Source organism: Moschus berezovskii, chromosome 21, assembly GCF_049115385.1.
Source record: "Moschus berezovskii isolate FMDL1 chromosome 21, NW_MosBer_1.0, whole genome shotgun sequence".
Lineage (NCBI taxonomy): Eukaryota > Metazoa > Chordata > Mammalia > Artiodactyla > Moschidae > Moschus > Moschus berezovskii.
Genome location: NC_142480.1, coordinates 58,942,194 through 59,014,282, shown reverse-complemented (window position 1 = coordinate 59,014,282; position 72,089 = coordinate 58,942,194).

The window sequence follows — 72,089 nt, the reverse complement described above, 5'->3', positions numbered from 1 at the left end:
TTGCTCCTTGTTATTTCTTCAAATCTAAGTTTACACAGATTAACTTTTGTTGTTCTGTTCTATTTCAAGTTTTCTATTTGTCTGACATCATTCTGAAAGGTTTCATCTAACGCATTTTTCAGTTCACTAATTATCTCTTCCATTTTGTCTTTTTCTGGTATTAATCTCATCCAATAAGTGTTTGATTTTATTTATTTTTCGTCCAGTTCTAGCCTTTCAATTTGACTCTTCTTTTGTTTCTCATCTCCTTTCTCTTTCTTTTCTTCCTCCTTCTCTTCTTGCTTCTTTCTCTCCTTTTTTCTTCTATTTTTTCACTGCTGTCTTATACATATCGTTTAAGATTTTCAAGTATATTTAATGCTTGTTTTTTGGAACAAAGCTGTTTTAAAATCTGTTTTTGATTATTCTAAATTCTAAAACCCCTATTAACATATTTCTCCTGGGTTTGTTCACACAGTCTTGAATTATTCATAGGACTGGTCATGTTTTTTGCCTGATATTTTATTTGAAAGTTATTTGCAATAATACTTTGAGGCATGCATGATTTTATCTTCCTCTAAAATATTTCACATTTTTCTTTGACAAGTAGAGGCTTTCTTACACTCTGGAATAATTTTAATGATACTCCTATAATTGAGAAGATTTGAAGTTGATTTGCAGCATCTTCAAATAGATAGATTTTTATATTTTACCTAGCTTTTCTAGTAATTCTCAGCATGAAATTTTAACACAATTAACTAATCCACTGTAGCCAGAAGTCTAGGCAACAATATGTCTCCCATGTTAATACCTGATTATTGTGAGTTAACTCTGCTGCCTTAGTCCTCTTTGTTTTTGTCTTGCTTCTCATGGAAAGGCATTTTAAATGGCAACCCACTCCAGTGTTCTTGCCTGGAGAATCCCAGGGACGGGGGATCCTGGTGGGCTGCCGTCTATGGGATCGCACAGAGTCAGACATGACTGAAGTGACTTAGCAGCAGCAGCAGTGTGTACATGTCAATCCCAAACTCTCAATCTATCCCTCCCTGGTAGGTTCAGTTTCTAAGTCTGTGAGTCTGTTTCTGTTTTGTAAATAAATGCAATTGTATCATTTTTCTTTCAGATTCCACGTATAAATGACATCGCATGATATTTGTCTTTCTCTTTCTGATTTGCTTCACTTAGTATGATAATCTCAGGTCAATCCATATTGCTGCAAAGCCTTTATTTCATTTCTTTTAATGACTGAGTAATTTTTCGTCGTATACATGTACCACATCTCCTTTGTTCATTCATCTGTTGGTGGACGTTCAGGTTGCTTCCATGTCTTGGCTTTGTAAGCAGTTCTGCAATGAACACTGCGGTGCATGCATCCTTTCACAACATGTCTTTATCCAGATATATACCTGGAGTAGGATTGTACGATCATACAGTAGCTCTATTTTTAGCTTTTTAAGAACCTCCATACTGTTCGCCACAGTGGTTGTATCAGTTTACATTCCCGTCAATAGTGCAAGAGGGTCCCTTTTTCCTCACACTGTCTCCAGCGTTTATTGGTTGTAGATTTTTTGTTGATGGCCATTCTGACTGGTGTGAGGTACTACATCATGGAAGTTTTGATTGATATTTTTCTAATAATTAGCCATGCTGAGTGTCTTTTCATATGCCTCTTGGCCATCTGTATGTCTTCATTGAAGAAATGTCTATTTAGGTCTTCTGTCCACTTTTTGATTGGGTTTTTTTGCTCTTTTGAATATTGAGCTGCATGAGCTATTTGCAAATTTTAGAGACAAACCCCTTGTCAGTTGCATCATTTGCAAATATTTTCTTCTCTTCTGGGAGTTGTCTTTTCATTTTGTTTATGGTTTCCTTTGCTGTGCAAAAGCTTCTGAGTTTAATTGGGTCCATTTGTTTATTTCTGTTTTTTTGTGTCCGTGACTCTTGGAAATGGATTGAAAAAGATATTGTTGCAATTTACATCAAAAAGTGGTTTGCACATGTTTTACTCTTAAAAGTTTTATAGTATTTGGTCTTACATTTAGGTCTTTAATCTATTTGGAATTTATTTTAGTGTGTGGTGAAAACGGTGAATTAAATAATGTCACTTGCAGCAATACGGATGGGCCTGGAGATGATCATACTAAGTGAAGTAAGTTAGAGAAAGACAAATGATATTGCTTATATGCAGAATCTCAAAATAAATGATACAAATGAACTTACTCACAAAATAGAAAAAGACTAGCAGATTTACAAAATGAACTTATGGTTAGGGGGCTGGGGTAATTGGGAGTTTGGGATGACATGTATATACTACTATTTGTAAAATAGATAACCAACAAGGGCCTACTGGAACAATAAATAAAATAAAGTAAAATAAAATTTCTCACCATAAACACACACACACACAAGAACATTCTTTAATGCCATACACAACAATAAAGTCTTTCTCTTTGAAAAAAGGAAACTTACTGTCTTTACTCAAGTTCATAATTTATGCTTACTGAAACCCTCCATTCTAAAGGAGATCAATCCTGGGTGTTCATTGGAAGGGCTGATGCTAAAACTGAAACTCCAATACTTTGGCCACCTCATGCGACGAGTTGACTAACTGGAAAAGACTCTGATGCTGGTTGGGGGCGGGAGGAGAAGGGGACGACCGAGAATGAGATGGCTGGATGGCATCACCGACTTGATGGACATGAGTTTGAGTGAACTCCGGGAGTTGGTGATGGACAGGGAGGCCTGGCATGCTGTGATTCATGGGGTCGCAAAGAGTCGGACACGACTGAGCGACTGAACTGAACCGAAACCCTCTGTAGTGTGATAGACTTTAACTAACTGCTTTAACAATTTTTATACCATTCAGTTCAGTCAAACATGAATTATTTCCAATGTTGCAGCTGTCAGTTAAAAGAATCTTGCTTTTCCCTATAGATATGAGCTACCTTTTAGGGAAGTCAGTGATTTTCTTTTTTTGAACAGCGAATATATTCGTTTTTTTTTTTTAAACAGGAAATTAGGTGCATTGGGGATTATCCCTATCTTTAAATCTATTTGGAAAATATAGTCTCAATTATTTGTCAGGAAAATATATATGCCAAAGAGAGAAAAGAAGTATTTGTTTAATCCTCTTTTAGAAATGATTTTAAAGTATTCTAAAGACTGGCTTTCAACATTCTTCATGAATTGTCCCCATATCTAACTCTTGTGACCCCATGGACTGTAGCATGCCAGGCTTCTATGTCCTACACTATGTCTCAGGGTTTGCTCAAGTTCATATCCATTGAGTCGGTCATGTTATCTAACCATCTCATTCTCAGCTACCTTCTTCTCCTTTTGCCTTCAATCTTTCCTAGCCTCAGTGCCTTTTCCAATGAGTCAGCTCTTCACATCAGGTGGCAAAGTACTGAAGCTTCAGCTTCAATGAATATTCAGGGTTGATTTCCTTTAGTATTGACTGATTTGATCTCCTTGCTGTCCAAGGGATTCTGAAGAGTCTCTCGAGCACCAAAATTTGAAAGCATCAATTCTTTGGTGCTCAGCCTTTCTTATAGTCCAACTCGCACTGCACGTCTGTACATGACTACAGAAAAGCCAAAAACCAAAAAAGCCTGTTTAACTCCAAAACAAATTTGAAATACTGTATACTGCACATATGTTATATACTGAAATATTATATAATTTTGAAAACATTCACTTTATATTTTGAGAATTGTTTGATTATAAGGATCAAAAACTATTCAAACAAAGGAAAAAGGCAATTTATTAGAAAAACTCATAGAATCAAAGGTTAGCTATGAAACCATATTTTATTTCCATATTGGAACAAGGATGGATAGTCAGGAACAAAGACAAGCTTTCTGTAGACTCTCAGATTTCATCGTTGCTTTGTGATCTTTTTTCTCTTTTGCAGAATAACTCCCTCAGTTTAGGTAAAATGAGTAATCAGTACCTCTACCACATGTCTGTATTACATCATTTCCCATTTCAAACTGTTAATGGAAACTTACTCATGCTTCTCTATATTATGTCCATAATTCTGAGAGAAAAAATCTATACATTTAGATAATGTTGGTTATCCATTCCTCAATGATCTATGGCCAGAGTGCCATGGTGATATTCTACACAAGGACCTAGTCTTTGGGGTAAATAAAAGTTGAGATAATGAAATGTGAGATCTAGAATTGTACATTTACTTTCCTTGTTACTATTGCTGATTCTACAATTTTTTTTTAAGTAACAGTATTTTTGAAGAAATCAACTTTGTCTTGAATTACTTCCCAAAACTATGCTTTTATATTTTTGTTCCATGATTCTTCTTTCTTTTGTCTGCGTAAGGCACCCACTAATCTGTATTTGACTCCTGTTTTACAATTACAGCTTCCTCTCCTGCACCCTGTATTCAAAACTACCAACATCTCCATTCTATTCAGTGGATTGATCTAAGCTACATTCATTTCAAGGCCACTCAGTGCCCAGGTGGTGCTAGTGGTAAAGAACTCGCCTGCCAATACAAGAGACATGAGACGTGGGTTTGATCTCCAGGTCAGGAAGATCCCCTGGAGGAGGGCATGGAACCCACTCCAGTATTCTTACCTGAGAATCCCATGGGCAGAGGAGCCTGGTGGACTACAGTCCATAGGGTTACAGAGAGTTTGACGTGACTGAAGTGGCTTTAGCACAACAACAACAACAGCAACAACACAACTAGTGTGCAACCGTGTTTCACTTCATTCATCTTTACAGATTCTCTCAAAGAAAGAACATTTTCCCCTACTTTACCCTTTCCTCTGCTTAGTTCCTCCATTGCCAAAAATAGATTCTCCAGAGTAGGGAATGAGCAGGGGGGAAATCTTTGCACAGCACCTTGATTATCCTGATGACCCCATTTGAAATGAGGAGTTGTGTTTTTAACTACTTTTCATTAATCAGCATAAGGAAAGCTCTAGGGAACCTGAGAAGTAGCTTGGGGCTGGCCAAGGTACACATTTGGTGGCATAGGGTGGTCACAGCAGAGATGTTTAGGTTCCAGTGGTGGTGATTTTTGGAGGACATGGTCCCTCTGCGGTGACATTACTGTGGTTCATTGAAGTCTATGTTGGGGGGAAAAACACAACCAGTTTATCAGCTTAAGGTATGAGTTCTGTAAAAACTTCTCTCAGGATTATTCCTTGTTGGAAACTTGGCAAAAATTGCATCATGAGGAGTTAACACTTTCATTAAATCTTGGCAGCGCCTTCACAATGTCTAATGTTGACCACGTTCTCATATATTTCACAGATACTGAGTTACAGTCTCAGGTGGAATTTATCCCTAAATTATTAATAGGTATTCTTAATTGGGTATTCACAACTCAGACACTGCCACATATAAATGGGATCTGTATATAGGTATATTCAGAGTATCTGCTCTGTATATATTAAGGCAATATGTGACTTTATCTTGGTTTACAAATCAGTTCGTAAGCTAATTTACATTTAGGCAGCAAATGAATAAGTAAAGAAAGTTGGTTATAATATGAATAGATTGAATTAGAATATCTTACTAGAATCTTTTGTTTCCTTAATTTTTATCTTTGATTCTCATTCTTAACAAATTAAGATTTTATACAATGTTTGTTGTTCGCGTAAATTTTTCTGTCCTTGATCGAACATCATCCAAACATTTATTACATCCTCGTTAATTGATTCCCAAATCTATTTCTTATTTCCACACTTGTAACCCAGTGACTGTCATAATTTCAATGACAAAAACAATCTTGCAGCTTTGATATTCCTTACCAGATTCTATGTTCAATTTTATATATTTAATTTCTTCAAAAGCTGAGTTTATTTGAAGGAAACTGGGTTATTTGAAGAAAGTCATGGAGTGAAAAACATTTTTTCCATGTAGGGAAAATTTGTAATTCTTGAACTGACTGTACCTGCTTATCAAGTTCTGTCTTCTTAGACACTTCTCTGGACTGCAAATGATTTCATTCTAAGTTCAATACTTGAAAACTTAGATTTGAGAAGCTTCTGACTCAGTTGAATGTCTTAATACTCAATGAAACAGGGTATCTCTTTTTTTTTTTAATGCATGTGAGTCCTCTCTAAAGCCTAGAGTGTATGCTTTGAAGGGGTAAAGAAACTGTCTTTCATCTAAGCTCATTCCCTAGCACTTAGTACCATAAACTATGACTTACTAAATTAGGAAGTGCATTATTTGAAACTATAGCAGAATCCAAATTTGCATCTGTCGATCTAAAATCAGAAGAGCCAACTCATTGGAAAAGTTCCTGGTGCTGGGAAAGATTGAAGGAAAATAAAGAAGAGGGACCCATGGAATAGGATCACCAACTCAATGGACATGAATTTGAGCAAACTCCAGGAGATAGTAGAGGACAGGGAAGACTGCCCATGGGGTCACAAATAGTCAGACACGACTTAATGACTAAGAAAAAACAATCTAAAAAGAAAGCCAGAATATTTAATTTTACAAAAGTGGACATAGTAGTACAGTCATAAGAAAATTTTAACAACACTGGCCAGCCTCTTCTAGGGTGGATGCCTTAAAATGTATGTGATAGATATATAGGATACTGTTATCCAGTAAATAAACTTGGAGTTCTTTTTTGGCATTTCTAGGAATGGATGAATTTTCTTGTGTGCCACTGACTAAAGAATTATTTTTTTCCTCCCATTGAGAAGGACATTCAATACAAGATATAGGGTGGGATGTGAATAAGAGAAGGTGTCTTATTTATCAGCTAAAGAAAATCCACCATCAACCTTGGGAGTGAGTCTCACCCTGAGCTTATGAGGCCTTCACATATATAATATTTACAAAGAATTAAGCCATTTATCGGAGAAGGCAATGGCACCCCACTCCAGTCCTCTTGCCCGGAAAATCCCATGGATGGAGGAGCCTGGAAGGCTGCAGTCCATGGGGTCGCTGAGGGTTGGACTCAACTGAGCGACTTCATTTTCACTTTTCACCTTCATGCATTGGAGAAGGAAATGGCAACCCACTCCAGTGTTCTTGCCTGGAGAATCCCAGGGACGGGGAAGCCTGGTGGGCTGCTGTCTATGGGGTCGCACAGAGTTAGGCACGATTCAAGTGACTTAGCAGCAGCAGCAGCAAGCCATTTATGGGTTTCCCAGGTGCTCCTAGTGGTATAGAACTCACCTGCCAATGCAGAGACACAGGGGACTCATGTTTAATCCCTGGGTCGGGAAGATCCCCTGGAGAAGGGTATGGCCACCCACTCCGGGATTCTTGCCTGGGAAATCCCATGGACAGAGGAGCCTGGCAGGATACAGCCCATAGGGTGGCAAAGAGTCGGACATGACTGAAGTGACTAAGCATGTACGCACGCAAGCCATTTATAAACACTTTCAAGTACTTGTTTTCAGAATAGATATCCTATTTTAAGGGCTTCCCTGGTGTCTCAGACAGTAAAGAATCCACTTGCAATGCAGGAGACTGGGGTTCAATTCCTGAGTTGGAAAGATCCCCTTGAGAAGGGAATGGCTACCCACTCCAGTATTCTTGCCTGGAGAATTTCATGGGCAAAAGAGCCTGGCAGGCTACAGTCCATGGGGTCACAAAGAGTTAGACATAACTGTGTGACTAATACTTTCACTTTCATCCAATTTAAGCCCCCACTGTCCATCCCAGCATTGTTATATAATTACTGACAAGATGACACTTTCCTCATCCTCAAATCCGGTGTTTAAGTCTCTTTCTCTCATTGTAAAAAAAATAAATAAATAATAGGAAATCAGCATACCTTGTAAGTTCTTTTTGGATTTAAGTGCAATACTCAACAAAATAAAGGTTAACTTAGCTTTACAGCCTTGGAATTTAGCAGAAGAAGCAATGGGAACATTGCTTCTATCAACAACCGCTCTATCAACAATAATCAAGTTGTCTCTCCAGTGGAAGACACAGAAAGTGGTGTTGTGAGTGTTGTTTCTCACCATTCACCCATTAACAACACTCCATGACATCAGTCACTTGTAATGTCACAATTAGGTGGCCCTTTCTAGAAAGTGGAGTTGTTTATAAACACACATGGTATTGAATATAAATGCTTCAGAGGTTTCTAAGTGTTACCTCTCTAAAAGAGTCCTTCTGTTCGTCCCAGAGACTTTACACTGTGAGAAGATGATGCCATTGCCTAGCTCTTAGGGGTGAGTCTTTCTTGCTTTCTCATTTCAAATTTTCAAAGCTCTGATGAGAACTCAGTCCTTTTAGACTGCTGTGCTTACACGCTGAATCATGTTTGACTCTTTGTGACACCACAGACTGCAGCCCGCCAGGTTTCTGTGTTCATGGAACTTCCCAGGCAAGAACACTGCAGTGGGTTTCCATTTCCTTCTCCAGGGGATCTTTCTGACCCAGGGATCGAACCCTGGTCTCTTGCATTCTGAAATCTGTCTGAACCATCAGGGAAGTCCCGTAATGTTGGTTAGTGTGATGAATAGTTGTACGTGTTAACCTGACTGGGCCATGGGATGAGACTTTGAATCAAACATTATTCTAGGTGTCTTTGTGAGGATGTTTTTGATTGGGGTTAGCATTTAAATCAGCAGACTAAGTAAAGTAGATTGTGCTCGTTAAGGTGGGTGGGCCTCATACAATCAGTTGAAAGCATGAATGAAATAAAAATCTGACTCTCCTATAGGTAAGAAAGAACTCTCCCTGCCTGATGGTCTTCAAGCTGGACATTGCTTTGCTTTCATCTTTTCCTCCCTGCCTTATGACTTGAACTGAAACACTGACTTTTCCTGGGTTTTTAGCCTGCTGACCTTTGGACTGGAGTTATACCATTGTTTCTCCTGGGTCTCCAACTTGCCAACTGTAAATCTTGGAATTGTTAGCCTTCATAATTTCATAAGTGAATTCCTCAACCAGGCAGGAAGGACCAGTCTCTTCCTTTCTCTCTCTGTGTACCAGATGAATGAAGTTGAAAGAGTGAAACCATTTTAAACAATAATAGAGCTACATATAACCCCATTGTGTCAACAGTTGTCTGAAACACATCAAAAAAACCTACCTATTTCAGGTTGGTATCCAAATCAAGCTTGCAATTAACACACTCAACTATTGCTGTCATTTTGCAAGGACAAAATACTGTTATGGATGGAATTAGACATAAAAACATTGCTTTCAGACAAAAGAGCATGATATTCTTTACTGATTAAACGGTGTTCTCTGTTTTTGACGTGTACATATACATGTATATTTATGCATTTATGTTTAAGTTGCAGATAAACTGTAGGCATTTAAGTGCAGTTATGTTTGTAAGTTAAACTGAGAAGAGCAAACATATCATTAGCTCTCCAACTATGTGATTTTATGGCCTTAGCGTGACTCATGGTGAAACATGACAGCTTATGTGAACACTAGATATTCACAGAGAGTAATGTGTAAAGGACACTTTTCTGTAATTGGTCCCAGGGCAAAGGGTTGATCGCCTGTATAAAAGCCTCCAGATATGCGTGTGGTCTGGCTTCTAATTAATGAAGCAAAAAAAGAGTTGAACTTTGGAAATTGTGATGAGTCCGTGATCTTTTTTTTTTTCCTTTAAGGAAATAATCACTTTGCCCTTGAACTCCAAAAGGCCCTGAAATCAAGTGATTCTCCTCTTAAGCTTCTTAACAAGCATGGGGATTAGAGGCAAGCAGTGCAGAATGGTTCATATTAGATATAAACGATAATGGACAATAGACATTCACCAATGAAGAAAGTATCGGCACTCTGAGCAACTTCCTTTCACTGAGTTTATTATTTTTTTTGCAAGATATTGTGATTCTCCTGCCTCAAAACTGCACATAATGCAGATAAATGATAAGGCCACTAGAGAGAGTAAAGTTGAATGCAGAGTTCTGCTTAGAGCAATTCTCTATAAAAATGCTGTCCCATAAGCAACCCCATGGACTGTAGCCTGACAGGCTCCTCTATGGGATTTTCCCAGGCAAAATTACTGGACTGGGTTGCCATTTCCTTCTCTAGCAGATCTATCTGATTCAGGAATTGAACCCATATCTCCTGCATTGCAGGCAGTCTCTTTATCGTCAGAGGCACCAGGGAAGATGCTGTAAGTGTTAATAGTGCTAAATTAATTAAATCAAGTATGTCATGAAAGTAAAATATAATTAAAATGACAGCTTTTTTATGTATTTTTTTTCTTATTAAAATAAATCAATGCAACTTCATCACTTCTTTACCACTGTGAAGACTTAAAATTGTGAATGGCAAACACATTACCAGAGCCTTCAAGTCCAGAATCTTGTGCACATCCAAAAGTCAGCTCTTAAGTATATCGAGAAATACCTAAATACTATAGCCAAGTGATTCTACGTACTTTATCTGTATGGCCTGAGACTGTGCTGATCTATGTGTATAATTCTTTTGCTGACTGTGGATCCCCTGCTCACCTTTTAAATGAAGAGCTTGACTTACTGTCGTTCACCTTGAAGGGAGACGACATTCTGCACAGAGTCTGAAGATGCAGCATGAATTACCTCTCCCCCTGCCACCCACCCCCCAAGAAGAGAATAAAGTGTAATGGAGCAAGGAAGAGGGTGGGAAGAGGGAAGGGCAGAGAAGTGAAATACAGCAGGTTTGGGAAAAGGATATAGCCTTTGTGATTAATATTAAAGTTCTGGGCTCACAGACATCAAATTTTACTCTCTCTTCTTGAGGTGTGAATGGACTTTACCAAACCTGGCTTGGAGAAAGAGTCTCAAATTAAGTGATACTAAATACCAGGGAAAACATGTCGTTATATTTTCTGCTTTTTAGAAAGCATTAGGAGTTCAACTGAATTTTGGACTACATCCTGTAGGTTTCAGAACTTACCAATGTCATATACTCCTTTGACCTCTCCAGCCTCTGTACTTTTCCTCCTACCTTGCATACAGATTTTCCTTAATACTTCTTTGACTTTAATAAATATTGAGATGGATTGATATGTTCATAGCTTTAAAGCAAATCTGAAGCCTAGCTGATCGTTGTTTTTAACTCTGCAGAAGCTTCTAGTACAGAAAATTGGCTGCAGCTGTGTGTTAGCCAACATGTACTGTGTGTGCTGAGTCACTCAGTCGTGTCCAACGCTTTGCAACCCCATGAACTTTAGCCCGCCAGGCTCCTCTGTCCATGGAATTCTCCAGGCAAGAATATTGGAGTGGGTTGCAATTTCCTTCTCCAACCATATATACTGAATGTATTCTGTATTCACAAGCACTGTGCTCAGAACCACGGATGCAAAGATGAGGGAAGCACACTCACTGGTCTCAAGAATCTTATTGACTAAGGGTATAGACAGGGTGTCAGGCAGGTACCAAGCCTGAAATGGTGGATACAAAGGTCATGGTCAGGAAAGTTAGTGAACGGCATTTGTGCTTGTTACATGAGATGGAAAGTTTGTAGCCAAATGGAGAGAGGGCACCATGTTTCGACAGGGCAGTCCGAAGTTGGTTCCAGTTCATCGCAGCTACGTCCAAACCATCTCAGATCTGAGATTTTAGAAAGCTGGCATAAAAATATCTTATGAGGAATTGTAAAATAACTTTATGTTGATTGAATTTTTTAAAATTTTTAAATGCAATTTCACAGAATGTGTTTTTGCCCTTTATTTTGTAGCTTGTCTGTCAGTTCAGTTTAACTTCATTGAGCTATTGCTGAGTACAATTAGGATCCTTTTCACATTGCTGTAGAATATACGTATTCCTTATTAACAATGGCTTTTCCAACAATGAGGGCCTCCCTGATAACTCAGAGGTTAAAAAAAAAATCCACATGGAATGCAGGAGAGGCAGGTGCGAGTTTGATCTCTGGATCAGGAAGGTACCCTGCAGGAAGAACTGGATACCCACTCTAGTATTCTTACCTGGAAAATCCCATGAACAGAAGAACCTGGCAGGCTACCATTCATAGGATCTCACAGAGTCAGACGTGACTGAGCACACACACATTCCAACAATGATGTTCTATGTTTGGGTGAGAGGTTTCCAGTTTATTTGTCATGATAACCTAGGATATGATGCACAAACAATTGACCTCATGATTTCAACAGCTTAAAATAACAAAATATGTACTTCCTTTATGTGCTCTTTGAGGCTGCAACTGTGCTATGGGAAGTCTTCTTTTTGAGCTCAGGCTCATAGACCAGTTTCTTTCTAGAACATTAGGGACCATTGAGTCTGAGAAAAGAAACACAATCTGACTCTTAAAATTTCTGCTTGGAATTGACACTCAGCACTTCAAAACCCATTTCACTGGCCAAAGCAAGTCATTTGGCCATGGAGTCGAAGAACGTAATTCTCAGTCACTGAAGTGAGAGGGAGCAGGCATTCATGAACAATTTTATTACCGAAAAAGTATTTTCAATCAGTTCAGTATAACTGAGAAGCTGTCAGTTGGGGGTAAGCTGTTAGTTTAGGTTCCTCAAAGTAAAATCTGCTGTGCCCTCAATGTTGACTTCCTTTGTTTTAGGAAACCACATACAGCCATTTAGCGAGATGAGTAAAGGCAAATGTGTAGTCTTTGTTCTGGGAGGAAATTGTGGGATTCTCTGAATCTGGTACAACTGTTACAAAGATGGGCATGTTAAATGTACTATTTAGTAATGTGAATTGGAGAAATCATTGACCTTTGTCAAAGGATGAAAGTGGTCAAAAAGAAAGATATATGGCCCTTTAAAACTTGGCGTCCCTATCAGGGGTCAGCAAAGTAAACCACTGGGCCAAAACCAGCCTGAAACTGGTTTTGCTGACAAAATTTTATTGAGACACAGCCATGCCCACGGATGCTGTCATACTATGATGGTAGAATACATTGTCGCCACAGAGACCGCAGGATTTCAAAGCCTAAAGTACTTATTATCTGCCCTTTATAGAAAAAGTTTGTTGAGTCTTGACCAAATTTACAGGTTATTATGATTTTCTGAGGCACAGATTTATTCATTAATTCAATAAATGTGTTTATATTTATCATGGGCTTCCTTGGTAGCTCAGACAATAAAGAATCCGCCCACAATGTGGGAGACCTGGATTTGATCCCCAGGTTGGGAAGATCCAGTGGAGAAGGGAACGGCTATCCATTCCAGTATTCTTTCCTGGAGAATTCCATGGAGGGCTACAGTTCATGGGGTCACAGAGTTGAACATGACTGAGCATATTTATCATTATGTGTTCAATTCAATGCAAGATGCTGGGTGTAAGAATGAGCAAAATAGGGTTCTACCCTCATGTAAATTATAGACTGCTGGAGAAGACATATTAAATACATGATCTCTTAAACGAGTAAAACATTTCACAGTAATTTATGTGAAGCAAAGAATACATATAATGAAGGGAGCTAATTAAGACAACAATGTCTTTCATAAAGATATGATTCTAGAGCTGAGGTTTGGATTAGGACTTAATCAAGTGATGAGAGTATCATGTGCGAAGTTCCTGGGGAAGAAGGAAGCCTGTCACATATAAAGAAATTAAAGACAGTCATCCTAGTGAGACAGTGCATGGATGGTTGAGTTAACAATGAAGATGAAAATGAATGGTTTCAGGAGAGATGTAGGAGGTAAAATCAAGAGGACTTGGTAATAGATAAGAAACAGGTGTAAGTGAGAGAGGGGAATTAAGGACGATGCTCCCTGGTGGTCTAGTGTTTAGGTGCCCTCACCACCACAGCCTGGGTTTTATTCCTGGTCAGGGAAGCCTTTCTTCTGGGCTTCCCAGGTGGTGACAGTGGTGAAGAATCTGCCTGCCAATGCAAGAGATATAAAGAGATACAGGTTCAATCCCTGGGTTGGGAAGATCCCGTGGAGGAGGAAATAGCACCCCATTTCAGTATTCTTTCCAGGACAATTCCATGGACAGAGGAACCTGGTGGGCTACAGTTCATAGGGTGGCAAAGGGTCAGACATGACTGAGGATCTAAGCAAAGCAGAGAAGGTTCTTGATTTGCCCAGCTAGATGAAAAGTTGCTGAAGTAGGTATATGAAGAGAATCAAGTTTGGACAAAAAGATCATAAAGAGCCTGAGTTCATTCAAAGACATATCAGCCTCAGTGAAGATTGGAGTCTAAATCTTAGAGAGAGGTTTAAGCTGAAGTATAATTTGAATAATAAGCTGAAGTATAATTTGAGTAATCCATAACAGATAAGAGTATGTACAAAAAATATATATAGGGAGAAGAGTCTTGGGGCTGAGTCTTCAGGACTCCCAATACATAATGGCTGGGTTGGAGAAGAGACACAAGCAAGAAGAACATTACTTCATGAAAACCAATGGAAGAGAGAGCCAGAAGGAGAAAGAAGTTCTCTGATGTGACTTTATGGCATTAAAGAAGAGACCCATCACAATGATTAGAGTAAATCTCTCCAGGCTCATTGCCTTCAGAAACTACTGTGAGAAATGGTAACAATGGTCTCAAATGGAAAAAATCCACTTGAAAAATCCTTGGTGGCAACACCACGAGTTAAATTACAGTAGAGAACAAGGAGAGAGTAGGTTCTTTGTGGAGACTGACTGTGCTTCATGCAAAGGTCTCCAGTGTCTTCCTTCTTAGACTGAGTAAATACTCCTAGAGTGAGTCTTTAAGAACATCTGGAGAAGAACTGATTTCTCTAGGTTTATGGGAAGAGACTCAAGAGTTGCAACAATTTAAATATTGCATCAGTATTATTTTTTGTTTTCTAAACATATTATATATTCTTATCATATCTTCTCTTACTAGAATTAACAAATTAATCATCAATTGGAAATTTTAGCTCACACACATAAGCACCAAGGGGTTTTTGGACCATACACAAAAAACTGACATAATCTCTAAATTAGACTTGCCTCTAAGAAAGGAAGTTACCAAAGGTCACCAGGAAATTGTCATCTCTGCAGAATGTGTAACAGTCTTGTAGAAGATGGCAGGCTTTCCAAAGAAAGTGTAATAAGTTTTTCAGTAATTTTATCTATATTTTAAGAACAAGGGTAACTTAACATTTGGGACAGAAAAATAAGTCTTTTTTTTTTCTTTCTTTCTTCAGACACAAATGTAAATAAAATAAGACAGGAGGCAACTGTAAAAGACTTTAACTTTCATGTCAGTGAAAGGGAGCTTAGATACTTTAAGAGATGAGTCTGCATAATTAAAACTCTTGGGAGAATCAGTGACAGTGTGATTGAGATGAAGGATAACCTACCAGGACAAGAATTGTGTTGCTTTTTCTTTTTAGACTTAACACTGCTGCTTCTTATTTTAGTATTTTTTCAAGAACTGACTTTGCTTTAAAATATTTTGTTAATGCTATTTTAATGCTTTATTTAAATCCCCTAGGTTATACATGTCCCTGCCTTGCTAACCATGATTTTTAAAAAACTTATTTCTGTTCAGAGACTCCTCACCCTAGTGGGAGTGGCTTGTGGTCTAACAGGCTTGAGGCAGGATGGAGTGTGAAGGGGACACTTCTCTTTGAGCACTCAGACCCCATCTCCCGCTTTGATTTTTGAAATGTGTCCTGGGATCTCATGCCCTGTGTTCCTCTTGGTGTGCACTGTGCACACTTTCCCTTCTTCTTCTCATGCTGCATGGCCATCAGTTCTTCACTCAGGAGTCACAACCATCTTCAAAAGTGCAAGTCAAGTAACCAGAAATATTAAAGTGGTCTATGATTCAACTGCGCTATGCTAAAAAAAAAAAAAAAAGGACACAATAAGTTGCAGAGTGAACCTTGACTCCTCACTGTGCTTAAGATCCTAGCAAAGTCCTTGACATGACCTTCCAGTCCTTCCCTGTGCAATTGGTGCATCTTGTTTCTCTTTAGCCTCTTCCATGCCACTCTCTTCCCAATTTTTTCCATTTGATGTCCCTCAATTCCCCAGATGCACCATGCCCTGGACTGCCTCAGTGCCTTTGCACAGGCTATTCCCTCCACCCAGAGTGCCCCCATCCACACCCTGATCTTTGGAGCTTGTCAATATGTCACAAAGTAAAAGGCACTTTGCTGATGTGATTAAGAGTTCTGAGATAAGTTAAGGAGATCATCCTGTATTGTCCAAGTGGACCCAACGTAATGTTAAGAGTCCTTATAGGAGGGAAGCAGGAGGATCAGAGTGAAAGGCAGAAGTAAGAATGGAGGCAGAAGTCAGAGACGTGATGCTCTACTGCTGGCTAGAGCCATGCACCGAGGAGTTTGAGTGACCTCTAAAAGAAGGTGGAAAAGGCAAGGAAACAGACGACCTCCACGAGACTCAAGAAGATACCAGCTCTGCCAATTTCTTCAATTTTAGATCGGTGAAATTAATTTCAGACTTCTGACCTCCAGAATGTAAGAACTGTTTGTTAAGTCACAAACTTTGTAGTAATTTGTTCAACAGTAACTAGCACATCCCTCCCCCTGTCCCACCTTCCCTAATCAATCCCTATATTCTTATGTCATTTCTTCAGGAAATCCTCTTGTGCCATTTCTTATCAGGGCAGATCCTGTCTCCCTTTTTATATTTTCAAACTGTCCTGGCAGAACCCTTCCTTCAGAGCAACTGTCACCTTTACAGATTATGAATTCTGTGATTACTTGATGACTATCTGTTCCCACCTTGGCTGTGTAACTGTCCTGGGGTGAGGTCTTGGTTCATCCAAGGCAATGAATGAGTTCATGCATGCATGCATGAGTGATTATTGTAGAGGCACAGGTGCTAATTATATTAAAAATATTAAAAGACTTAACACTGCTGATTAATTAAATTAAAGACACTCGCTCCTTGGAAGAAAAGCTATGACAAACCTAGACAGCATATTAGAAAGCAGAGACATTGCTTTACCAACAAAGGTCCATATAGTCAAAGCTACGGTTTTTCCAGTAGTCATGTATGGATGTGGGAGTTGGACCATAAAGAAAGCTGAGCGCCAACTATAAAAAAGAAGGCATCTGAGTCAGTTCTAATGAGGTGGATGAAACTGGAGCCTATTACACAGAGTGAAATAAGCCAGAAAGAGAAACACCAACACAGTATATTAACCCATACATATGGATTTAGAAAGATGGTAACGATGATCCTGTACACAAGGAAGCGAAAGAGAGATGTAAAGAACAGACTTTTGTATTATGTGGAGAGTGAGGATGGGATGATATGAGAGAGTAGCATTGAGACATGTTTAATACCATATGTAAAACAGATGACCAGTGCAAGTCCGATGCTTGAAACAGGGCACTCAAGCTGGTGCTCCCGGACAACCCAGAGGGATGTGTGGGGAGGGAGGTGGGAGGGGGTTCAGGATGGGGGACACATGTGCACCTGTGGCAGATTCATGCCAATGTATGGCAAAAACCACCACAATATTGTAATTAGCCTCCAATTAAAATAAATAAGTTAATTTTTGAAAAAAAAGTGTACACATCTTGGTGAGATAAAAAATAAAAAAATCTTTGTTGAATGTGTTACTAAAAAAAAAGAAGAAAGAAAGCTGATCGCCAAAGAATTGATGTTTTTGAACTGTGGTGTTGGAGAAGACTCTTGAGAGTCCCTTGGACAGCAAGGAGATCCAACCAGTCCATCCTAAACGAAATCAGTCCTGAATATTCATTGGAAGGACTGATGCTGAAGCTGAAGCTCCAATAATTTTTTGAGTGATCCATTTTCATTTTTGTTTTTACCTGCCTTGAGCAATGATCCCTGAAGAAAACTAACATGGATGACAATGCATGCCTCTCTTGCTCCCTCCTGGCAGAAGGTGTGCAGGCTCTGACATGGTGGGCTTAGCACACTAACCTTTATCCATGCATACGGTGAGCTGGATGGACAGTAGCGAGGAAAAATTCAGAAATGATAAAACTTTAAATGTCACTCTCCAAAGAAATAATGTGAAATTCACCTAGTGCTGCAAAATATAACAAGCTCAATTATTTTGCTGAATGCTTGCATAAATGAAAACACCAACTTATAATCAAGTATTTAGCAGAGATCTCAGTTGCAAGCAGCAACCAACTTTGACAAGTTTAAAGAGGAAACATACTTTTGAAGCCACCAGGGAAATGGGAAGAACGCAGAAGCAGGCTCAGAAAAAAGAAACTGAAAGGAGCCAGGAAGCAGCCAGAATCTGGGGAGTCACTGCACAGCTCTTGTCCTGATGAGCGTGGATCCAAGAGCACACATGGCCAGGCACTATGTGGCTCCATCCCCTGTCTCCGGACACCACGATTCCCTCCACTTAGGGAAATAAGACATTATACCTACTGCAGCCAAAATGAATGGATCCCTACCCCACTCACCTTCTGAGCATTCTGCCTGTGTGCATGCTCAGTCACTAAGCTATATCCAACTCCTTGCGACCCCATGGACTCTAACCCACCGGGTTCCTCTGTCCATGGGATTTCCTAAGAAAGAATACTGGAATGGATTGCCATTTCATCCTCCAGGGGATCTTCCTGACCCAGGGATTGAACCCTGCATTGTCAGGCAGACTCTTTAACACTGTGTCACCTAAGAACCGCTCCCCATCCCTCATCTTCTGAACCTTCTGAGCATCACTGGCTCCCAATTCAAGTCTCCAGATGCTACCAGCTGCTCTGGGACATGTGGTTGTGTGCTTGCTGCAGAAGCCAGTACAATGAGTAGCCAGTCTCTTTAGCCTCTACAGTAAGAGGGGGATTCTGTCTCGCAGCAGGTTTAATTTTGGAAGGAAGGTGAATCAATAATAATTTTTTTCATTTAAAAATCATAAAAGGCAAATATCCACACAAGCAGCATCCTTCTTTGCTTAAGCTGAAGAAGGTAAAAATTGGGGATTTAAGTCCTCATGTTTTGAAAAAACTCCCTTGATTTGAATTCTTGCTCTGAAACCTTAGATAACTTATTTAACCTTTATATGCAAGGAATGAGAGGCTTCCCTGATGGCTCAGTGGCAAAGAATCCCCCTGCAACGCAGAAGACATGGGTTTGATCCCTGGGTTGGGAAGATCCCTTATAGAAGGAAACAGCAACCCACTGGAGAATCCCATGGACAGAGGAGTCTGGTAGGCTACAGTCCATGGCATCACAAAGAGGCTACCATGACTGAGCAACTGAGCACACATGCAAGGGAAGTGCTGGGCTCGTCCCTGACTTTTAAGGCATCTAACTAGCACTGCAGCATATAAGAGGTATCCTCCTCTTTTGTCAAAGTCTGTAGGAAGCAGAAATTTCTTATTTTTGGAGTTAATTTTTCTCAGAGGAAGGGATTATGTTTCTTTCATTCTGTTGGCCTTGTAGGGAAGTGGGCACTGTAGCATACAGGGCCCCCATTTATTTTTGATTCTACCTGATTTTGTTGCTGTTGTTGTTGTAAGCAGCACATAAAAGAGATCTATCGCGTTGCCCGATCAATGTAAGCTTATTATTGCTTACCCAAGTGTTTAATAAACCCAGCTCTGTCCTGGGCATAGCCTTAAATACTTCATTGACTGTAACAAAGATACTCTTTTCTTTTTTGACCAAAGTGGCCACATAAACTATAATGAAGCACTAATTATGGGCTCTGCTGGTCAGATAGGAGAAAGCAGAGTTCATTATACAATCACCAGAACAAAAATTGGAGTGAGATATATGTTGCTGGAAAATATTATAAAATAACAAAACAAAACATAGGAATGAGAAAAAGTAGAAGTTTGTTTCCTTTTTTCTCTACTCCTCCCACTCCCCGCAATTTCTAGGATATGGTCATTGACCTCATATACTACTTTTCAGTTTTCTGAAAAATAATGATAACAGCAAAATATTTTCAAACGATGACTTATTTTTTCAGAGCTGGTAAAATTATGAGAGCATCTGGATCATGATCCATTTTATGGATAATTATAAAACAGAATGACTTTTCCCAGTTCTTACCATTTGAGAAAATTTGATGTTAAATTAGTCCAGTGCATGAAAAGTTAGCTTGAAAATCACTCTTTGACTTGTAGATATTATTGAAAAATACAACGATTTCTATGAGAAACTCATTGGAGGGAAGTATATGATTTGGGAAGTATGGCTTATTTTGAACACACACATGCGCGCACACACATACGCACGCGTGCATGCGCACATACATACATACACACACACACACTCCTAACAGGGCCACCTGCACAGTCTTGCAGGCAGCTTGCACACATCTCTGTGATCTCACCCTGCTACTTGTCAGGAAGAGTGTCCCGGCCATGGCCATGTGCATACTTTACAGGAGCTTAGCATAGAAAGGACATATTTAACAGTTTATAACTGTCTCGGTGACAGCAAGTTCTAATTTAAAACTCCTGTGTAATACTTGTTAGGAAGTTTTAATATCAAAAGGCCAGCCAAGGTCTTTCATGAAAAATTTCTAGACAGTGAAAGAAACTAATTCTTTTTAGTGATGTTTGGCTTCTCCTAAGCTGTAAAGGATTTTGATTTCATATTTTATATCCATGGTTTGTTAATGAAATTTTCTCACTTAGAGAACAACCAGGAAAAGGAAAGATAGAATACTCTATGATAAATATTTGAGTGAGATGTTTATGTAGAATGCAAAATCTACCACTAAAATTTTAGAGTGCTTTATTTTGTGCTTTTTCGGAGACCTCTGCTGATTATATTCTTTTATACAAGGCAAAAGGTGAAGGGGCGACAGAAGATTGAGATGGTTAGATATCATCACTGACTCAATGGACATGAATTTAACCAAGCCCCGGAAGATAGTGAAGGACAGGGAAACCTGGTATGTTGCAGTCCATGGGGTTGCAAGCAGTTGGACATGACTTTGTGATTGAACAATATCAATACAAGGAGTGAGCTGTCTGGCTGATGCTGGACTGCTTTTTGGATTTACATCGCTTATAAAAGGATTGACATGTTCCCTGGGGCTCCTGGTTCCTCTTCTCGGCTGACACCGATAACCTCACCCCTATATCTTTACATATAAGGAAGCCCTGTGCTTGTTACAATTACTGTGGAGGTGTGGTCACAGGTGAGGACATGTATCTCCCTCTCAGTGATCAAATCCTGCTTGGCAAAGGGCCATTCATCTTGGCAAAGGGCCACTGTCTTCGGGCAGTACTGGCTTGCACACCACAAGAACTCAGAAATGTGATAGCCTCCTTCTGCAGTTGCCTCTGGGAATATCTTGCTCTCTCTACAAAGCAAGCATACATATATCTATAGGCGTTGAAACAGAAACATATGTATGTGTGTGAATAAATGTGAAGATGTGTGAATAGAACTGGGTAGACATGCACAGACAATATTCCAGTGAGGTTTTCTTGTTAAAAAACTCGTATTACAATTCTTCCATGAACTTGTGAAAATGGCCTAAAAGATGGAAAACAGTTATCCAGAGTATTTACTGTTTTTGCAGTAATCTCCAATTACTTGATATCTTATTGAATATTAATCTTTCCTAAAATGAATTACCTGGGCAAATATTACAGGACTGTTCATAGGTTGATATCTAGAGAGTCCAACTGGATTACAGAGTGAAAGGCAATCACTATTAAAACATGATGTATTCATTGTTCCTTCCCTCATTTATATGACATTCTATTTTTAATAGTAATATATGGCTCTCTGATTTCTATTTTTTTCTTAGTGAATTGTATGCATTTTTGGTAAGCTGTCTCAACTATTCTTTGAAAGGAATTTTGTGTGGGGATGTGAAAAGATTTCTGGGAAGAAGGATAGTAAATAAATAAACAATATCTGATCTGTGTGGAATGTTTCAATTTTTTAGACGATGCATTTGACATCACGTTAGTTCAATGGATGACACACATTGATATGATTACAATTTTCCTTCTTTCTCAATATAATGAAAAATGGGAATAATCTTTTATACTAATGAGTTTGTGTTTAAAAGCCTTATTGATTTATTCAAGCTAAGACATTGCATTTCTTTATAATTCATGCTTTACTAAGATTTATTAACAAATATAGTAGAAAATGGATTTTCTAGACACCTATTAGGAGGTGGATGTCAGTCCAGAGCACACAGCCTTTTGAAGTTTGTGTTAGGAGAAACAGTGATATTTTTGGCTGAGTGATAGGTAATGTGCAGCTGAGAATTTAAACCTGGGATCTTTGGTTGTTCTCTTCACCATGGGCACCTCATAAATGGTTACTGTTTTGAAATCTCTCACGGTGCCCTCCTCATTGTGCTTTACATTAAATAGGCAGTGCTTCTCCCCTTTCCTTTATACGCTCTTCTGCCCTTTCCTTCTCTCCCTAGCCTCCCCTAGCCACACGACTCTCGGTCCGTGACTCCTCCGCGTGTAACTAAAAGACATCAGAATCACAGACATGTTTCTTCAAATAAAGACGTCACTAATTGACAGAATTCCCTCATGTTGTGGCACTTGAGGGCAACGGTTACATTTTCTCAGCTGGACAAAATACAGATTTCTCCACATGTGGACAGAAGGTCACAGTGAGCTGCCCTTCCCTCGTCAACTGCTCTGACGTTTGCTAAGTTTCTGAAGTCAGCCCTAACAACTCCAGCATGGTCTCTCTCTCCACTGAGTTTCTCCAGCGTTCACTGCAGGCACTGTTGAGCAGTTAGCGATTGCTGTGGTTCTGTCCTGCTCCTTTTCCATGTTACTTATGCTCCTCCCCAGGGGGCTGTGAGAGTCCCTGTGCTCTGATGACTGTAGCATCTGGCCTGTATTAAAGGCCCGCTAGGCTTAACATACTGAATAACGTGACATGAGGCTCAAGGGGGGTTAACATTTTTGAACACTTATTATTTTTCAGCAACATCATTAAACACTTCACATATGTTCTTTACTACATTCTCAGAACAGCTCCAGGCATGGGTGGTCTTCTTCCCAATTTATGGATGAGAGCATTGAGGCTCAAAGTTTGGTAACTTACAATTTGAAAAGATACATGCATCCCAATGCTCACTGCAGCACTATTTACAATGGCCAGGATATAGAAGCAACCTAAATGTTCATTGAGCGATGAATGGATAAAGAAGATGTAGTACATTTATACAATGGAATATTACTCCGCCATAAAAAAGAATGGATTAATACCTTTTGCAACAATGTGGATAGACTTAGAGACTGTCATATTGAATGAAGTCAAATAAAGTTAACTATCATATGATAGCACTCATATGTGCAATCTAAAAAGAACTGTACTAATGAACTTATCTCCAAAACAGAAGTAGAGTCACAGATACAGAAAACAAACTTGTGCTTCCCAAGGGGGAAACAGGGGACGAGATAAACTGGGAGATTGGAATTGACAAATATACACTGTTATATATAAAATAGATGACTAATAAGGACCTACTGTATAGCACAGGGAGCTCTACTAAATGGTCCATAATTACTTTTATGGAAAAAGAATCTAAAAAAGAGGGGATATATGTATATGTATAACTGATTCACTTTGCCATACAGCAGAAACTAGCACAACATTATAAATCAACCATACTCCAATAAAAACTAATTAAAAGAAAAAATCTGGTAACTTGCCTAGAGTTGGGCTGCCCGATCTCGTCTGCCCAATTCACTCCGTGTCACTATCGTGCTCACCACAGAATCACAGTGCTTGAATAAACAATGTTTCGCATAGTAATTTCCCCATAATTACTCATTACTGTCAGTTGGACAGGAGCAGCCAGAATAATTTTGGCAAAGAAAAAGTAGGTAACACCATTCTCAGGTTCAAAGCCAATCAATGGCTTTATATCATACTCAAAAGGAAATAAAAAAAAATCCAAACTCCTTCCTCCAGTCTATAAGGCCGGGCTTCCCTGGCTTCTGACTAAGTCTCTGATCCACATCCCACCTGTCTGGTCTCCCCTAGTCTGACGCAGGCTGTCTGCAGCCTCAGCCACAGCGGTCCATGCATTATTCTCCTAATACATCAGTGGGCTTCTTTGTTTCTCCAAATCATTGCCTGGACTTCTCCTTCACTTAATTAAGATCTCTGCTCAGAAAGCATTTCCTTGACATTTACTGTCTGTAATAGCCCCTTCCATCTTTTAGTCTCTATCCAATTACCCTGCCTTGATTTGCTTCTGAGAATTTTATCACTACCAGATACCGCTTCATGTGTCTGTTTGATACTTTTCTTTCCATCACTGACTTATGAGCTCTGAAGCTGAAGGACCTCTATATCTTATTTCCCACTACCCAGCATCTGGAACTTAGTAGGTTCTCATATCATTAAATGGGTATTCAATAACAGTGTCAGACTTTATTTTTTTGGGCTCCAAAATCACTGCAGATGCAGCCATGAAATTAAAAGACGCTTACTCCTTGGAAGGAAAGTTATGACCACCTTGATAGTACATTAAAAAGCAGAGACATTACTTTGCCAACAAAGGTCCGTCTAGTTAAGGCTATGGTTTTTCCAATGGTCATGTATGGATGTGAGAGTTGGACTGTGAAGAAAGCTGATCGCCAAAGAATTGATGCTTTTGAACTGTGGTGTTGGAGAAGACTCTTGAGAGTCCCTTGTACTGCAAGGAGATCCAACCAGTCCATTCTAAAGGAGATCAATCCTGGGTGTTCACTGGAAGGACTGATGCTAAAGCTGAAACTCCAATACTTTGGCCACCTCATGCGATGAGTTGACTCACTGGAAAAGACTCTGATGCTGGGAAAGGTTGGGGGTGGGAGAAGAAGTGGACGACAGAGAATGAGGTGGCTGGATGGCATCACCGACTCTGTGGACATGAGTCTGAGTGAACTCCAGGAGTTGGTGATGGACAGGGAGGCCTGGCGTGCTGTGATTTGTGGGGTCGCGGAGAATCGGACACGACTGAGCGACTGAACTGAGCTGAACTGAATAAACTGACCTTCTGTTCGAGCCATGTGGTCGATTGATGGTTAACTTAGGTCTTGATGCTGAGTTGTGTTGTTCTTGTTATATACTCAAGGAAGAGTGTCAGGGGGCATTCACTGGACCACTATATAGTTGAACATCCAGTCAGGACATATGATCCACGAAAGTGTAATTTCATTTAATGGGAGAGACTGTTTGAAATGGATTCTCTATGGAAAGCCTAAGGTAGTTTCTTGCATTGCTCAATTTTTGCATGTGATATAGATATCACATTGTGAGTCCCCAGGTGGAGGTCTCTCTCTTATAAGTAAGCAAGAAGCCACACAATAATAGGAAACTAATGTGGGTTGAATAATGAATAACGATTGATCTATATATCCTGTACATATTTCTTCATTTGTCTTCCCTGAGATATACGTTCGCCTTCCCCTCTATAAATAAATCAACAGCCTTTGGGCTACAAAACTTGCCCAAAGACAGACCTGCTGAGATTGGCAGATGGGACATTTTGTACAAGATTGTCAGTGGAGGCATAGCAATCGGGATCTGATCCAGACCCACACACCTCTTTATCAAATGTTGCAACTCCGTTCACTTTCCCCCAAGTCACTCCCTCTTCTGAGTCTTCCCCCGCCCCCAATACCCATACATAAAGGTACACACACAACAAAGCAACCTCAAATCTGTGGAGGACAGCCAAGGATTTGAGGCTGAGGTTTCCTGTGCCAACAGTTGCCCCACTAAGCCGAGAATATAACACCTCCTTTTGGCTTCCGTAAAGCTTCAAGACAAATCTTAAACCAGATACACTCCTTTTAATCCTATTGTTGCCATCTCATGTGGTGCCAAAGTAAAGAAAGGCCATGCTTTTAAAATGGGGACTCTCAGAAGATATAAGTAGGATACCCAAAACACATACTCAGAGCAATTCCCAGGAGGGCTAAAGTGTGATCTCGCCTAAACACACTTCCTCCTTCCCATCACCCCCTTCCTGTGCAGTAACAAGTAAATAAATGAACCGAGCTACACTCTGCTGTCTTCTTTCAAGAGCATAATATAAGGCAAAAGTTTAGTTGTTTCTTTCTGCTTTCTTTCAAGGGAAGAAAGTGCACTTACTGTGACTCAGACCTGAGGCCAGTTCCTTTCCATGTATTATTTCATTTATCTTTATCATAGCCTCTTAAAAGCAAGCATTAATGACAAATGGACTGCAGCTCAGAGAGGTGAGTTTATTTAATGTCAAACAGATAGTAAGTAGCTCAACTGGGATTTGGATTCAAATCGGATGATTCCAATACCCCCATTTTTTTCATTTTCTTCCGTATGCAGTACTGAATGAATAGGATGCGTGTGTGTAGGTTGGGCAGAGAAAGGTGAGTGCAGTTGATTATTATTGTAACAAGAGCTCAGACTGATTTTATTTTTTTAAGTCAGGGACTAATAAAGATGGCTGCGTTGAGTTCACATGGTATTAACATGACACGTGTTGAGATGTGCTTGTTGGAAGGTGGATATCTTTGTGTTTTACCTGCTTCCTGACCCACTCATGCAGGTCGGCAAGAGTTGACACAATCAAGCAATAAAGTGCCTGACAGGAAGTGGCTTGTGTGCAATTCTGAGCTCTCTGGCCAGGAGACAGGACTTCCTGTTGAGCAAAGCTAACAGCAGATGAATTAGTGCTTTTTATCAGCAGGAGTTCCAGACCCCTTCGTTTCTGAGGTGAAACCACCAAAAACCAACTCAATCATGTCAGTATTATGACAGTCTTTTGTCTACACAGCGACATGGGATTTCTGGGGAGAAAGCTAGAAAGAAGCCAATATGCAAAAATGTTTATTAAAGCAACAGGAGAATAAAACAGTTAATTCTTTTTCAAAAGTATCTGACATGATCAACTGAAACCTAAACTGCAGAAAGCTGAGAATTTCATTAACTCTGTTGTAGAATTTCTTAAACCCATACGACTCCCGAAACCAAGCAGCCATCAGCAGCACAGTCCTCCTTCTAAACCGCCACTGTGGAATATCAATTACCTTGACGACATGGAAAATCAGGACCCAATGTCCGCCCCTGAATGCACCTAGATTCAGAATGACAACTTGAGAACATAACTTACAGATTCACTTCTACCTTGATTTTTCAATGAGAGGTATTTGAGGCACGTAAAAAACATTCATTTTCCATTCCCATATTTCTTACGAAATGAATGTTCCTAGGTATGCACTTGATTCTCATTCTGGTGTCAAGAACCCAGTGCAAATGTCTCATAGGGTAAACTTTAGAGTCTAGTCTATTTTTTTTTCCTCTCAACTTCTTGCAATATGCTTCACTAGGCTAGAACTTTATAACGTGATTTGATACTATCATTTGTCATAACTCCTGAATCTGAATGATTTCTTGGATTGAAGTCTGCACACTTCTTAGTACCAAGTGTAGAGATGCTAAAATGGCAACCCTGAGGTCAGATATTAAAACGTACAACCTCTTCTCCTCTTGTAATGCTTGGTTGATAAGCAGTTATTGTCCTGAAAGCCAGTCATTGGAGTTGAAAGATAAATATTATTCCATATCTTATTGAATAAAATATATTATATCACAGGTGATGGAGACAGATTGACTCAATAAATTCTAATAGTGTATGCTGAGAAATAGTGGCAATAAAAATGCTGATGACTTGACACAGGGAGAATATTGAATGTCATTAACATGCTATTTCCTCTCTTCTGATCTCCCTGTCATGTTCTTTACACTGCTATAATCTCTATCAGTGGATTTTCCTTTGCTTTATCGGTATGAGAATAAATGGCATGTTTAGTAAGTTATCCACTACTCCACTGATTGCAGAAATGAGGCAGTAGCCTAAACACAGAAAATTAATATAAAATTTTATATTTAACCATATCAGCAGCCTATATTTGAGCATGCTACAGGAATGTGAGCTGCCACTGAGCACAACTATGTCGTCCTTCCACAAAGTTTTGTCCAAACTCTCATTTGTGCTAATTTTCATTAACTGAATCAGTTTAGAATAATGAGTCAGAATTTCCTTTTTGGATTTTATTTTAAGACAGTTCAGTGACATGGATCTCATTTTATGAGATGCAGTAAGGTGCAAGTCATGAAAATTTTAAAGCTTGTTTTAATCTCAATTGTTTTTGTATATTGTTTGGGATAGACAACAAACACACATTGAATTGAAGTCGCTCAGTCGTGTCCGACTCTTTGCGACCCCATGGACTATAGCCTACCAGGCTCCTCCGTCCGTGGGATTCTCCAGGCAAGAGTAGTGGAGTGGGTTGCCGTTCCCTTCTCCAAATAAACACATATACCATTTATTAATAGAATTTAACTTTTGAGTTCAGTTCAGTCGCTCAGTCGTGTCTGACCCTTTGCAACCCCATAAATCGCAGGACGCCAGGCCCCCCTGTCCATCACCAGCTCCCAGAGTTTACTCAGACTCATGTCCATCAAGTCGGTAATGCCATCCAGCCATCTCATCCTCTGTCATCCCCTTCTCCTCCTGCCCACAATCCCTCCCAGCATCAGGGCCTTTTCCAATGAGTCAACTCTTCGCAGGAGATGGCCAAAGTATCATTGGAGTTCACAGTATGAACTTTTGGGTTACAACCCCTAAATTGATATAAAAAAATGTTATGTTAGAGTGGTGACTCATCATTATTGAGAGAGTCTTTCCTATGAGGACCTTTCACAGGGTTCTTACTCATTTGGAGTAAGATTTCCTGCTCCAGTTACTCTCAGTCTTCTCTGAAGAGTTCTGGATGAGATGCTCATATTTGGCATAGTTCCTTAAATTGTCCACAAATACTCTACTCTCAAAATATCTTGAGCTGAAATTGTCTTTTTCTGGAAAAGCTTTTCCCTCTCCCTGTCTTATTTCGGTGAGTGATATCACTCCCTAATCTGTACCCCCAAACCAGACTTTCACATCTTCTCTGTCCTTCCTCTTCTTTGCCCAAAGCCTCAATAAGCAAACAGTTACCAAGGACACAGGTGTTTCTGACAGTGTTTAGAATGTATCTAGTTCTCCAAATCCTGTATCTATTCTCCTTCAGGTCAATCTCATCCTTAGATTGCTACGATAGTCTCTGAATTCTCCTTCCATCTTCTAAACTGCTTGCATCCCCAACCCCCAACCTGTCAATCATTCTCCATACTGTGGCAAATCTGATCACGCCTTAAAGTGGAGTTGCTCGGTCATGTCCAACTCTTTGTGACCCCATGGACTGTAGCCTACAAGGCTCCTCAATCCATGGTATTTTCCAGGCAAGAGTACTTGAGTGGGTTGCTATTTCCTTCTCCAGAGGATCTTCCTGACCCAGGGATCAAACCCAGGTCTCCAGCATTGTAGGCAGATGCTTTACCATCTGAGCCACCAGGGAAGTCGTCCTAAGATAAGGCATGATCTTTTCAAATCCCTTCAATGGTTCCTCACCATCAGCAGCAGCTTATCCCCAGGGGCAGGGGCACGGATATGTCTTGCCTTTAAAGGCTGTAATGGGGTGTATTTTAATTACTATTGCTATTGTCATTAAAGAAACTAGCAAAATATTCCTTCCTCAAAGCTGAAATATATTGAGAGGCTCCAATGATGACTTTAAAGTCAAATATGATTGGTATTGGTGGATTTCCAGCTGCTGTGTTCATGCTGTCACTCACACCTCCATCACATAGAAGGAGAACACCCTGGAGTGCTTTGGTTGTCACAGTGGGCAGGTGAATTGTTTTTTATTCCTAAACTTATTTATTTATCTTCATAAATAACATGGTTAAACCTTTAATACCTTGGTTAAAGAAAGGGAGCCTAGAAATACAATGTTAGTATATGAGTTAATAAGCAGTATTAAAACTGGGCGATGAGTGTCAATTGACCCATAATGCTCAATTCATTTAATCACGATATATATAAACTACAGCAAGATATTTACAGTAGTCAAAAGATGTCTTCAGTAATCATGATGTCTCCAGTAACCTAGTTATTGAAATCAAATGTTAGGAAAATTAAGAAAAATACAATAACATTTTCCATGTATATTTTTAAAATTTTGTCTTTTAGTGTATTGAGAATAAGATAGTCTATCTGTACGCATGATAGAATAGCACCTGCCAGTAGCATCCTGAAGTTTACAGTTTAGAAGCAAGCTATATTAATAAAACAAATTAACCACTTGTATGTTTGTGTGTGTGTGTGTATGTGTGTGTGAGGGGGTATATAAGAGGGATGGAGAGTCAGAGATTTCAAAACCCCTAAGTGCCAATTAGTCCAATAAAGCAGTTTTATCCACTCCTTATGTTGTAAGAAATATTTCATTTTTAATCTACATTGTACTTTACATTCACTACAAAAAAGTATTTGATGTACACATCTTGAAAATTATTTGTTCATAATTTTTCACTTAATTAATTTTCTAGTAAATAGCAAGAGTGGCATTTGTTCTGGGAAATAGTAAAATTAGTTTTTACATGTAATTACTATTAATAATAATTTTAGCAGGATGTTAAAGAGAGATTTTTTTCCCATCTCCTTTTTGGCCAAAGCCCCAGTGGTTGATGGAGAAGAAATGGCAACCCACTCCAGTATTCTTGCCTGGAGAATCCCATGGACAGAGAAGCCTGACTGGGCTACAGCCCATGAGGTTGTGAGAGTCAGACACAACTTAGTGGCTAAACCACCACCACCCAGTGGTTGAGAGAAAATATCATGTTCCAAGAAATGTCCCAGTATAAAGAGAAGACCTGGTCTACCATGGCAGGCTGAGATAAAACTTGCACTGCCAGAGTTATTGACAATGCACTCCCAGGCCATAAGAGTAGGGGTGAGACAAAACAGGAGCAAATCTTGCACAGCACAGAGAGGTGCTTTCCTTATCCCTGTGTGAGTAAAAAGCCTTCACGCGACCTGCTTCTTAGAATTCTTTGGTGTTCCCATCACCTAGAGACTACTAAAGGCAAATTCCGGGACATTCTGAAACTTCTGCAGATGACTATGATGGTAGGTATCTCCCAAGTACCAAAAATGGACCTTTGAGAGGGAGCTTGCTAGAACTTTCCAAAAGAAAGAACACTTGGAAAAAATGGGGGAGGGGGCAGAGGGTCAGGGACTGTCCATGGTGGTCCAGTGGTTAGAGTTCCACCCTTCTACTACAGGGTGCATGGGTTTGATCCCCACTTGGGGAATTAAGATCCCACAAGCCATGCAGTGTAGTCAAAGAAAGGAAGAAAGAAAGAAAAAGCGCCACTTGGGAAGGCCACCTGGACAGGTGAAGAGACCCAGAGGAGGATGGCCATTTTACTTTCTGAAATGATCGCTCTTATGTCTAAAGAGGACTAGAAATCTTAAAGATCTGTGTGATAATGTCATCTAGGAGTGGGGAGTGATAACCTTTCAGAACAAGTAGTGAGAAAATAAAATTATTTCTGCTTGGTCTTAATCAAGTCCAGTTTGATCAATGATGTAATGATAACTATTAAGAGTTCTGTGTTTTTTCAAGTTTGAGATCACAAGTCAGGTTCCCCAGAAAGCAATGAACCGGGTATCTGTGGATTGGAAAGTTTGGGACATTCTCTGGGACATTCTCTCAGGATCCATATCTGTGGGGAACTAAAGGCATCAGGATTTAACAAAAGAAGTTAGACTGTGATGCATACATAGAACAAGTCTTAGTTAGGTTGGGATCCTCCTTCAGAGCTTTCTAAAATTAAAATAAGGGACTGAGCTTCTTACATAGACTAGGCATTGCACGCGGTTTACTCCAAGGAAGGGCATATGAGCTTGAATGAGGCAATATTCTTTGTTCCAGGTAACTCACCATGTCTAGATGGAGGTAATGTTTCAGCAGCAAATGAGTCATCGGAACTGCCAATGACTGGGAAAATATGTCATTCAATCCTGAAAAGTGTGTTTGGCACCTCATAACATTCGTTACGATCTATGCAGCAGCAGCATGTCTTATACTACTAAGATCTACCTGTTTCATATAAACTTAGGGATCACCTTTTTCACAATTATGGAGGGCTCCTTTCCTGAAGAACCTGATGGGAAGAAATACACAGACCCCCACACTGACACTATTCATAGGTCATGTAACCAATATTCGCTATTTCATTTTTGAACTATCCATTCTAGTTTTCCTTCATTTTAGGAGGATTCATTTGTTGGTCTAGGTAGCTTACCTGGGCAGTAGGGTAAAATGTTCTCATTTATGAAAACTGTGTCTGTCACCGTGCTCTTCTCAGGCCAGGCTGCTGCTTTTGCCCATTGCCATCACCCTTAGGCATAAGAATAGGAAGGCATCCCATGTAGTGACTAACCTTATTCTTCTCTGCCTCCATTCTGTAAATGTATGTCAGTCGCACCAGCCAGGGGGAATACTTTCCAACCACTGGTACCATATTATCTGCCAGTCTCATGGCTCAGTGTCAGGGCTCTTTGCACCATATCCTGAGTCTGCTGCAAAGCTCTTTCCTTCCCCTGACTCTTCACAAAACTGACAGCCTTTTAGGTGATTTGGGACTTCATTATCTGTTTCCCATATACAACCACACTAATAGTTGGGCCCATGACGATGTTTTAGAGTTCTGAATGTCTACAAAAACTCTCATAATGTTGAGACACTTTCTTGTTTTTAACCCAAGCAAGTGGCTCAGTTTTTAAAGAGACCAAGAAAACCATTCATACGTACATTCTGTGGTGTTGCTATAGTTTTTCCCCCTGGAAATCTGATTCTTTCTACAGTCAGCGGGTTCAGAAATATAAACTGGGTTTATATAAACTCAGTATCTGAAGAAGAAAGTGGATTTTTGATTGGGGTGGTTGTCTTGAACCATATACAGTTTGTATTTCTTTTGATCATATAGATGGCACTCTTGTTAATTGCTCATCAATCTTTCTCCCAGGAAGGTGGGGTCTATTATCTATTCTCACAATTATCTGTAGATCCATTAATTCCAGATGTCTTTTTAAAGTTCTACCTTATTATAATCTTTGTATAGAACTTGCCCTAGTAGTAAAGTGTCATTACCTATCCTCTAATATTTCTGAATTCCAAGATCCCATTCTATCACTGGGCCCATTTCTATAACAGTATCTGCTATTGTCGATGCTGGGTCACACCACTCAGTCACCACTGAACTTCTCCATTCCTCTCACTAGTTTGCTTGCCAGTTTGATTAACAAGGTGACCTCTGATCCTTTCCGCAGAACACAGTCAAATGATGGGTTTCCCAGTCTTATACCCAGCACCAACATACCCAGCATGTCCATTCTCTGAGCCTTTTGATCCCCTATTGTGTAATCTGCAGTGGCAGTTCTGTCAGTTCTGCTTAGCCTCCTGAGGGTAATTGATTTCCCCAAGCTTCTAAGAGACATCCTAACAATGTGTTAAAATTACCATCTGAGGTCTTTACCAGATTGTTGTATCCACTATTTCGAGTAGTGATCCCATTTCGGTAAACTCTCTGTGTCCAAAATTATATTCTGTCCCACTTATTTTCAGTACCCTCTGAATCCATTCTCTCTATAATTATCTTGTTTCTGACAGTACATGTTGATTCTTATAGAAAATTCCTTTCCTCCCTTGGTAGGCTCAGTGGTTCCCTGACTAGGTATCACTGTGACTCACCCCTAGTTAAAGTGGTCAGGAAGGAGTAAGGGGCAGACCCTGAAGGGCACACACTTTGTTTTACAAGACAGAAAACCCTGCACAGTCTTCACAAAAAACATGGGCTATAGGTTTTGATGCGGAAGAATAGATCATTTCCATTGGCCTAGATGGATTTTGGAGATGCAAGGTTTTTGATGCAAAACTTCAGATGTTCCTATCCTGAAAGTCACTCAGTCGTGTCTCTTTGCAGGCCCATGGACTGTACAGTCCATGGAATTCTCCAGGTCAGAAAACTGGAGTGGGTAGTCTTTCCCTTCTCCAGAGGATCTTCCCAACCCAGGGATCAAACCCAGGTCTCCAGCATTGCAGGCGAATTCTTTACAAGCTGAACCACAAGGGAAGCCCAAGAATACTGGAGTGGGTAGGCTATCCCTTCTCCAGAGGATCTTCCCAACCCAGGAATCAAACCAGGGTGTCCTGCATTGCAGATGGATTCTTTACCAACTAAGTTAACAGGGAAGCCCTGTTCCTATCCTGCTGCTGCTGCTGCTAAGTCACTTCAGTCATGTCCGACTCCATGTGGCCCCATAGACAGAAGCCCATCAGGCTCCCCCGTCCCTGGGATTCTCCAGGCAAGAATATACAATAGCATTATGCCTTAAAATTTTGCATACTTTATTTAAAATATAATTTGTTGATAAAAATGCTGTCATCTGAGTCTTCAGTGAATCATAATCTTTTTGTTCAATGATGATGGTTGCTGACTCATCAGCATGGTAGTTGCTTAAGGCTGGAGTCAGTTAAGTTCAGTTGCTCAGTCATGTCTGACTCTTTGTGACCCCATGGACTGTAGCACGCTAGGCTTCCCTGTCCATCACCAACTCCCGGAGCTTGCTCAAACTCATACCCATTGAGTTAGCGATGCCATCCAATCATCTCATCCTCTGTCATCCCCTTCTCCTCCTGCCTTCAATCTTTCCCAGCATCAGGGTCTTCTCCAATGAGTTAGTTCTTCGCATCAGGTGGTTAAAGTATTGGAGTTTCAGCTTCAGCGTCAGTCCTTTCAGTGAACATTCAGGACTGATTTCCTTTATGATTGACTGGTTCAGTCTTCTTGCAGTCCAAGGGACTCTCAAGAGTCTTCTCCAACCCAACAGTTCAAAAACATCAATTCTTTGGCACTCAGCTCTCTTTATAGTCCAACTCTCACACCCATACATGACCACTGGAAAAACCATAGCTTTGGCTACACGGACCTTTGTTGGCAAAGTAATGTCTCTGATTTTTAATGTGCTGTCCAGGTTGGTCATAGATATTCTTCCAAGGGATAAGTGTCTTTTAATTCCATGGCTGGGATGGCTGTAGCAATTTCTTAAAAGACAATCTGAAGTTTGCCACAGCAGTTGATATTTCCTTTTCTGAAATATTTTTCTGTAGTATGCAATACTGTTTAATAGCACTTTGCCCACATTAGAAGTTTGTTCAATATTGGAGTCAATTCTTTCAAATCCTTCCACTGGTTTATGAAGTAAATTGATGTAATATTCTAAGTCCTTTGTTGTCATTTCAGCAATCTTCACAGCATCTTTGCCAGGAATAGATTGCATTTCAAGAAACCACTTTCTCTACTCATCCATAAGAAGCAAGTCCTCATCCATTCAAGTTTTACTGTCAGGTTGCAGCAATTCAGTCTCATCCTTGAAGGCTGGAATCATCTTCTGCCTAACTCCTGCTAATGTCAATATTTTGATCGTGAATCACAAACATTCTCAAAGGTATATAAAGTGGTGAATCCCTTCCATAAAGTTTTTAATTTGCTTTGCCCAGATCCATCAGTGGAATCACTATTTGTGGCACCTGTAGACTTTATATAATAAGACCTGGAATTTGAAATTACTCTCTGATCCACGGGCTGAAGAATGGACACTGTGTTAGCAGGCATAAAAAACAACATTAATATCATTGTTGACTTTCATTAGAGCTCTTGAGTAGTCATATGTACTGTCAATAAGCAGTAATGTTTCAAGATGAATCTTTATCTTTTTTTTTTTCTGAGTTGTAGGTCTCAACAATGGGATTAAAATATTTAGTAAAGCATATTGTAGGAAAAGGAGTACATCAAGGCTGTATATTGTCACCCTACTTATTTAACTTTTATGCAGAGTACATCATGAGGAACGCTGGGCTAGAAGAAGCACAGGCTTAAATCAAGATTGCTGGGAGAAATATCAATAACCTCAGATATGCAGATGACACCACCCTTATGGCAGAATGTGAAGAGGAACTTAAAAGCCTCTTGATGAAAGTGAAAGAGGAAAGTGAAAAGGTTGGCTTGAAGCTCAACATTCAGAAAACAAAGATCATGGCATCTGGTCCCATCACTTCATGGGAAATAGATGGGGAAACAGTGTCAGACTTTATTTTTTTGGGCTCCAAAATCACTGCGGATGCTGATTGCAGCCATGAAATTAAAAGACGCTTACTCCTTGGAAGGAAAGTTATGACCAACCTAGATAGTATATTAAAAAGCAGAGACATTACTTTGCCGACCAAGGTCCGTCTAGTCAAGGTTGTGGTTTATCCCGTGGTCATGTATGGATGTGAGAGTTGGACTGTGAAGAAAGCTGATTGCTGAAGAATTGATGCTTTTGAACTGTGGTGCTGGAGAAGACTCTTGAGAGTCCCTTGGCTTTCAAGGAGATCCAACCAGTCCATTCTAAAGGAGCTCAATCCTGGGTGTTCATTGGAAGGACTGATGCTAAAGCTGAAACTCCAATACTTTGGCCACCTCATGCGAAGAGTTGACTCACTGGAAAAGACTCTGATGCTGGGAGGGATTGGGGGCAGGAGGAGAGGGGGACGACAGAGAATGAGATGGCTGGATGGCATCACCGACTCGATGGACATGAGTTTGAGTGAACTTTGGGAGTTGGTGATGGACAGGGAGGCCTGGCGTGCTGCGATTCATGGGGTCGCAAAGAGTCAGACACGACTGAGCGACTGAACTGAACTGAACTGAAAGCATATTGTAAACAGATGTGCTGTCATACAGGCTTTGTTGTTCCATTCATAGAGCACAGGCAGAGTAGATTTAGAGTCCACAATTTTTAAAAGTCCTAGGATTTTCATAATAGGAAATGAGAAATGGCTTTTATTTGAAAGTCACCAGCTGTAGTAGCCCTGAACAATAGAGCCGGCCTGTCATTTGAAATTTTGAAGCCAGGCATTGACTTCTCCTCTTTAGCTATGAAAGACTTAAATGACATCTTCTTCTAGTGTAAGGTTGCTTCTTCTACACTGAAAATTTGTAGTTTAGAGAAGCCATCTTCATTGCTAATGGTTTTAGTTAGGCCTCTGGATAACTTGCTGCCAGCAGTCACTGTTTCTTCTTGCTCTTTCATGTTATAAGGACAGTGTCTTTCCTGATACCTTATGAACCAATCTCTGTGAGCTTCACGCTTTTCTTCTGCAGTTTCCTAACCTGCCTCAGCCTTCCTATAATTGAAGAGAGTTAGGGCCTTGCTCTTGATTAGGCTTTGACTTAATGGACTGTTATGATCTACCCAGAACACTCAAACTTTTCCCCAATCAGTAATAAAGTGATTGTTTTTGTTATTTTTCACTTTTTTTTTTTTTTTTTTACCATTTGTGTGTTCACGGGAGCAGTTTCAAGAAACTTCTTCATGAACTTTCCTTTGCCTTAACAACTTGACTAACTCTTTAACTTTCATACTATTTCAGTTCTACATGCCTTCTTCATTAGCTTAATTATTTCCAGCTTTTAAGGTGAGGGAGGTGTGACTCTTCCCTTCACTTGAAAACTTAGAGGCCATTGCAGGATTATTAATTGGCCTAATTTCAATATTATTGTGTCTCAGGGTGTACGGAGGCCTGAGGAAGGGGAGAGAGACTGGGGAACAGCTAGATGGTAGAGTAGTTGGAACTCACACATAATTTATGTATTAAGTTCACTGTCTTCTATGGGTGCAGTTCATGGCACATCACTGACCATCATTGTTGTTCATTGTTCAGTCAATAAGTCATGTCCGACTCTTTGCAACCCCATAGACTGAAGCATGCCAGGTTTCCCTGTCCTTCACTGCCTCCCTCAGCTTGCTCAAACTCATGTCCATTGAGTCAGTGATGCCATCCAACCATCTCATCCTCTGTCGTCCCCTTCATCTCCTGCCCTCAATCTTTCCCAGCATCATCATATTGAATATAATAATGATGAAAACGTTTGAAATTCTGTGAGAATTATCAAGCTGTGACACAAAGATACAAAATCAGTAAATGCTGTTGGAAAAATGGCACCCATAGCCTTGCTCCATGCAGGTTGCCACAAACCTTCAATTTGTTAAAAAATAAAAAAAGTGCAATTATTTTCAAAGTACAGTAAAGGGAAGGGTAATAAAAGAAGCCATGCTTGCATTCATCCTTCAGAACTGAGGCACTCATACACAGTTGCTGGAAATATTACTCTTCTGACTCCATCTTCAGGAATTGCCCTCAGCTGAGGAGAACTACCGAGCTCAAATCTGTACATTTCCCTCGAGTGTTGGCACAGACCCAGTGGCTGGTAATATAGAGGCCAAAGGTGCAGCCTTCTTGCTTCAAGGCAGGCACTTTTGAAATGATGATCCATCTCCAACACTCTCCAGGGCATTCTGGGATTGGGTTGATACCCTCTAAATTGTATTACTTCCTCTGCCGCAGTCCTTCCTTCCCTCCTCCACAGGAGTTGATCTTGCAAGGCACTTCTCGATAAACTTCCTGCATAAAATCTCTGGGTTTCTTTCAAAGGACCTGGTCTAAGATAATGAACATACTCTGTAGTTACTGGACTTATGAATGTCATTAGAGATTGTTTCAAATATTCCTATCCAAAGTGAAGTATTTATTTTACTTGGAAATGATATAATATGCCATGGAAATTGACAAAAAGATTGAAAAAAATTTCCCTAAGAGTTTGGGAGATTATGCTACTGTAAAATGAGTTTGTGAGTCTAAGACTGGTTAATGCTAGACTATAGGATCACGTCCTATCATTTGCTTCTCACATTCTATCCTTCTCACATCCCAAGTTATGTGATTTCTCCTAATTGTATCTCTTTAGGGGTCTTTTACTATACTATTTTCTGTTCCCTCTTCCTTCACATGGCTAAGCGACGTGACACCAGAAGTACAGCTTTTCTAATAATTTTATGTTGAAGTATTTTGCTGGGAAGGGACCATCTCTAGAATGAATTAATTAATATGGTGATATCATGCTGGTATAACTTTTATTATCATAAGTTTGTCCTCTTCAGTTATAACAGCAGGGGCTCAGATCAACCAGATTCAGAGCTTCGATTTTGATAGAAAAATGATGACAATGGTGTGAGAATCAATGAAGTAATGTCTAGAGTACTCTCTTGTTGGTTTACAAACTTTCTGATAAGTATGAGTGTAGAAGGTCAAAGCCAGACTTGAGATGGCAACCCAAATCACCTCAGCTGCTCAGGTTTTATTAGGGAGGTTCTATTAGCTATAGGCTTCAGAACATCCTTATGGTTGGATAACTAGCTCAGGATTGTGAGACACAAAGATAAGAAGGTGAATAAAAATTTCTTTCCTCTTTTATAAAAAATAAATGTCTATACATGTCAAAATGAATCTCTTTGCACACCCTATAATTGATTCAGGATTATGGTAGCAGAATTTAGAAAAAGACTGGAAATGCTCTCCACCAGCAGTTCCCAACCTTTTGGTGAACAGGTACTAGTTTCACGGAAGATGACCTGGGGATGGGGGTTAGGGGTGGGGAACAGCTATAAATACAGATGAATCTTCACTTGCTCACCTACTGCTCACCTCCTGTTGTGCAGTCCACTTCCTAAAAGGCCAGGGACCAGTACTGATCTGTGGCCCAGGAGTTGGAGACCCCTGCTCTGAGCCACCCTCCGGAATAAGATTCTTTCCTTGAAATGGTTCTGTAACAACAAATGACTTTTTGCTGTTGTTTGTTCAGTCACCAAGTCATGTCCGACTCTTCTCGATCCCATGGGCTGCAGCACGCAAGGCCTCCCTTTCCCTCACCATCTCCTGGAATTTGCCCAAGTTCATGTCCCTAGCACTGGTGATGCCATCCAATCATCTCATCCTCTGTCACCCTCTTCTCCTTCGGCCTTTCCATCTTTCCCAGCATCAGGGTGTTTTCCAATGAGTCAGCTGTTCACATCATGTAGCCAAAGTATTGGAGTTTCAGCTTCAGCATCAGTCCTTCCAATGACTATTCAGGGTTGATTTCCTTTAGCTTGACTGGTTTGGTCCTCTTGCAGTCTAAGTGTCTCTTAAGAGTCTTCTCCATTACCAGTTTGAAAGCATCAATTCTTCACTGCTCTGCTTTCTTTATGATCCAACCCTTACAACTGTACATGACTACTGGAAAACTTTGATCTATGATTTAGAAAAGGCGAAGAAACCAGAGATCAAATGGCTTTTTGAGTGGAGATAAATATGGGATTTCTATGTAAAAAATCAGAATCTCTAGTGGAGTATATTTATAGCTTTGATTGTACTACCCCTATAAACAGATTTGTGAACAGCAGATTCAGTTCCAGAGAATGAGGTACAGCTTCTACCCAGTGATTTTAAGGGAATCAACCCCAGATGTGCTACATGTAGTATTGTCAAGTCAGTTTGACAAATGCCTTCTGGAAGAGCACTATAATCTCTCTATAATGTTTTTTTTTTTTTTCAGAAGACAACTGATGGACATATTATTTCTATTTTGTCAATATCCGATCTTTAGGCATATCACTTCTCTCCACCCAATGTGGTCCTGGTTGGCCCTCACTCATCATGTCCCACAAACTCTGACCACTTTTTCTGATGCAGGGTTGGTTTGTGACACAGACTGAGCCTATAATTAAATTCCATCTCCTTAGAGAGAGTACAAGTGGAATCTTCCTCGAGATTGCCTCATGCTTATTGGAAGAGGCAATATCTCTTTATCTCTATATTTTACAGCTAAAGGAAGTAAGCCAGAGATGGCCAGTGGTTATCTTACTTACACAGTGAAAGAAACCTTCATTTCAATGAAATGAGAGTTTAGAAGGAGATGCGAAGAAAGATCACTGACAATATTCCTGGGGCCCATGGGTCTGATTGAACATTTAGCTGACTGTTTTTCTGGACATCTTTTAGTGAGCCTATGAAATTCTGTTCCTGCCTGAGATTGTTTGAATTGTTTTGCCACTTTAAAAACATCCAGCCTATTTTAACAAATGATTTGGATGAATTGTATTTGAGTTGAATCTACTATTACTTAATTCCTCCAGTCCACATTCTCCACACCTAGTTTGAGTCAGGATAATCTAGGATTGCTGCATATAATTGCATTTTTTTTTTATGTTTAACTGGAGACATAAAGTGACAGTGAAGGTCATTCAGTTGTATCTGACTCTTTGTGACCCCATGGACTATATAGTCCATGGAATTCTCCAGGCCATAATACTGGAGTGGGTAGCCTTTCTCTTCTCCAGGGGATCTTCCCAACCCAAGAATCGAAACCAGGTCTCCCACATTGCAGGTAGATTCTTTACCAGCTGAGCCACAAGGGAAGCATCAATGTCTTTTTTTTTCTTATTATTTTTAATTGGAGGCTAATAACTTTACAATATTGTATTGATTTTGCCATACATTGACATGAATCCACCCCAGGTGTACATGTGTTCCCCATCTTGAACACCCCTCCCACCTCCCTCCCCATCCCATCCCTCTGGGTCATCCCAGTGCACCAGCCCTGAGCATCCTGTGTCATGCATCGAACATGGACTGGTGATTCATTTCACATATGATAATATACATGTCTAAATGCCATTCTCCCAAATCATCCCACCCTCGCCCTCTCCCTCAGAGTCCAAGACTGTTCTATACATCTGTGTCTCTTTTGCTGTCTTGTATACAGGGTAACCATTACCATCTTTCTAAATTCCATATATATGCTTAGTATACTGTATTGGTGTTTTTCTTTCTGGCTTACATCACTCTGTATGATAGGCTCCAGTTTCCTCCACCTCATTAGAACTGATTCAAATGTATTCTTTTTAATTGCTGAGTGAGCGTCAGTGTCTTTAAGTAAAGAATCTGCTATGACCAATAGCTCAGAAAATGCCCATTGGATACAGATATACTGGATTAATAAAAATGTAAACGTACTAGGTCAATAATTTCAATGTTATATAAGTGATGATAAAACTAAGAATATAGGTTTCCATTCAGTTTTTAAAAATCCCAAAGAGGTATGTGATGAACAAAGACTATAAGAATACAACTAAGATAGCCATGAAACTTCATTCTTATGGAAATAGAAAGGATTCCCTTATTCACTAATGATCTGCCTTTCTAGGTAATATGCAGTTTTTGCCTCTCTGCCAATGGGCATGGCTAAATATTGATGCAATCACATAGGGTGGAATATCAGTGAATAGGAGGCAACATTTTGTATTTATACTATATTTCTCTAGAGTGAAAAACCAGTAATACCCTGGGGTTTCAGGATTTCTTTTCTCAGTTGTGAGCATAAGAGCATGAAAATAAATGAACAGGGAGGAACTGGATGGAGGATGGGGTGGGAGGCTGGGGTTAGCAGATGGAAGCTGTTATATGCAGAACGGATAAACAGCAAGGTCCTGCTGTACAGCACAGGGAACTCGATTCAATATCTTGTTATAAACAATAATGAGAAACATTAAAAATGTATACAAATGTATGAGTGAATCACTTTGCTGCTTAGCAGAAATTAATATAACACTGTAAATCAACAATACTTCAATAAAAATAAGAAAATGAATGAAATTAGCTCTAAGAGATTACTTGTATTTTACCTGATTTTCATCTAAAAAGTATTCATTTCATATGGTTCAACATGAGCATTCCATGATTTTAATTCTAATATTATTACAAATGTGACATGAACATTACTAATGAAATAACACCTCCTACAAAACAGGGACTGGAATAAGTCCTTATGTACTTAAAAACATGTGATCTTTCACAACACGGACAGTTGTAAAGTACCAATGAAAGAAAGCGAAAGTCACTCTGTCGAGTCTGATTCTTTGCAACACCATGGACTGTACAGTCCATGGAATTCTCCAGGCCAGGATACTGGAGTGGGTAGCCTTTCCCTTCTCCAGGGGATCTTCCCAACCCAGGAAAGGAAACCAGGTCTCCTGCATTGCAGGTAGATTCTTTACCAGCTGAGCTACCAGGGAAGCCCAATAAGTGTAAAGCCCAATTGGTAAAGTACCAATAGGTGTAAATATTTTCTTACTATACAGATGAGGAAAATAAGTCTCAGAGAAGTTAATTAACTGTCCAGTTTCACAGAGACTGTATATATGGGAGCCAGGACTTGAACCCAATGAATCTGGTTCCTGAGTCTGCACCATTAGCCGCTGTGTTATATCATGCCACAAAGTAACACTTCAGATTCCAGGCTTATAGTTCTTTTCCAGTCATAATACAGATACAATAAAACAAGGTAAGATTTCTTGAAGTTTTATATTCCTCTTCCTCTGATTTCTTATTCAGGAAATCAATGAAATGAGACCACTTTTGGTGTCAGCACGTTCAGGATGTCTCTGAAACTCTGGATGGTCCCTGGGTCAATGAAGTAACAAGTAAAACTCATTACTTTATTTATTGTTTCAGATATCTCCTAGTCGTCTTGTTTCATGAGGGAGGGATTTCTACTCTAGGCTTTTTAGAATGGCCAACAAAAGTCACCTGACCCTGGACAGATGAGATTGACAGCAATTTATAAATCATGTGAACTCTCAGCTTGAGGGAGAAAGACAGTGCCTGCCCCACAGGGCCACATAGAAGCTGAATACAGGGACAGAGTGAAAAAGGAAGCCTGTGGGAGTCAGTCTTTATAGCATCAAGAGGATGGGGTGACCCGTGGTGTCCACGGGAGGATGCGATTGGCTTGTTGGAATAATTCCACAGATGGGCAGGAAAGTAAAATCTGCTAGGCGGAGACAGGCAGGAACTGTGTCTGGTCGTCTCAGAGAGAGAGTTGCTTGGCTAAGGGGATTCATCCATGAGAGCCTGTGGGGAGGAAAACCTGCAGTTAGGTCATTTAAGGCCCTCTCAGTTTCCCTGGGGCTTCCCTGGTGGCTCAGATGGTAAAGCGTCTGCCTGCAACGCAGGAGACCCAGGTCCCATCCCTGAGTTGGGAAGATCCCCTGGAGAAGGGAAAGGCCTCCCACTCTAGGACTCTTGCCTGGAAAATCCTATGGATGGAGGAACCTGGTAGGCTACAGTACATGTGGTCGCGAAGAGTCGGACACGACTGAGCGACTTCACTTTTCAGTTTCCCTAGATATCAAGGCAGCAGAGAATATTGGGCCTTGATTTTAGGCTTTAAATGTTGTTGTCTGGCTTGATGGTTCTAGTAGGAGCAAAATCTAAAACAAACAAAACACAACAGTCCTCGATGTGTTTGTATAAAACCAAATGTGAGAAAAGAGGAAGGAGATTGACTAATCATAAACAGTGGTCAGAGGCATTGCTTCAATATTTTGTAATCTTCGGGTCCTAACTTGTCCTTAGGTTTTTATAAAAGCACAGATGAAATGATAGATGAGTTGAGAATTTCCAAATCGTTTATACAGATGTTCATATTTTTAGGCTAACAGACAGGACAAAGATGTCTTCAAATATTTTTAAATGTCTCCTTTGAAGGTCCTGTAGCATAAGATACACAGCTACGTGATCTTGGGCAAGTTGTTCCATTTTCTTAGGCTCAATTGCTTGACTTTCAAATAAGATCTAATAATAACCATTTCAAGGGATTACATGAAACATGAATAAACAACAGATATGAATGGACGGCCACTTCAGAATACTCAATAAATATTATTCCTTTCTTTCTTCCCCTTCCACTTCTTTCTTCCCAAACCACCATTTGGTTTTTATCTCTTTATATTATTGACAATTAGTAGGTGCTACCTTACATTCTATGGTGTGCAGATACAGCTGTAACTGCTAGATACTCTTATCAGTCCATTATGAATGTAACATTTGTGTCAATCAAAGCCATCATCTTAGTGTTGGGTACACAACTACATGTACATACTACTTCTATACCATGTCATCCATGAAATCCCCAAAGTCTCAACATTGAAAACAAGAAGCTCTCAGAGTGGAACAAAGATACATCTGCTTTCAGTTGTCTGCAGATTGCATTTATGATATTTAAATTCTAAACAATGACTAATGGTGCTGGTGGGAAGTGAAATGTCAATACCTCCAGGAGTTAATAAAATGTTTCCTTGATAGATGAAGTAGAGGAAAAAGGAAACATATGATAATGGCCTATCTTTAGAATCCAAGATAATCCCATAGCACCTTTCTGCTAAAGTTACATTTTAACTTAATTTGTTCATCATATATAGACTTCCAGATGTACAAGCTAGATTTAGAAAAGGCAGAGGAACCAGAGATCAAGTTGTCAACATCTGTTGGATCATAGAAAAAGCAAGAGAATTCCAGAAAAACTTCTGCTTCATTGATTACACTAAAGCCTTTGACTGTGTGGATCACAACAAACTGTGGGAAACTCTTCAAGAGATGGGATTATCAGATCACTTTACCTATCTCCCGAGAAACCTGTTTGCGGTCAAGAAGCAACAGTTAGAATCAGGCGTGGAACATCAGACTGGTTCAAAACTGGGAAAGGAGTACATCAAGGTTGTATATTGTCACCTTGCTTAATTAACTTTTATGCAGAATACAGATGCAAAATGCCAGGCTGAATGAAGCACAAGCCAGAATCAAGATTGCTGGGAGAAATATGAATAACCTCAGATATGCAGATGATATCACCCTTATGGTAGAAAATGAAGAGGAACTGAAAAGTCTCTTGATAAAAGTGAAAGAAGAGAGTGAAAGAACTGGCCTACAAGTCAACATTTAAAAAACAAAGATCATGGCACCCAGTCCCATCATTTCATGGCAAATAGATGGGGAAAGAATGGTTTGAAACAGTGACAGACTTTATTTTTGGGGGCTCCAGAATCACTGCCGATGGTGACTGCAGAGCCGTGAAATTAAAAGATGCTTTTTCCTTGGAAGAAAAGCTATGACAAGCCTAGACAGCGTATTTAAAAGCAGAGACATTACTTTGCTGACAGAGGCCCATATAGTCAAAGCTATGGTTTTTCCAGTAGTCATATATGGATGTGAGAGTTAGACTAAAGAGAAGGCTGAACACTGAAGAATTGATACTTTTGAAATGTGGTGTTGGAGAAGACTCTTGAGAGTCCCTTTGACTGCAAGAAGATCAAACCAGTCCATCCTGGTTTGATCAGGAAATCAAGAAATCATGATTTCCTGATCAGAATATCAATGAATATTCAGGAAATCAGTCCTTGATATTCATTGGAAGGACTGATGCTGAAGGTGAAACTCCAATACTTCGGCCACCTGATGTGAAGAGCTGACTCATTGGAGAAGACCCTCATGCTGAGAAAGACTGAAGGCAGAAGGAGAAGGGGACGACAGAGGACTACATAGTGGGATGGCATCACTGACTCAATGGACATGAGTTTGAGCAAACTCTGGGAGATGGTGAAGGACAGGGAAACCTGGTGTGCTGCAATCCATGGGGTTGCAAAGAGTCAGACACAACTAGCAGCAACAAATACCTGTTTTATGCTAGTAATTCTATCAACTTCTTACTAAACCTCATGATAGCCCATGGACACCCCAAACTTAACATGTCCATGATGAAATTTTCATCTTGTACCCATTCCCCACATTCTTTCTCTTCTTCCCATTTTAATGAAGGGAACTGCCAATGTCTATCAAACTGAATCAGAACTAGGGCTTCATCTGGGGTCCCTTCCCTCTCCGTAAATTACCTTTACTGACTAAAACAAAAATGTATACTTGATTATTAAAGCAAAAATTAATACAATTTTTAAATTCTTGAGGTATGTAGAAGTAATAGGTATAACAATTGTAAGATGAAGATGATTGTGGTGCAGAAAAGAACTAATATAGTTGCAAAGATTTTCATTTTACATAAAGTGATACAATATTAAAGGTAAAAGATTAAGTATGTATACTGAAATCTCTAGAGCAATCACTAAAATAATACAAAGAGATACTGACAAACATTCAGTAAATAAAATAAACAGGTGACATAAAAAGAAAGTAATAAAATTATGGACATAAATCCAACCCAATCAATGATTACATTAAATGTTAATAATTTAAATACCTTGATTTTAAAAAAAAAAAGCATAAAAAAATTGCCAGAGTAGCTTAAAAAGCAAGACTCCACTATGTGCTGCCTATAAGAAATATACTTTATTTTATTTTTTAAATTAATCCATTTATTATAATTGGAGGCTAATTACTTTACAATATTGTGGTGTTTTTTGACATACATTGACATAAACCAGCCATGGGTGTACATATGTCCCACTGTCCCTACCCCACTCTCACCTCCCTCCCCACCCCATCCCTCTGGGTTGTCCCAGTACAGTGGCTTTGAGTACCCTGTTTCATGCATCAAACTTGGACTAGTGATCTATTTCGCATATGGTAAAATACATGTTTCAATGCTATTCTCTCAAATCATCCCACCCTCACCTTCTCCCACAGAGTCCAAAAGTTTGTTCCTTATATCTGTGTCTCTTTTGCTGTCTCGCATATAGGGTCATCGTTACCATCTTTCTAAATTCCATATATATATGTGTGTTAATATACTGTATTGATGTTCTTCTTCCTGACTTACTTCATTCTGTATAATAGGCTTCAGTTTTACCCACCTCATTAGAACTGATTCAAATGCATTCTTTTTAATAGCTGAGTAATATTCCATTGTGTATATGTACCACAGCTTTCTTATCCATTTGTCTGCTGATGGACATCTAGGTTGCTTCCATGTCCTTGCTATTGTGAACAGTACTACAATTGGGGTACACGTATCTCTTTCAACTCTGGTTTCCTTGGTGTGCATGCCCAAGAGTGGGATTGCTGGGTCGTATGGTGGTTCCATTTCCAGTTTTTTAAGGAATCTCCACACTGTTCTCCATAGTGGCTATACTAGTTTGCACCCCACCAACAGTGTAAGAGGGTTCCCTTTTCTCCACACCCTCTCCAGCATTTATTGTTTGTAGACTTTTTGATAGCCATTCTGACCAGTGTGAGATGGTATCTCATTGTGGTTTTGATTTGCATTTCTCTGATAATGAGTGATGTTGAGCATCTTTTCATGTTTGTTAGCTCTCTCTATGTCTTATTTGGAGAAATGTCTGTTTAGTTCTTTGGCCCATTTTTTTATTGGGTCATTTATTTTTCTGTATTGAGCTGCATGAGCTGCTTGTATACTTTTGAGATTAATTCTTTGTCAGTTGCATCATTTGCTATTATTTTCTCCCATTCTGAAGGCTGTCTTTTCACATTGCTTATAGTTTCCTTTGTTGTGCAAAAGCTTTTAAGTTTCATTAGGTCCCATTTGTTTATTTTTGCTTTTATTTCCATTACTCTTGGAGGTGGGTCATAGATGATCCTGCTATGATTTATGTCAGAGAGTGTTTTGCCAGTTTTCCTCTGGGAGTTTCATGGTTTCTGGTCTTATATTTAGGTCTTTTAAATCCATTTGTTTTTGTGTGTGGTGTTATAAAGTGTTATAGTTTCATTCTTTTACAGGTGGTTGACCAGTTTTCCAGCACCACTTGTTAAAGAGATTGTCTTTTCTATGTATATTTTTGCCTTCTTTGTCAAAGTTAAGGTGTCCATAGGTGCATGGTTTTATCTCTGGGCTTCTATTTTGATACACTGACCTATATTTCTGTCTTTGTGCCAGTACCATACTGTCTTGATGACTGTAGCTTTGTAGTATAGTCTGAACAAAGGCAGGTTGAATTCCTCCAGTTCCATTCTTCTTTCTCAAGATTGCTTTGGCTATTCAAGGTTTTTTGTGTTTCCATACAAATTGTGAAATTATTTGTTCTCGTTCTTTGAAAAATACCATTGGTAGCTTTTAGGGATTGCATTGAATCTATAGACTACTTTAGGTAGTATACTCATTTTCACTATATTGATTCTTCCAATCCATGAACATGGTATATTTCCCCATTTATTTGATTTCTTTCATCAGTGTTTTATAGTTTTCTACATATAGGTCTTTTGAAGAAAAATAGCATAAAAATAGCATATTGAAAGTAAATAAGTGAAAAAAATTGTCAAGAAAACAGTAAGCCTTACTATTTATAAAATAAAATTAAAGCATACTACCAGATATAAAAAGAAATATTTCAGTAAAAAATTCAACATGACAAATGGGATAACTCAGAAGGAAGACATAAAAATTATTAATATACATGTGATCAGTGATACAGCTTCAGTTCAGTTCAGTCACTCAGTCATGTCCAACTCTTTGCTACACTATGAACCACAGCACACCAGGCATCCCTGTCCATCACCAACTCCCGTAGTCCACCCAAACCCATGTGCATTGAGTCAGTGCTGCCATCCAGTTATCTTTTCCTCTATCATCCCTTTCTCTTCCTGCCCTCAATCTTTCCCAGCATCAGGGTCTTTTCAAATCAGTCAGCTCTTCGCATCTGGTGGTCAAAGTATTGGAGTTTCAGCTTCAATATCAGTCCTTCCAATGAACACCCAGGATTGATCTCCCCCAGGATGGACTGGTTGGATCTCCTTGCAGTCCAAGGGACTCTCAAGAGTGGTCTCCAACACCACAGTTCAAAAGCATCAATTCTTCGGTGATCAGCTTTCTTCACAGTCCAACTCTCACATCCATACATGACCACTAGAAAAACCATAGCCTTGACTAGATGGACCTTTGTTGAAAAAGTCATGTCTCTGCTTTTTAATGTGCTGTCTAACTGCCGGACTTCAGGCTCTACTACAAAGGCACAGTCATCAAAACAGCATGGTACTGGCATAAAGACAGAAATATAGATCAATGGAACAAAATAGAGCCCAGAGATAAATCCACGCACCTAAGGACACCTTATCTTTGACAAAGGAGGCAAGAATATAAAATGGGGGAAAGAAAATCTCTTTAACAAGTGGTACTGGGAAAACTGGTCAGCCACTTGTAAAAGAATGAAACTGGAACACTTCTTAACACCATACACCAAAATAAATTCAAAATGGATTAGAGAGCTAAATGTAAGACCAGATTCTATAAAACTCCTAGAGGAGAATGTAGGCAAAACACTCTCCGACATAAATCACAGCAGGATCCTCCAAGACCCACCTCCCAGAATATTGGAAATAAAAGCAAAAATAAACAAATGGGACCTAATTAAAATCAAAAGCTTATGCACAGCAAAGGAAACTATAAGCAAGGTGAAAAGACAGCCTTCAGAATGAGAGAAAATAATAGAAAATGAAGCAACTGATAAAGGATTAATCTCCAAAATATACAAGCAGCTCCTTCAGCTCATTTCCAGAAAACTAAATGACCCAATCAAAAAATGGGCCAAAGAACTAAACAGACATTTCTCCAAAGAAGACATAAACATGGCTAACAAACACATGAAAAAATGCTCAACATCCCTCATAATCAGAGAGATGCAAATCAAAACCACAATGAGATATCATTTCATACCAGTCAGAATGGCTGCTAACCATAAGTTACATGCAATAAATGCTGGAGAGGGTTTGGAGAAAAGGGAACCCTCTTACACTGTTGGTGGGAATGCAAACTAGTACAGCCACTATGGAGAACAGTGTGGAGATTCCTCAAAAAACTGGAAATAGAACTGCCATATGATCCAGCAATCACACTCCTGGGCATACACACCAAGGAAACCAGAATTGAAAGAGACACATGTACTCCAATGTTCATTGCAGCACTGTTTATAATAGCCAGGACATGGAAGCAACCTAGATGTCCATCTGCAGACGAATGGATAAGAAAGCTTTGGTACATATACACAATGGAGTATTACTCAACCATTAAAAAGAATGCATTTGAATCAGTTCTAATGAGGTGGATGAAACTGGAGCCTATTATACAGAGTGAAGTAAGCCAGAAAGGAAAACACCAATACAGTATACTAATGCATATATATAGAATTTAGAAAGATGCAAATGATAACCCTGTATACGAGACAGCAAAAGAGACACAGATGTATAGAACAGTCTTTGGGACTCTGCGGGAGAGGGTGAGGGTGGGATGATTTGGGAGAATGGCATTGAAACATGTATGTTGTCATATGTGAAATGAATCACCAGTTCAGGGTTGATGCATGTTACAGGATGCTCGGGGCTGGTGTGTGGGGATGAATCAGAGGGAGGATAAAGGGGGTAGGGTGGTTCAGGAAGGGGAACTCATGTACACCAGGGGTGGATTCATGTCAATGTATGGCAAAACCAACCAATATAATATTGTAAAATAATTAGCCTCCAATTAAAAAAAAGAGAAAAAAAATAATATGCTGTCTAGGTTGGTCATAACTTTCCTTCCAAGGAGTTCAGTTCAGTTCAGTTCAGTCGCTCAGTCATGTCCGGCTCTCCACGACCCCATGAATCACAGCATGTCAGGCCTCCCTATCCATCACCAACTCTTAGTAAACATCTTTTAATTTCATGGCTGCAATCACCATCTGCAGTGATTTTGGAGCCCAGAAAAATAAAGTCTGACACTGTTTCCACTGTTTCCCCATCTATTTGCCATAAAGTGACGTGTCCAGATGCCATGATCTTAGTTTTCTGAATTTTGAGCTTTAAGCCAACTTTTTCACTCTCCTCTCTCACTTTCATCAAGAGGCTCTTTAGTTCTTCTTCACTTTCCACTTCCTGCCATAAGGGTGGTGTTATCTCCATTTCTGAGGTTATTGATATTTCTCCCGGAAATCTTGACTCCAGCTTGTGCTTCTTCCAGCCCAGTGTTCCTCATGATGTACTCTGCATAGAAGTTAAATAAGAAGGGTGACAGTATACAGCCTTGATGTACTCCTTTTCCTATTTGGAACCAGTCTGTTGTTCTATGTACAGTTCTGACTGCTGCTTCCTGACCTGCATACAGGTTTCTCAAGAGGAAGGTCAGGTGGTCTGGTATTCCCATCTCTTTCAGACGTTTCCACAGTTTATTGTGATCCACACAGTCAAAGGCTTTGGCATAGTCAATGAAGCAGAAATAGATGTTTTTCTGGAACTCTCTTGCTTTTTCCCTGATCCAGCAGATGTTAGCATTTTGATCACTGATTCCTCTGCCTTTTCTAAAACCAGCTTGAAATCTGGAAGTCACAGATCATGTATTTCTGAAGCCAGGCTTGGAGAATTTTAAGCATGACTTTACTAGCGTGGGAGATGAGTGCAATTGTGTAGTAGTTTGAGTATTCTTTGTCATTTCCTTTCTTTGGGATTGGAGTGAAAACTGACCTTTTCTAGTCCTGTGACCACTGCTGAGTTTTCCAAATTTGCTGGCATACTGAGTGCAGCACTTTCACAGCATCATCTTTCAGGATTTGAAATAGCTCATCTGGAATTCCATCACCTCCACTACCTTTGTTCAGAGTGATGCTTCCTAAGGCCCTCTTGACTTCACATTCCAAGATGTCTGGCTCTAGGTGAGTGATCACACCATCATGATTATCTGGGTCATGAAGATCTTTTTTGTACAGTTCTTCAGTGTATTCTTGCCACCTCTTTTTAATATCTTCTGCTTCTGTTAGGTTCCTACCATTTCTGCCCTTTATTGAGCCCATCTTTGGATGAAATACTCCCTTGGTATCTCTAATTTTCTTGAAGAGATCTCTAGTCTTTCCTATTCTATTGTTTTCCTCTATTTTTTTGCTTTGAACACTGAGGAAGGGTTTCTTATCTCTCCTTGCTATTCTTTGGAACTCTGCATTCAAATGGGTACATCTTTCCTTTTCTCCTTTGCTTTTCACTTCCATTCTTTTCACAGCTATTTGTAAGGCCTCCTCAGACAGCCATTTTCCTTTTTTGCATTTTTTTTGGGGGAGATGGTCTTGATACCTGTCTCCTGTACAATGTCACGAACCTCCGTCCATAGTTCATCAGGCACTCTATCTATCAGATCTAGTCCCTTAAATCTATTTCTCACTTCCACTGTATGGTCATAAGGAATTTGATTTAGGTCATACCTGTATGGTCTATTGGTTTTCCCTACTTTCTTCAATTTAAGTCTGAATTTGGCAATAAAGAGTTCATGATCTGAGCCACAGTCAGCTCCCGGTCTTGTTTTTGCTGACTGTATAGAGCTTCTCCATCTTTGGATACAGCTTTACATGACAATAAATAAAAAATGACAGAAGGATACAGATAATTTCACAACCATTGTAGCAGACTTTCAGTTCAGTTCAGTTCAGTCGTTCAGTTGTGTCCGACTCTTAGCGACCCCATGAACCACAGCATGCCAGGCCTCCCTGTCCATCACCAACTCCCGGAGTACACTCAAACTCATGTCCATCGAGTCGGTGATGCCATCCAGCCACCTCATTCTCTGTCGTCCCCGTCTCCTCCTACCCCCAATCCTTCCCAGCATCAGAGTCTTTTCCAGTGAGTCAACTCGTCGCATGAGGTGGCCAAAGTATTGCAGTTTCAGCTTTAGCATCAGTCCTTCCAATGAACACCCAGGAATGATCTCCTTTAGAATGGACTGGTTGGATCTCCTTGCAGTCCAAGGGACTCTCAAGAGTCTTCTCCAGCACCACAGTTCAAAAGCATCAATTCTTTGGTGCTCAGCTTTCTTCATAGTCCAACTCTCACATCCATACATGACCATGGGAAAAACCATAGCCTTGACTAGATGGACCTTGGTTGGCAAAGTAATGTCTCTGCTTTTTAATATGCTATCTAGGCTGGTCATAACTTTCCTTCTAAGGAGTAAGCATCTTTTAATTTCATGGCTGCAATCAGCATCTGCAGTGATTTTGGAGCCCAAAAATTTAAAGTCTGACACAGTTTCCACTGTTTCCCCATCTATTTCCCAAGAAGTGATGGGACCAGATGCCATGATCTTCGTTTTCTGAATGTTGAGCTTCAAGCCAACCTTTTCACTCTCCTCTTTCACTTTCATCAAGAGGCCTTTGAGTTCCTCTTCACTTTCTGCCATAAGGGTGGTGTCATCTGCATATCTGAGGTTATTGATATTTCTCCCAGCAATCTTGATTCCAGCTTGTGCTTCTTCCAGCCCAGCGTTCCTCATGATGTACTCTGCATATAAGTTAAATAAGCAAGGTGACAATATACAACCTTGACGTACTCCTTTTCCTATTTGGAACCAGTCTGTTGTTCCATGTCCAGTTCTGACTGTTGCTTCCTGACCTGCATACAGGTTTCTCAAGAGGCAGGTCAGGTGGTCTGGGATTCCCATCTCTTTCAGAATGTTCCACAGTTTATTGTGATCCACACAGTCAAAGGCCTTGGCATAGTCAATGAAGCAGAAATAGATGGTTTTCTGGAACTCCCTTGCTTTCTCCATAATCCAGCAGATGTTGGCAATTTGATCTCTGGTTCCTCTGCCTTTTCTAAAATCTGCTTGAACATCTGGAAGTTCACGATTCACATATTGCTGAAGCCTAGCTTGGAGAACTTGAGCATGTCTTTACTAGCGTGTGAGATGAGTGCAATTGTGCGGTAGTTTGAGCATTCTTTGGCATTGCCTTTCTTTGGGATTGGAATGAAGACTGACCTTTTCCAGTCCTGTGGCCACTGCTGAGTTTTCCAAATTTGCTGGCATATTGAGTGCAGCACTTTCACAGCATCATCTTTCAGGATTTGAAATAAGCTCAATTGGAATTCCATCACCTCCACTAGCTTTGTTTGTTGTGATGCTTTCTAAGGCCCACTTGACTTCACATTCCAAGATGTCTGGCTCCAGGTGAGTGATCACTCCATCGTGATTATCTTCATCGTGAAGATCTTTTTTGTACAGTTCTTCTGTGTATTCTTGCCACCTCTTCTTAATATCTTCTGCTTCTGTTAGGTCCATACCATTTCTGTCCTTTATCGAGCCCATCTTTGCATGAAATGTTCCCTTGGTAGCTCTGATTTTCTTGTTTTTCCTATTCTGTTGTTTTCCTCTATTTCTTTGCATTGATCGCTGAGGAAGGCTTTCTTATCTCTCCTCGCTATTCTTGGGAACTCTGCATTCAGATGCTTATATCTTTCCTTTCCTCATTTAGTAACTGCTATTTCTCATGAATTAATAAAATTAGATGAAATCAGTAAGAAAATAAAGGACCTAAAGCCTCTTTCAAGCACCTTGTTCTAATCAACATTTTCAATCATTGTATCCAATAAGTACACCTTACCCATGGTACAGTCACTAAAACAGATCATATATTAGGGTATATGACAATTCACATTAAGTATAAAAGGATCAAAATCATATGGAGTATTATTACAAAAGGATTAAATTTGAAATCATTAAAAAAATTTAGGAAAACCCACATATCTGCAAATTAGACAGCACATTTCTAAATAGTTCTTAGGTCAAGGAGAAAATCATGAGGAATGTTAGAAAATATTTTTAATAAAAATATATGATATCAAACTATGTGTGGTGTAAATAAAATATATGTTATTTTTAATTATCTTAGCAAAAAATAGATTCACCTTAATAATCTAAAATAAGCCAGGTACACAAAGTCTTATTTTATAAGAAATGAAAAGGAATTTCTTCAGTATGAAAGTAATGACATCAGATATTAATTAAAATCCACAGAAAGAATTTAAGAGAATTTGAAATGATAAACATGCAGATAAATGCACAAGAATGAATAATTTTTTTTCTGTTTTCACTTCCTTCTTTCAAAGGTCCACTACTGCATAAAGCGATCATTATAATCCAGTATGGTTGAATTTACAAGATATAGCAATAATAATAGATATGATATTAAAAGTAAAAAAAATAAAGGTGGAGGAAATGAAGCTGTAGTGTAACAAAATATTTATTTCTTATAAGAATTAATCTAATTTTTGATAATGATTATGTAATCCATAGAAAATAATTAACCATATATATGTAATCAGTAGTGAAAATAAAAATGGTGATATAGGTACATAACTGCCATATTGCTGTTTGCTATACTGCTATTTATAATTTTTGTTACTTTATCTGTTTCTCCTTTGTAATGACCTTAGCTTTTGGAAATATATATATATATATATATACACACATATGTATACACCAAATATATATAATACTAGGTATAATACCAAATATACATATATAATACAAAGTATATATATAAAACATCATATGTTATTTTACCAGGCTTTATATAATTTATATCAAATATGTATAAAATTATATGTATATAATATATAATAATAGCAAAGGAAAAAAGGAGAATCTGAGTAATAAAGAGAGACATGGGAGATATTAAACCAAATAGTAACATGACAGATATAAATTCAATCACATCAATAATTATATTACATATAAGTGGATTAATCCTACAGTAAAAATAATCAGCAATTGTCAGACTGATTAAAAAGGAAATGTTCAACCACATGTTGTCTATAAGAAACACATTTTATATTTAATGACACAAACAGGTAGAAATAAAAGAATAGAAAAAGACATACCATGGAAATAATAAACCATGAGAGAAATGAAGTAGCTATATATAAATATTAGACAATATGGACTTTATAAAAAGAAATGCTGCAAGAACTCAGTATTTCTGGAAGATATAATAAATATAATGTATATGCATCTAATAAACCATGACTCCAGAGCACATGAACGAAAACCCAACAGAAGTGAAAAGAACACAGATAATCAATAATCTCAAAAGAAGAGAGAGAAACCCCCAGTGATATAAAAGACCGGAATTACTCTCAGCCACTTGGCCACAGTGACAGTTATGTTATCCTTTATCTCACGACGCCACAATACACTCTTTTCAATGTGGCATAAAATATTCTTTAAGACAGACCATATGCTAGACCGTAAAAGTCTCAGTAAAGTGAAAAGGACTGACATAATACAAAGTGCGCTTTTCGATCACAAAGAAATTAAATTAGAAATTAATAACAAAGATATTTGGGAAATTCCTCAAATATCTAGAGATTAAATATTCTACTCAGTAATTCACAGGTTAAAAAAGAAATCACAGGGATAATTAGATGAATATTTTAGATGAATGAAAAAGAAAATATCAAAATTTATGAAATGAAGTTAAAGCAATGCTTAGAGAGATACTCGCAGATTTAAAACAGCTTTATATACATATATATGTAAAGCTCAATGTGCAACACCTACCATACAACTTAGCCATCGTGTAGCTCAGTTGGTAAAGAGTCCACACGCAATGCGGGAGACCTCTGTTCAATCCGTGGGTTGGAAATATCCCCAGGAGAATGAAAATGTTACTCACTCCAGTATTCTGGCCTGGAGAATTCCATGGACCGTGTAGTCCATGCGGTTGCAAAGAGTTGGACACAACTGAACGACTTTCACACACACACACCAATGGCTCAGTGGTTAAAGAATCCATCTGCAATGCAGAAGATGAAGAACACACAGGTTTGATCCCTGGGCAGGAAGGTCCCCTGGAGGAGGAAATGGTAACCCACTCTAATATTCTTGTCTGGAAAATCCCATGGACAGAGGAGCCTGGCAGTCTACAGTCCATGGGATTGCAAAGAGTCAGATATGACTGAGCAACTAAGCACATACACATATTTAACTCAATAATAAGTCAAACAGCCCCTTCAAAAATGAGCAAATACTTGAATCTATTTTGCCAAATAAGAGATGAGTGGCACTGTATGTAAGCATATGGAAAGTTTAGTCATCAGGGAAATACAAATTCATACTACAATGAGATACAATTACAAACCTGTTTACTTTACTGTAAGCCAAAAGATTGATTGTATCAAGCATTGGTAATGATATGCAGAGTTGATATTTTCATATGCAGCTTTTTTGGAAATGTAATATGGTACAACTACTTTGGAAAACAGCTTAACATATTCTTAAAAAATTAACCAACACCTACCATACAACCTAGCCATTTCAGTCTTAAATATCAGGGGAAAGAAAATGCTCAAATAACATCAACATGTGAATGAATAAACACTTTATGTTCTAACCATACAATAAAATACTATTAAGCAAAATTTAAAAACAAAAGAAGAAATAAACTATGAAACACACAAGAACAGGAGACTAAGGATAAGTCTTAATTATTAAGCTGTGTGAACCAAACCAGACCAAAAAGGGAACATATTGTATGATTCTATAAATGTGTACTATCTATGATCTATTTTTTAAAAAAGGCTAGAACATACAAACAAGAAGACATTTTATGGTTGTCTGGAATAGGGGTGACAGAAATGACAGATTACTAAAGGTGCTGAGAAAATGTTTGGTGGTGATGGATATGTTCATTATCTGTGGTGATGGCTTCTACAGGAGTGCACTTATATCAAAATGGATCAAATTTTACTCCTTAAAAATGTGTAACTATACCTTAATACAACATACCAAAAATAGATAAGTAAAACTTTTATGGTACCCTACTGTCACCTGGAAAATTTTTCAAATTTTAGCATGGCATGTATCAAGGTCCTCTATATTAGCTTGAATTAGTCCTAGCTTTGAGTGACAGAAAATCTAAATGAATGGTGGTCTAAATTCAGGGTCAGCAGGCAGTTTCTGTAAAGGGCCAGAGAGTGAACAGTTTAGGCTTTGCAGGCCACATGATGGTAACTACTCAACTTTGCTTTTGAGACATCAAATCAGTTATGGTGCTACTGCTAAGTCGCTTCAGTCGTGGCCGACTTTGCACAACCCCATAGACGGCAGCCCACCAGGCTCCTCGGTCCCTGGGACTTACCGGGCAAGAACAAATCAGTTATAGATGGTATCTAAAGGAATGGGATTAGCATGATCTAGTGAAACTTTAATTACAAAAACAGATGGTGAACTGAATTTGGAAGGGTGTGCTGTAGTTTGCCTATGCCCAGTTTGAAAAATAGCCTTTGTAAACATAGGTAATCCAAGAATAGGATGATGACTCCATTTACCTCCTGGTTTACTATCCTTAACGTGTGGTGTCTACGTCATGGCACAAGATGGCCACTCTAGCATCAACCACATCTGTATTTCAGCAAACAGAAGAAAAGAAAGAAAAATAAAGCATGCCTTTCTCTTGGACTACTCCTAGAAAGTTATGCACACTTTATATTTGTCTGTCTGGAAATTAACCACAAGACCACACTTAGATACAAAGGAAATTGAGCAATATAGTTTTCATTCAGAATGACTAGGTAATGTAATTGTCAGAAGAAAGTATTAGGTAAAAATTCTCTTCTGCATTTTTCTAAATATAATATGTATAGAATCCATAATTATATGAAGGAAGCAAAAAAGAAAATATATTTTTAGATAGAAATCGTAAGCTTTTATTTTGTGTCATTTTTAAATATTGTAAGAAACATGCTTAGTCTTAAAGGATATTTGTTTGTGTAAAGAAATATAAGATTTCCCTAATGACATAGAGATGACATCAGACAAGCTTGTGTGTTGGATTCAGATGAGCCTGGATGAGAATTCTGGCTTTCCCTTATTATTTATGTGAAAGCTAATAAATGTCCTTTGAATCCTAGTTTGAGAAGTGAAAGTGAAAATATTAGTCACTCAGTCATGTCTGACTCTTTGCAACTCCATGATCTGTAGCCTGCCAGGCTCCTCTGTCCATGGGATTCTCTAGGCAAGAATACTAGAGAGGGTAGCCATTCCCTTCTCCAGGGGAATCTTCCCAACCCAGGGATAGAACCTAGGTCTCCTGCACTGCAGACATATTCTTTACCATCTCAGCCAGCAGGGAAGCCTAGTTTACTAATCTGTATGATGGGCAGATATAGTTTATTTACTATATGTCCATCTATGTACTGGGACAAGGAGAGTACTGTTTATCTTTTCAACACTGTAGTTATGATATTACAAGTTAGGATGATTTCTAGTGTGTGAAAGTGAAAGTGAAAGCTGCTCAGTTGTGTCCGACTCTTTGCGACCCCATGGACTACACAGTTCATGGAATTCTCCAGGCCAGAATACTGGAGTGGGCAGCCTTTGCCTTCTCCAGGGGATCTTCCTAACCCAGGGATCGAACCCAGGTCTCCTGCATTGCAGGCAGATTCTTTATCAACTGAGCCACAAGAGAAGCCCAAGAATACTGGCTCTCCTGAATTGCAGGCGAATTCTTTTCCAACTGAGCTATCCAGTGTCTACCTTTTATTAAATCTTCACAGGCAGAGCACAGAAGAATTTGAGGATCTGAGGATCTTAGGTGTGCCATAGACATTTTAAAAATTCACATTGGTATACATCACTCTAAGTAACTGATAATATCTCACTTACATACAAACTGAGCCACTCATCACAATGCCATTCCTGAAACCTACATGCCAACAAATCTCCAGAAAAATACTGAGGCCAGGGTCTTAATTTTTAGCCATTCTTACATTTGTTGCTAAGAAAGGCATTGCTATTACATATTTAAACAAGATTATTACCAGCTTGTGTTTTGAAAACAATTTGCAACTATCACTGTATTTTATTTTAAGACAGTTTGGTAATCCTTGTTTGATAGGTGAGAAAGCCAAAACATAGAACAGGTACCTGCCTCATAATGACAAGCAGACGTTTATTGCTGAAGCTTATTGCCATCAAGGGAGTATAAGGAATATGATCCAGCAATCGCACTCCTGGGCATACACACCGAGGAAACCAGAATTGAAAGAGACACGTGTACTCCAATGTTCATCGCAGCACTGTTTATAATAGCCAGGACATGGAAGCAACCTAGATGTCCATCTGCAGACTAATGGATAAGAAAGCTGTGGTACATATACACAATGGAGTATTACTCAGCCATTAAAAAGAATGCATTTGAATCAGTTCTAATGAGGTGGATGAAACTAGAGCCTATTATACAGAGTGAAGTAAGCCAGAAAGAAAAACATCAATACAGTATACTAATGCATATATATGGAATTTAGAAAGATGCAAATGATAACCCTGTATACGAGACAGCAAAAGAGACACAGATGTATAGAACAGCCTGTGGGACTCTGTGGGAGAGGATGAGGGTGGGATGATTTGGGAGAATGGCATTGAAACATGTATATTATCATATGTGAAATGAATTGCCAGTTCAGGGTCGATGCATGTTACAGGATGCTTGGGGCTGGTGTGTGGGGATGACCCAGAGGGAGGATAAGGGGAGGATGGAGGTGGGAGGGGGGTTCAGGAAGGGGAACTCATGTACACCCGGGGCAGATTCATGTCAATGTATGGCAAAACCAACCAATATAATATTGTAAAATAATTAGCCTCCAATAAAAATTAAAAAAAAAAAACAAAAAACAAATACTGGGTTGGTTAATCTCAATAAATTATAATCAGGATGGTCCACCCTTACCTTTGTGATACACAGGTGCTGGGTGCTGGCTATCCTAGTGGCTTCAACCATGAAGATAGCACTGAAACCCATTTGCCTTCAAATTCTAGGCCCCTCTTGTCCACTCATAGGTTTAGCTAACTACAGAACCTACAGGAACTATCTGTCTCATGCATAATCTTAAGGAGTAAAGATACTAATGGGTAAAATCTGAATGAGCGGTGTAGTCATTCCTGTAACCACCTTTCTCCCATCCCCCAACTGGTGGATGCAGATGGCAGACCAAGAACAAAGCAAAATCGGGGGCAAACTGCCCACCACCTCCAGCCTGACCACAAGCTCCCTTGGAGATATATGACCCTTCTCTGCAGTCAGTCCAACCACTTGCTCACCCTCACCCAGCAACGGGCAAGCTCCAAATTTACATTGGGAAATTTGAAAAAGTATCAGTTCCTGACCTCAGAGGCTTCCCAGGTAGTGCTAAGGGTAAAGAACCTGCCTGCCAATGCAGGAGATGTAGGAGACGCAGATTCGATCCCTGGGTTGGGAAGAGCCCCTGAAGAAGGAAATGGCCACCCACTCCAGTATTCTTGCCTGGAGAATTCCATGGACAGAGGAGCATGGCAGGCTATATAGTCCATGAGGTCGTACACAGTAGGACACGACTGAGGAGGCTTAGCACCTGGCCTCGGACCTCCAGAGGTTAACTGGACTGGGAAGGGGCTTTGATTCAGTAGGTTTTAAGAGCATCCCAGGTGTTTTTAATGTGCAGCCGAGGTTAAGAACCACAGCTCAGGGGCTCCCTGGTTGGAACCGTGGGCTGCCTCACCCTTCCCGTGGATTTCAGACTTGACCTTTCCTGTTGCTGTCTGGCCTGCTCTGCCTGATTCTCAGTTCACAACACAAATTCTGCCCAGTTCTGCACTTTCTGGTATTTGTGTTGTCTTCATTCACTGGTACTTTTCCAGCTTCCGGCTAAATGCCTGCCTCCACCTTGCAGGTGTGTCTGAGTCAGACCCAGACTTTTCCTTAGCCTCTCTTACTGCCTGGGTCCTGAGTCTGCCCCTGACAACCACTGTCCAAAGCTTAGCACAGCCTCCAAGACTTTGCTCCTTAGGGATGCTTCCCTGAGGCTCCTCCCAGCCAGGGGCATCCTCAGAACAGATTCTCCCAGCAAAAATACTGGAGTGGGTTGCCATTTCCTCCTCCAGGGGATCTTCCTGAGCCAGGGATCAAACCTGCATCTCCTGCATTGCAGGGAGGTTCTTTACCTGCTGAGCCACTGAGGAATGCATACTGATACTGTTTAGTATTCTCTGATGTTCCTTTGCCCTGAGAGAGAGGCAGGGAGTGTGGTTGTGGGGGTGGGGCTGAGGGTGGGGGAGTGGAGGGTGTGGGAGGGTGTAGGGGGTGAGGGGGGTGGAGAGGAGGATGTGGGAAGGGGAGCAAAATTCCAGGACATATTTCCCCAGTGAGTTCCCCATTATTATTAAACACAAATAATTAATGTTGATAAATTTTATGTTGTCTAGTACATTTTTCATATTCTATTAAGCCTGGTGTATTTTTAGCTTTTTATTTTAAAATTTAATATTTATTACTAAAGGTATAATATAAACCATTTAATATAATTTAACTACAGTGCCTATATTTTTGAGGAAATTTAAAGGAAAAATTATTAGCTACGCAAAACTCCAAACTTTGATCTTGTATTGATTGAAATTTGGGTCTGTAACTCATAACATTGTTTGAAAGAAATATTTATTTGATACCTGGTATAAATAAGAGAAAGAAGGGGGAAAACAGTCACTTTTCTCACCCACAAAAATGGAAAATGTTATATTTTCTATCAAAGTATTTATCCTACTCAAAGTTACTTGAGAAGAAAAGCTGGAGTTAATTTTCATTTATTTATATAAAGCTACAAATTAATAATGACTACTTCATGTCTTCCCCTTCCACTCATTCAGTATTTCTCAAATGGAGTTAACTGGGAGTAAGAAATGAGGCATGGGAGGGAGTGGCTCATTGACTCCGATTACTGTCACCTGTTTTATCATTTTATGGGAAGTAGTAAATGTATAGATGCCTATTTGTTATCTCAATTTACAATGTCATGAATGAGTCTTATTATGCAATGACTGACATTGACTCAAAATTTCTGAGATAACATTTCATTTACATAATTTCAAGAGCAGTCATCTAAATATAGTAGCCTGCCCTGTTTCCTGTCAAAAATTGATCAGAATATGAAAATATCACTTGATTGCTTCCAGTTGATTCATCATCTTGTACTTAATCATTTGTCTATGATTTAACATTGAACTCATTTTTTTCATTCTATTTTTCTTTTCTATGTTGATATCATAACACTGTAGCAAATGACTTTGTGCTTGTTATTTCAAAATAAATATTTTGAATTTTTTCTTTTGTACAGATTTAAACACAGGTCAAATATTGTTAAACTTCTTAGTCTAATTGATAAGCCTATCGAAAACATCCCATTCTCTAAGCTTCCTAAGGGGATGAGAGCCATTCAAAAACAGGTCCATGTGTTGGTAAAGAGTGCTCGATTGAGGAAGGATAAGAAAGTAGAATATTTCGGCCCCTACTTTATGGTGGGTTGGTCTGATTTCAAACACTGTCATTAAATCCAACCGTTATTACTGTTTTTATGGTGTTGACAACTTGAGGTGAAGTTGCATGATAATTCTTTACAATATAGAGTGTGTGTGGTGTGTATGTGCTAATTTGTGTCCAACTGTTTGCCACCCCATAGACTGTAGGCCACCAGAAAAATCCTCTGTCCATGGAATTTTCCAGGCAAGAATACTGGAGTTGGTTGCCATTTCCTACTCCAGGGGATCTTCCTGACCCAGAGATCAAACCTGTGTTTCTTGCATCTCCTGCACTGTCTAGCAGATTCTTTCCAACCAAGCCCCCTGGGAAGCCCCATATATAGACAATATACAGTGTGAACTATTAAGGCGATTCATAAACTGGGAAGGGGGAATACATGATACAACTGTCTTTCTTGTTTGGGGACATCTGCTCTTTGACCTCCTCCAACTGGTCACTGCCATGGCTGTTGGGCTAGGTTGGGTAACCAAAGGAAGAGCTTTGTAACAGGTGTTCATTTACAGGTGTTGATATGGCCTCTTGAGGACTTTCTCTCTTTTTTTTTTTTTTTTCAGTTAGATATCTATCAGACTTTGTGGTTCATGTTCTTCATTGGTTATTCTCTCAGCTGTGATCAGCAGACTCTGAGATGCCAGGTGGAACTTTCCACGTGGTGCTGTGGTACAGCTTCTTCATGTGTGTCTGGCAATCATTTCATTGGCTCTGAAAGGAGGTTTGATCTCGGTTCCAGTAACCAACTAGAATCTATCCCTCTTCAACACATACATTGTTTAATTCATAACTAATCATAATTATTCTTCTGTTGGAGATTATGCCCTGTTCTAATGGCCATGATGAACTCCTTTGTGTTCATTGATTTCTTTCATTTTTCTCCTCTCGCTCTGTCCTTCTCTCTCTCTTTCTTTGTTCTCATCACATTTACTTCCTTTGTTGACTCCATTTGCAAAGGTTGTTCCTCTGTCACTTCCACTGGGTGAGCTTCCACACAGGTGATTTTAGGCATGAGGTACTACAGCAGAATTTAGTCCCTCAGTTTGACTGAAGTAGCCAACACTTGTTATGCTGCTGTTGTTGTTTCTGCAAATTCTATCCCCTCTTTTCAAAATAAAGGATACAGTCACTTAAACTTTTCCAGTCAGGCTCCTCATCTCCACAATGACATTCTTCACGCCTGGGGTGGGGGGTAGAGGGCTCTTTATTTCCCCTCTCCACAGAGCATGGTCCCAGCTGTGTGGCTCCCTTCATGAATATGCATGAAATCAGATATGACATTGCCCTGCTCCCATTAATAATCTTGTCATCTGACTTGTGCTCCAGAAAGCTCCAGCCCTGGGCTTCTCAGAGCAAATGTAGCCTGAAAAAAACCAAGACCAAACAAAACAAAAAGACCCTATCTTTTTGTTTATCTTTTTTTATTTGATTTGGATTAAGTATTCCAACATTTGGGCAAGGGCTTGTGAGAGGAACAGAGGAGGCAGGGAGGGACAGAGGGAGAGGGCTCAGAGGAGAAGTCGGCCGCCGTGTGAATGGCGTGGCTTGTTGGGAGTCGAGCGCGGTGGGTGTAATGGCATGCCAAGTGACCTTGAATATAGGCACTGTGGGTAGCCCCAGCTTTTTTGTAAAAGAAGCATTTGCGGTGGAGGTTTGGGTTTCAGGCCTCCCAGTCATCAATCATCTCAGCCCATTCTTCTCTTTGACAGCTCAGTACAAGGCCTGACATTTGACACCCAAGACCCCAGGACTTACACACAGATACAAGCTGAGGCCCTAAGGGAGTGGAGGAAGGGAAGACAGAGATAAAAAAATAAAGCTTATTTTACTTTTTAAGCAGCAAACAAATTCTGTCACAGTCTAATTCTGCAGAAGAGCATCACGTTGAGTTTTGCTACTGCTTTGTGATTTTTCATGTTGCCCAGGATTCTTAAAATAGCTTTGTGTGGACAGTTTGGGGTAAATATCTCAGCCTGGCGGGTCACTTACCATTTGGCCAGATTGAATCCAACCTCAGCATTAAAGGATGGATTGGTGGACAAGGTGGTTATCACTTTCTGGACAATGGTCCATGACATTGTGACCTGAGTGCCATTACATCATACTGTCACTTCGGGGGGAAGGCCACCCTCAGGGTACTTTCCCTTTGGAACATTGGAAAATAAAAAAGAAGGATAATAACTCAGGTTCGGATATGAGCTCACTGAAGTCTGGGGTCAACTAATGCAAGTGTTTTAGGGATCAAATAATGGTAATTGGTGTTAAGAATTAGGTAATTTATGGTTCCAACTTTGAAAGAGTCTAAAAGGTTTATAACATGCAAGTCCCAGGATTTCATGGGTGAAGGTCCAGGTGGCTATGCTTCTAATTCCTGTTCATCGACAGCCAGTTAAGCTGAGTGCCAAGCCCTGAGCATGTGAGGCCAAGGGTATGCCATTAAATTCTTACCCAAGTCACATCTGACAGATCAATCTTTCAATGACTTTTGACAATGACTTTATGCCCAGCAATATACTGATATCATAGAAAATGTAAATACTTTAAGAGGTGATCCCAGCCCACACAAACACTACTAGACTATTTGGAGAGATAAAGCATATGTTGATAAGATAATGCATAGCAGGGTAGTAAAAACAAATGTATTCTGATAAATCAGCGACTGTCTCCAGGATTACTCAGCACATCTTTCATTTTGGAAACATCAGCCTCTCACACACAGACTTGAGAAAAAACCCCATGGTTCTTCTCAGTGTAAATGTAGAAAAATATTTTGGGGATTACTTAGGAAATATAAAAAGCTTCCTAACAATCATTAGCAGTATAGGTTTAGGGGTCAATATTAGGTATGGTTCAGAAAAATTGAGCAGAGACTATATAATAACAGCAGTGAACGGCATGGCTGAAGTAGAAGTGGTTTTTCTCTTTATCTTTAATAAATTTCCCAATAATTAATAATGGACATGAATAACTTTTATTAATAAATAGATGTTATGAATATTGAAGACAGTAGGGCTATTCAGTTGGTCCCTAGAATCATATATCAGTTTCATTTCATTCTATGGATTTTCTCTCAGTGTGGAAAGTCTGTCAACATCCTCTTTTCATTCCCCTCCTGGAAACAGTTAATAATGCTCATGCTTCTGCAAGAGCAAAGGTGAATCAGACTCTGAGCCTGAGTGAAGCTCTTCAGAGTAGATGGGGGCTCCTCTTCTGTGTTTCCACAATGCCCTATGCACTTGAATAGCACTAACAAATTATATTAATTTGGGAGTAAATTTTCGACCTTGCTCATTCAACTGGGAGCTTCTTGAGGGCCAGACCCTGCCTTTGTCACGCAGTTTACACATGTTTATTCCTCCAGAGGGTAGGTCCTTACCAAAAGAGGCTTTTGATGTCCTACTGAAGACTTAACAATTATATGAACAAAAATCTGCTTCGATATCTCCTTAGACAAGCTTTATCACTATAGTTTTAGGACACTGATTTGTCCACCTGTAGGCAGGCACACTAGGGAAGGAAATGGCAACCCACTCCAGTATTCTTGCCTGAGAAATCCCATGTACAGAGAAGCCTGGTGGGCTACAGTCCGTGGGGTTGCAACTAAATCAGCACCACCACCAGGCAGGCACACATTCCTCAGTCTTTGAGCTTTGCTTTGTTATCACTTTTGGCAGTAAACAAATTTATTTTTCTGACTTTTCATGAGCTTCTTGTCAAGAATGGATGAATAAAAACTTACCAGACTCTCATCTACTTTCACTGAAAACTGCCTATGCTTTTTTGCTCCTCCTTTACCTTTCTTTCCTTGTTCTTAATTTTTTTTAAATATGTCTTTCTTTTATGAAAAGTTTTTAAATTCTCTAAGGAATTATACTGTATTTTTTAGCTTTTTTAACTCTCCAAAATAAAGTGTCATTTATAACGATGTTAGTTTCAGATGGTTAATTCCTATCCAAAATAGCTTTTATTCCCCAAGTTATTTATTTTTTTTCAAGTAGCTTGCTATTCTATCACGGTATTCATCTATGTTTGGATAAATCTGTGGTACTTTTATTTGGTGTGCTTATTTTTCCCCTAGAAAACTTCACCCACTGCTGTCAAGAATTTGAAGTCCAAATCGTGATTTTTCCCCCTACTTCGTTAAAGAAGTACAGAATCTGCAATATTGCAAAATGAAAGGTCTTAATCTTGAGGGGAATTCTCTGATCCATAAAATAAGAGCTTTGCTTAGCCATGAGCTTGTAGAAGTAGTGTTTTTTATTCTGTACAAAAGATCTACAGTTAGTCTGAAAATGTCACACAGTGGAGATGATTAGTTATAATGTAAATAGAATGTACCACTGAAAGCAAACCCAGTACAAATGTCTTGGTTTTGTTTTAAAAGTTAGCTACTTCCTAGTGTGGGCAGAAAAAAAAAGTGAAATCAAACATTTGTAATTAACAATACTGACTATTATTATTTTAATACTTTCAAACTATGGAGACAACTGACTTTCAGTGCAATCAGGGTGAAGACTGCATTGTTGGGTGGAGGAACTCCATGGATATTTTTCTCCTATAGGTTCACCATGTGTCACTACAGAATTGGAATTCAGGAGGTGAGCCTGTATTTCTAATCATGTTGATATTTCCCATGTAGCTTCTTAGTCAGCTCCTTGAATTCTTCACACAAAACTATAAAAAGGTCATCAATTATAAGGACCTTATGTAAATACTGGGCAGTTTTGTGATTCTATTCTGAGCAACGTTTATATACATCTGCTCAAATAAATTAATTTTCTTGTCCCAAATGACTCATTTAGTGGAAATACAAGTTTTCATGCCAATGCAAATAGAAAAGGGAAAGAGGGCACAGGGAAATGAGGAGAATGGGAATTCACTTTGTAATCTACCAGTTTGAGTGTTGGCACATAGTTTTTAAATGGAAAAGCATTAAGCAAATATTTATTAACATATGGGGAAGGAAAAGAGAGAGATAGGATTAGGAATCTAATCTTCTTACATGGAAAGTAACCATGTTGAGGGTTTGGTATGCATACAGACATGCCTGCATTCTAGTCCAGTTTGCACTGTTTTCCTGGCTTGAGAATCTGACTCACTTCAGTTAATTTCTCAGAGCCTTATTTCTACATATGCAACATCATAATGTAGTTTTTCAAACCATCATCACTGGCAACTAAATGACACAACACTTCTATCTTCTGTAGGTGCTAGGGGCAGCTCCACATGTATTGGGCATCCCATAACAGATGAAGAAAGGCTTGCAAACTTTGCTCAGTCACGTTACAGGCTAAGGTGAATCTGACAAATCCTTGAAGCTCCACCTGAGGTCTGGAGTCATGGTCATATGGACTTTAATAGCAGTTTGTTTCCTGCCAAGAAACAAAGTTTCTATACAAAGCTTCTACCACGTTTCCATCAATCCATTGCAATGAGTCATATAGACTTCTCCAAAAACTATATTTTCTTCCCATCACTTGTTAGATCTCAATAAACTTCCTCTTCTGGCATTTATACCCCCACCATCATCTAGCATTGATTATCCTAGTATGGTGGTATTCACTGACACTGTCATTTTATGAATTATCCATCCCAACCTTATCGCCAGCACTTTCACATCTCTTGAAATCTCTCTCCCTTTATACATGAACTTTTTAGACCATTGGCATTCTCCTCCAGCTTATGCCCATGATTATTTTTTCAAAATTCAGTTCATCTTTCTCCATCCAAGAATCTTTCTGAATGAAATTTACCTTCTTTGAATTGCTGCTTTATTTTGTGTTCCTCAACTTTTCTGCAGAATGGATGCATTTATGTTTTTCATACTTCTTCCCCTTGCCATTTCTTAAAGCTTTCCTTTCATTTCTATTGAGAATGCAAATTCTTCAGGAGACAGCATTACATTTTAAAAACATGTATTCATTACATGGCCCAGCAGATTTCCTTATATAGGATAACAATTTTTAATAATTGATTCTTGAATATAATTGCAATTAATTGAATGCTACTACAGATTCCCATTAACTATTATTATTATTTTTGCATGCATTCTGCTTTTTCTATCGCTCTTCCCTAAACAGGTAGAAAGATTGATTTATTGATTTGCATACAAGTATTGTGTAGCGGCTCGCTCTGCTGGAGCAGCCATGAAGAGATACCTCACGACCAAGGTAAGAGAAACCCAAATAAGACAGTAGGTATTGTGAGGGGGAATCAGAGGGCAGACACACTGAAATCATTATCAAAGAAAACTAGTCGATCTGATCACATGGACCACAGACCTGTCTAATTCAATGAAACTAAGCCATGCCATGTGGGGCCACCCAAGACGGTCGGGTCATGGTGGAGAGGTCTGACAGAATGTGGTCCACTGGAGAAGGGAATGGCAAACCACTTCAGTATACTTGCCTTGAAAACCCCATGAACAGTATCAAAAGGCAAAATGATTGGATATTGAATGAGGAATTCCCCAGGTCGGTAGGTGCCCAGTATGCTGCTGGAGATCAGAGGAGAAATATCTCCAGAAAGAATGAAGGGATGGAGCCAAAGCAAAACCAATACCCAGTTGTGGATGTGACCAGTGATAGAAGCAAGGTCCGATGCTGTAAAGAGCAATATTGCATAGGAACCTGGAATGTTAGGTCCATGAATCAAGGCAAATTGGAAGTGGTAAACAGGAGATGACAAGAGTGAATGTAGACATTCTAGGAATCAGTGAATTAAAATGGACTGGAATGGGTGAATTGAACTCAGATGACCATTATATATACTGCTGTGGGCAGGAATCGCTTAGAAGAAATGGAGTAGCCATCATGGTCAACAAGAGTCCAAAATGCAGTACTTGGATGCAGTCTTAAAAATTACAGAATGATTTCTGTTCATTTCCAAGGCAAACCATTCAATATTACAGTAATCCAAGCCTATGATGCCCCAACCAGTAACGCTGAAGAAGCCAAAGTAGAGCTTTTAGAACTAACACCCAAAAAAGATGTCCTTTTCATTATAGGAGACTGGAATGCAAAAGTAGGAAGTCAAGAAACACCTGGAGTAACAGGCAAATTTGGCCTTGGAGCACAGAATGAAACAGGGCAAAGGCTAATAGAGTTTTGCCAAGAGAACGCACTGGTCATATAAAACACCCTCTGCCAACAACACAAGAGAAGACTCTACACATGGATATCACCAGATGGTCAACACTGAAATCAGATTGATTATATTCTTTGCAGCCAAAGATGGAGAAGCTCTATACAGATAGCAAAAACCAGACCATGAGCTGACTGTGGTTCAGATCATGAATTCCTTATTGTCAAATTCAGACTTAAATTGAAGAAAGTAGGGAAAACCACTAGACCATTCAGATATGACCTAAATCAAATCCCTTATGATTATACAGTAGAAGTGAGAAATAGATTTAAGGGACTAGATCTGATAGATAGAGTGCCTGATGAACTATGGACGGAAGTTCGTGACATTGTTCAGGAGATAGGGACCAAGACCATCCCCATGGAAAAGAAATGCAAAAAAATCAAAATGGATGTCTGAAGAGGCTTTACAAATAGCCGTGAAAAGAAGAGAAGCAAAAAGCAAACGAGAAAAGGAAAGATATAAGCATCTGAATGCAGAGTTCCAAAGAACAGCAAGGAGAGATAAGAAAGCCTTCCTCAGTGATCAATACAAAGAAATAGAGGAAAACAACAGAATAGGAAAAACAAGAGATCTTTTCAGGAAAATTAGAGATACCAAGGGAACATTTCATGCAAAGATGGACTCGATAAAGGACAGAAATGGTGTGGACCTAACAGAAGCAGAAAATATTAAGAAGAGGTGGCAAGAATACACAGAAGAACTGTACAAAAAAGATCTTCACGACCAAGATAACCACAATGGCGTGATCACTCACCTAGAGCCAGACATCTTGGAATGTGAAGTCAAGTGGACCTTAGAAAGCATCACTACGAACAAAGCTAGTGGAGGTGATGGGTGATGGAATTCCAGTTGAGCTATTTCAAATCCTGAAAGATGATGCTGTGGAAGCACTGCATTCAATATGCCAGCAAATTTGGAAAACTCAGCAGTGGCCACAGGACTGGAAAAGGTCAGTCTTCATTCCAATCCCAAAGAAAGGCAATGCCAAAGAATGCTCAAACTACTGCACAATTGCACTCATCTCACACGCTAGTAAAGTCATGCTCAAAATTCTCCAAGCCAGGCTTCAGCCATACATGAACCATGACCTTCCAGATGTTCAAGCAGGTTTTAGAAAAGGCAGAGGCACCAGAGATCAAATTGTCAACATCCGCTGGATCATGGAGAAAGCAAGAGAGTTCCAGAAAAACATCTATTTCTGCTTCATTGACTATGCCAAAGCCTTTGACTGTGTGGATCACAATAAACTGTGGAAACGTCTGAAAGAGATGGGAATCCCAGACCACCTGACCTGCCTCTTGAGAAACCCGTATGCAGGTCAGGAAGAAACAGTTAGAACTGGACATGGATCGACAGACTGGATCCAAATAGGGAAAGGAGTACGTCAAGGCTGTACATTGTCACCCTGCTTATTTAGCTTCTATGCAGAGTACATCATGAGGAACGCTGGGCTGGAAGAAGCACAAGCTCGAATCAAGATTGCCGGGAGAAATATCAATAACCTCAGATATGCAGAT